We start from the raw sequence: 72,089 nt of genomic DNA, 5'->3' as shown, positions 1-72,089 counted from the left end.
AATAATAACTCGATAAACAAAACTTAACAAAACAAAGTGTACTTCGGACGATCTGGGCAACGGAACGTATCCGAAACAGAGGGAAATAGAGGCCTTCGACACACCCGTTGCATGGAAATACTTGAAACTTTCTCTTGGAGGGTAAAACAGGGCTAAAGACACACATTGGAGCATGGCCAGCTACTTTTGGGAGCCAGCCGGCCAGATTTATTGCAAAGGGGAGGCCACCGGCCAGGTTTTGAAAAAAGAAATGGCCGGCCTGCCAGAAAAGGTGGCCGGCCGGCCACTCAGCTCAGCAACCGTCAAATTTCTGACACTTGTCCCCCGAATAGTGTCTTTTCCTCTTTAAAAGCCTTAGCTCCGTGGTTCATTCAATTCATCTTAGTTTTGCACAAAAAATGGAGGCGTTTCTCGTTGAAAATCTCACAACTTGGATCGCTTCTCTAGATGGTTCGGAAAAGTTGAACTTCCGGGGTTTCGGCTTGAATGCACTGTTCGCGCTGAGTCGCACTCCGCTGCACCTTCCTTTCCTCCATGCCGCGGCGAGGTTTTGGAACCCGGTGACGCATGTCTTTAGCTTTGGCGGGCAAGAGGTATGTCCAACTTTTGAAGATTTTCAAGTTTTGATGGAATCTGAATGTCATGAAGAGATCTTGCCCCAGTTCTGTTTTGGCCACGCCCAAGCTTTAGGGCGGATGTGTGGACTCACCGCGCATGACGCTCGGTCTCTGATCTGTAATGGGGAACTGGATATCCTCGGTTTGATTCATCGCTTTTCTGACGCTGGTGACCGCAGCAACCATTATTGGCAAGGTTTCCGGCAACACGCCCTTTGCTTGTGCCTGCTGTCTCACTTTCTGCTTTCCCCGGGCTTTGAAGTTGCTCAAGGCTTGAAAGAAGGAAAGAGCTGCATCACCATGACCTTGGCCGAGACACTGATGGGCTTGGAAGCTATCTATTGCCGGGAGACGACTAGATTTGCTGAGAGTCCACTGCTGCTACAGGTAATGTTTCCCACCCAATCTTACATATGTATTTGCTCACATCACTCGGCCCTCAGGCTCGATTTTTCTCACAAAAACCCTTTTCTCACTTTTCTCTTACCGTACATCTCTCTATTCTTTATTCTCTCATTTTTCATCCTTCCCCAGGTATGGTTGATGGACAAATTGCAGGTTATGGACTCTTGCCCAGCCTACTCAGCTCAAGGCTATTTCTTTCGACAGCGCCTAGTCGATGCCCCTGATGAAAGGTGGTGGTTTGACTGGATGTGCAATTTTTCTGCAAGTCGCATTGCTTTGCGTTGTCCTTGGCTCAATCTCCCGGCAATGAGCTATAGCATGTCCCGGCTGATCGGGATCCAGTTAATTGGTCTGACCCACTGTGTGTTCTACTTTCCGTTTCGGTTCCTGCGCCAATTCGGTCATGATCAGATTTGCCCGCCAGAGGGGATTGAGTACCCGGCCGCTTTCCCGGTCCGAGGTGCACAGCTTGCCCGATATGCCACAGCATGGAGGACTAGAGAGCTCCTGGCCCCTGCTCCCACTTTCAGTTGTACTTTGTCTGACGAGTGTTGGGACTAGCTTAATGAGGAGGCACAGGTCGGGCCCAGCTTGGCATCAGAGGCTTCGACCAGCTTTGGGAGGGGGCGCAGGGATACTTGACTTGACTATGCCCCAGATTTATTGCTTTATTAGTACTTTCAAGTTTTCTTTATGAATATAATAAAAAGCAACTTCGATTGTATGCAAGAGTAGGAGAACTCTGTTTTGAAATCAATGAAATTGAAGGTTGTGGTACTGAAAATTTTCCGCTTTGGTCCAAAAATGGTCTTAGTTGTAAAGAGATTAATTTGAACAAAGTCAACTTTTATTAAAACTTTTTAAAACCATTTTCGATACGGATCAGAACTGGACATGCCTAAGATCTGTCACTGAGATGCACAACCCCGGATCCTAGCAACTGGAAAGTTGCCCCTAGTCTGGATAGTACCGCGACACCGCGTGGCAACGGAAAGTTGCCCCTAGTCTGAATAGCACTGTACCGGAGATTGCGATAAATGCTGATGGATAAAGATGACTGAGATGGTCAAAATGGACAAAGTTGATCGGGGAAAAGTTTATGGCTGAACTTCAAGATGAAGTTGCCTACGTATCCCAAAGATAGGAATCAAGCCTTACGTAGTTCAGGCTTAGGTTCACTCGAGTATTTTCACTCTCCTTTTACGCTCTAACTTTTGCCAAGGTCGCCCTTTGCGGGTTTTCAACCTTGCGAGCTCAGTTTTTATGTTTTCTAATTTTTTTTGTGTTCTAACTTTTGCCTAGGTCGCCCTTTCGGGTTTTCGGCCTAGCGAGCCTCTCAGGGGTAATATTTCTTCAACTTGTCCATGTTGATCGGTTGGGAAAATTCCAGGCCATCTAGGTCCATCAGAACCACAGCTCCACCTGACCAGATAGCTTTAATGATGTAGGGACCAGTCCAATTGGGTCTGAACTTGCCCCTTGGGTCGTGGATGGGAGCTCGGTTGTTCTTGAGCACCAAATCTCCTTCCTTTAGATTCCTGGACTTAACTTTCTTGTTGAAAGCCCGGGCAATTCTGCGCTGATAACCTTGAACATGGTACAGTGCTTTCAGTCTTCTCTCATCAAAAAGCATGAGTTCCTCAAACCTGCTCTGCTGCCAATCTGCTTCGGCTATTTGACACTCAGCCAATACTCGTAATGACGGAACTTCAATCTCGATAGGTAAAACGACCTCCATCCCATAAACCAATGAATACGGAGTTGCTCTGGTAGAAGTTCTAATTGAAGTCCTGTAGCCCCACAAAGCAAATGGCAGCTTATCTGGCCAATCCCGGTAGGTTTCCACCATCTTCTGCAGTATGTGTTTGATATTCTTGTTGGCGGCCTCGACCGCTCCGTTGGTTTGCGGCCGGTATGTGGATGACTTATGGAAAGCCACATTGTATTTCTCCAACAAGTCAATCACTTCCTTCTTAAAGTAGGAACCATTATCTGAAATGACCTCGTTTGGGACCCCATAGTGACAGATGATGTTGTTTCTGATAAACTTTGCAACGTGCGACGCCTTCAACACCGCATATGATTGGGCCTCGACCCACTTCGTGAAATAATCTATCGCAACCAGGATGAACTCATGCCCATTCGACCCCTTCGGAGTGACAGCGCCGATCACATCGATTCCCCAAACCGAAAATGGCCATGGCGAAGTCATGTTGTACAACTTCGATGGCGGGATATTCATGCCGTTTGCATGAATCTGACACTTGTGGCATCGCCGAACAAAACCGATACAATCCTCCTCCATGGTGGACCAGTAGTAACCCTGTCTGAGGATTTTTCGTGTTAGCATTACTCCGTTCATATGCGCACCGCATTCTCCTCCATGGATGGCCTCCATCAGACGCTTCGATTCCTCGGCTTCAACACACAGCTTATGCATTCCCAGATGACCTCTCTTATACAGCTTACCCCCACAGATGATGAACTGAACGTCCATTCTTCTGATTGCCCTTTTATCCTTGGCATTTACCCCTGGCGGGTATGCTTCCTTTTCCAAGAAATTCCAAATGTCATAATACCAGGGGTTTTCGTCCTGAACCTCATTTATAGCAGCGATCGACTCATAGACTAGCGTAAATTTCTGGTCAATGACGACTGGACGCATCCGGATTCCAAACGGGATGTCTATCATGGAAGATAGAGTTGCTAAAGAATCTGCGAACCTGTTGTTCTCTCTTGGAAGATGAACAAAGTTTAGCTTTTCAAACCGAGGAATTAACAAGTCCAAGGTCTAGTGGTACATCATCATCTTTTCTTCTTTGACTTTCCAGTCTCCTTTTACTTGAGACACAACAAGGTTTGAATCCCCGATGACGTCCAACCGTCTTGCTCCTAGTTCCAGGGCTGTTTCTAGACCGGCAATGCATGCCTCATATTCTGCTTTGTTGTTCGAGACTTTGAACCGGAGTTTGAAAGCTAGAGGGATACGGGAATTGTCGGGTGCTATCAGCAACACTCCTATCCCATACCCGTACTGATTTGATGCTCCATCAAAGTACATCGTCCAATATTCGTCGTTGATGTGCAAAATGGCTTCATCTGGGAATAAGTACTCAACTGCTTCACCTCCTTCGACTGGATGATCAGCTAAGAACTCTACCACTGCTCTTCCCTTGACTGACTTGCGTGTTACATATTTCAGATCGAATTCGGAGAACAACAACAGCCAACGTGCTAGCCTACCCGTAAGTGCTGGTTTCTCAAAAGATATTTGATGGGATCGAGTCGTGAAACCAACATTACAGAGTGAGCTAACAGGTAGTGCCACAGCTTCCTAGTAGCCCATACCAAAGCTAAGCAAGCCTTCTCTAATGGTGTGTAGCGAGTCTCGTAATCCAACATCTTCTTGCTCAGATGGTAGATGGCCCTCTCCACCTTATCCTCTGATTCTTGTGCGAGCATGCAGCCCATTGTAGTATCAGTCACTGAAAGGTACAATATCAACGGTTTCCCCGGCTCTGGTGGCGACAACACGGGCGGGTTCTGTAAATATTTCTTGATCTGCTCAAAAGCAGTTTGGCATCGGCCGTCCCATTGGAATTTCTTTCCTTTCTTCAGGAGACCAAAAAGTGGTTTACAAGTAAAGGTTAATTTCGAGATAAACCGTTTTATGAATTGCACTTTACCCAGAAAGCCTCGCACCTCCTTTTCAGTCCTTGGTGGTGGCATTTCTAAGATGGCCTTGATTTTTGAAGGGTCGACGTCGATGCCCCTTTGTGTAATCAGAAATCCCAGCATTTTTCCTGCTGTAACACCGAACGTACACTTCTGAGGATTTAGCCGCAATCGAAATTCTCTGATCCTTTGAAAGAACTTTTGCAAGGCGGTGTAGTGGCCCTCTCTTTCTTTGGACTTGACAATCATGTCGTCCACGTACACCTCAACCTCTTTGTGGATCATGTCGTGCAATATTGTGGTCGCGACCCGTTGATAAGTAGCTCCGGCATTCTTCAACCCAAACAGCATTACTCTGTAGCAATATGTCCCCCACGGGGTGGTGAATGCAGTCTTTTCCCGATCTTCAGGTGCCATTACTATCTGATTGTACCCTGAGAAGCCATCCATGAATGAGAGCAAAGCATGCCCTGCTGTGAAATCCACCAACTTATCAATATGCGGCAAGGGAAAGTCGTCCTTTGGACTGGCTCTATTTAAATCCCTGAAATCCACGCACACCCGGATCCTGCCATCCTTCTTCGGCACTGGAACGATGTTGGCCAACCAAGTCGGGTATTCGGACACCAGCAGGAAGCCTGCATCAATTTGCTTGGTGACCTCTTCTTTAATCTTGAGAGCCCAGTCCAGGCGGATCCTTCTGAGTTTCTGTTTGACAGGTCGGGCCTCGGGGTCAAGGGGGATCCGATGCTATACAATCTCAGGATCGATCTCAGGCATGTCTTCATAGGACCACGCGAAAACATCTTTGAAATCTTTTAATAAGGCGACTAAGCGCTCGCGTTCCTCTGAAGACAACGTAGACCCGATCTGGACTAGCCGTGGGTCCTCCTCAGTACCAATATTCACGGTAATGATTTCATCCGTTAAGGGTTTGACAAAGCTCTCCTGCTCCTGCTCAATTAAACGTTGCAAAACTGGAGGAATTTCTTCCTCGTCGTTTTCATTAAAATTTTGAAAGTTTGAGTTTATGCAATAAATTAAGGGCACAGAAAAGTACTCAGAAACCACAGTTACTTGATTCTCATTAAGCACATCCAAATCGTCCGAATTCTCGGTTACAACAGACTCAAACGAGAAAGAAAAAGACGACTTGGACATAACTGTGGCATCCGGGTTATCATCCCCAGGATTACCAGACTCAGACTTAGTCAAGCTGGAACCTGATTCTGACTCACAAGATTCGGTGGAATCAGATTCCGGCTCACTACCTGACCCGGCGTTGCTGGACAAAAACCCCTCCTCGTACTGCCAAGTGAGAGAGGGTGCGATAGATGCATCCAAAATAGTTACTGGTAGGCCCGCAGCCGTTTTATCCCCAATCACGAAAACCGAGAAATTATCCCCCAAGCACTTATGGTCGATCGGAGGATCTGAGAGTAGACTTGCCACCGCTACCCCCATTTCAATTTCAGCGCCTTCGGAATCCACTGCCTTACACTACCCAATCTCAGCTGATGGGTCTGTCTGCTCTTCGGTAATATCATCCCCGAGTAGTTACAGGTCGAAGAAGATCTCGAAACCTGGCACGCGCTTCTTCTCCGCGTTTAGCCACGGCTCTAGGAAGCCGCAAAACGGAAAGTCCTCCCCCTCCCTAACGAAGCGTCCGTTTAGGGTACCCCGAATGGGCCTATGCATTAATTCGAAAGGCTTCCCAGCCTGCTTTGCTCTGGCTCTTCCGGCCATTTCCTTACCCTTCCTTACCCAGTCCTCTTTGGTGGGCATATAACCCAAGCCAAAGGTATGAGGGTTGTGTGGCACTTTGGCCAATGCTGCGACGCCCTTCCGGCCGCTCCTTCCTAATCCCATCCCGGGGATGTGTTGTAACTTGTTCATGAGGTAGACGGATTGAGCACTGACGTACACCCCCTCATTCACAGCCATAATATTCTGCACCACTCGAGCCTCAGCCAAAGTGAACCCTGATAAGAACACATCCTCATTGCCATGCTCGATTTCCAAGACTGGTGTGGACACTTCCGGTGGCGAATGGATTGATGAATTGCCGAAGACAATAGCCACCCCCTTCCCGTGAGGGTACTTCAACATCTGATGTAAAGTGGAAGAGACTGCTTTTACTTGGTGCAACCACGGCTGTCCCAAGAGTAGATTGAAGGTTGCGGGAACGTCCAAGACATGGAATTCAATGTTGTGTTGTTCGGGACCAACCTGGGTCTGAATTTTGACAGTCCCCATCACCTCCCTGCTAGTATTATCATATGCTCTGATCACCTGTGCAGTCGGCATGAAGTCCGCGGGCTTCAACCCGATTGCATACGCTGTTCTGGCTAGGCAGACATTGATGGCGGACCCGGTATCAACAAGTACCATCGGTATCCACTTGTCTCTACATTCCACGGAAACGTAGAAGGGTTTGTTGTGATTTGTGCCCTCAGGTGGTAGTTCTTTGTCTGAAAAGGTTAATGCCGAGGGACCTCCTCCCGGAAAAACCAGCCCAACCAGCTGTTCTGGTGTAGTATCTATAGAGAGTTTGGCCTTGTCCATGGCAGATAAGACAGCCTGTCTGTGTACTCGCGACGCCATAAGCAGTCCCCAGATGGAGATGTCTGCTGGTATCTTTTTCAGCTATTTCAGTACAGCTTCCTCTTCGATCTGCTTCTCTTTCTGTCTCTCGGCTTCTTTGTCCTTCCCAGATGCCTCGGGTTGGTCTAGGTGTGGGGGCTTGAAGTACCGCCCGCTTCTTGTCATGTGATCAACCTCATCATGGTACCAGGTGTCGTCTGGTTGATTGCTTCCCCAGTCTTCGTCTGTGTGGGCAAGACATAAGTCATCGTCTTCCCACCACATTCCGTTGGCATTCAAAAGGCACCTGTCTGGCTCGGGCATGTTTGTACTCACAGCACTTTCAGCCTGCATGCTCACAGCATCCTCTGTTCTTGTGCCCACAGCACTTCCGATCCCCTCATGGATTTTGGCTTTCCCGGTTCTCTTAGAACCCTGTTGTTCTACCTGCGTCAATGCAGTTTGTTGTTCAACTTTCCCTGCATTCACAATGCTTCTGTCCTGAGCGAAATTCTTTGTACCGGCGCTCTCCGGCAATGTAACCTGACTTCCGGCCCTTCCGGCCACAGTTGATACTCTCGCCCCTGCCGGGCCCTGTTCTGGTTGGGATTCTTCCACCACATCTGGTTGATCATCCAGCCATCCAGTGGCCTCAGCCGATTCCTCATAATCAAACCAGTTGACTGCCACGCCCCCTGATTCTTGGTCATCGAAAAACTGTAGGTTGGCAAAGTCCTCCTCCACAGCCGTCAGATCATTTGCCCCTTGCTCAAATCCATCCCCTTGGATCACACACAGCTCTTCCTTCTCTGGAAATTCTATACCCAGCCCAATCTGGCCTGTTGGCAAGATGTACTCACTTGGGTCGTAGGTTTCCCCAGCAAAGTTTCCAGACTGCTCAAACCCTGTCTCAACTATTCCATCCTCCTCTGCAACCTCTGTTGCGCTGTTTTCCACAGTCGCCACCACTGGCTCAGGTTGGGTTGTAGAGATGTCCAATATGCACAAGAAGTCAGTGCAGTCGGGAAGGAGCACCTCCGGCTTAGGTAGATGGGTAGGAGTAATATAGATGCTAGGATCGTAAGACACGACCCCAGTCTGGATAAGATTGACTCTTTTGGGAGGTGGAGCTTGGTTGTGTGTAGGGAGTGGATTGGTTGTGACGTTAGGTTTATCTGGAGGTAGAATCACATTTTTGTCAACGAGGTCTTGAATCTCGTGACGCAGCCTGAAACATTGGTCAGTATCATGACCATGCTGCTGGTGATATGCACAGTACTTGGCTGGGTTGTGAGAGGGTGGAAGTGGATTTGGTAATGGCCTCGGCTCCAGGGGTTTTAGATGCCCCTTTCTGATTAAGACCCCCAGAGCCTTAGACAAAGGCATGTACAGTGGGGTGAAGGTTCTTTGGCCTCTGGGTTGGTATTTAGTGGTTTGGGTATTACTTCCGAATGCACCGGAGAAGGGTGTGGCTATCATGGGCCTTGGAAGGGGAGGGGGAATGGTGGTGGCCATGCTGACCTCCGAAGCTCTTGCGGTTGCAGCGCCACTCGGGCCTGCATTATTGTTGCGGTTAAATGTTCTCTGAGGTTGCTTCCTGTCCTGGTCAATCAGACCTTGCTTCATTGCATCCTCAATTTGCACCCCCATCTCATGTAGATCCGAAAAGGTGGGGAAGGGGAGTACAATCATCTTCTGCATCAATTTTGGTTGGAGGTTGCGCACAATCATCCTGATTTGGTCCTTATCAGTGGGCCTCAAAGTCATCATCGATGCCTTCGCCCTCCACCGAGTTACGAAATCTGAGAAAGTCTCTTTGGGCTCCTGCCTCGTTGTTTCGAGATCACGAGTTGTAATCTCGATCTGGGTATTGTACGAGTACTGTGTGACAAAGGCCTCGGCCATTTCATCCCAACTTTTTTTACCTCATCTTCCAACTTCGCGTACCAGATAGCGGCCACACCCGACAGGGTTCGGCCGAACAGCGAAAGCTTTTGTGGTCGGGTTAGGCCCATTGGCCGCAGTATATCTGAGAATAGCCGGAGGTGGACCATGGGATCCTCGGATCCGTCAAAACGATCAATCTACGGCATCTTGAATCTATCTGGCAATGTTACGGCCACATCGGTATATCCGTCCTCGATATCCGGAATAGCCTTTACTCCTTGTGATTTCTTGAAAAGCTTCTCGAGCTTGCTCAGTTTCAGAGCTGTATGGTCTATTTCAAACTCGAAGGGAGAGTTCGGGTGGTTGGGTGTATGGGTCTTGGACAGTTGAGGCGGAAGCGGGGGCGGAGCTGGCCCCGTTGGAAGGTCTGTGTCCTCTTGGATGTTCTGGACATTGGGTAAGGTGTTCTGGGTGTTTGGCAGGGCATTCTGGATAGTAAGTGCCTGCTTGGGTAACGGGACCCCTGGTGGAGGAGGAACTTGATGTGAGGCAGATGCTGCATTTTGCTGTTGTAGTCTAGTGATTAGCTCGGCTTTCTAAGCCATGACCGTGGCCTGCTGTTTAGAGAACTCTGCTTGGTGGGCAGCATCCTCCTGCATTTGTTTCATTCTCTCTTGGAGCTGGCGCATCATTTCTTCCATCCTGGCAGTATTCTGCTGATCTTGCTGACTGACTGGTATGTGTATCTCTATGGTAGAAACTAAAACATCAGCCTGACTATTCACTGCTAGGGTAGACCACTGTTCTGGTAACCTTTGCTCAGACACACTGCGTCTTCTTGGCCTTCTTCTGACAACTGGGGGTAGAGAATGAAACACTGGCTGTCCGTCAACCAGATCCTCGGATCGATTGAGCCGGCGACCTCTTGTCCAAAGTGCTTGGGAAATATCTACTGGGTCGGAAGCAATTGTGCTAAAACTGCCCTAGTAAATAGATAAATAAAGTAATAAGGAAATAAATAAACAGATAAACGGACAACATAACAGCTTAAAGTAAATACACAACACACGGCTGGGCATAACAACACACGGTAGACAAGCTGAATACACACTGTCCTCAAACACTGATCATTATCCCTGAATCGCTGTCCTCGAAAACTGAATCTCTGATACCCGCAGATAACTGATTCTCAAACACTGACTGATGCCTACAGGTCTGGTGCCCAAACTCATAAACTGATACATGCATTTTCCCTGTAGAGACGCACTCTTACAGCACATAACAGATAAGTGAGAGCCAAAACACCCCTATGTTGGGGTAGGGTTTCCCTGTCCTATTTTGTCAGGAGCTAGGGTTTCACTACGCACGCAGCGGTTTCAAACAACCTAGATCGGGTAAGCAACCTGTCCTAGCTTGGAATGGTCACTATGGATTCCGAATATGCACTAGGTCGAATGGTCAAAAGGGTGCCCCGGTAAAATCGGGGTTTGTGTTCCCATACTGGCAGAGCCCACAACCGGTCAGCCTTATGGTCATGCCTTGACAAGACAAGCCTCCGACAAACCGTTCAGGAATAGCAGATGGCAAACACGGTGTTCTAGGCGCACCAATGCAAATGCAATGCAAAGAAGCACATAAGTGTAGTCAAAACCAGATATCATGAGTTCGAGTCAAGTTCTCTAACTCCCCAGCAGAGTCGCCAGAAACTGTAGACGTCCCCGAACGCCCCGGGAGGGAAGAGTCCCCTATTCCGTTCGATATTGGGCTCACTACAGTTCGGACTCTCAATTTGTCACGGTTCTAAATTTGAACCAAAGAGTCCAAATCCGGCAAATCGTTTTGAGAAAACAGATTTTGAAAGAAGTGCCAAACATGGACTGTTTTGCCAGATACAGAGTCGCCACCTAAATATTTTATTTTGGGGAAATTTAGGAAACCCTGACTCGTTTGCCTAAGGCCACGTGTCCTTCATCACCAAAGTTGCCTCGGCTCGGGAACTTGGGTACGATTGGGGAAGGTCACTTCGTGAGCACCCCCGGTCGCCCGATCAAAGATCGGCCTCTACTAACCATGATATCTATTTTTGAAAACATTATGCGTTCTTATTCCGGTTATTAGCCTAGATTTACTATGTGATGCGCACAGCATACAAGTATAGACTGGATCACCTGAATTGGAACAAAACATTTCATGTTTGTTTGTTTGAAAATGGTTTGATGGTGCTACTCGCAAGTAGGCTAAGACGTGGATTTGCCACCCTCAGGTGGGCTTAGAAAACATGATTTTGCCACTATCTAGTGGGCTTAAAACACACATTTGATGAATTGTTCCAATCCAAATAACCCAACCTTCACCCACAGGCATTCAGGCAGTTATATCACTTAAGCAATTAGCCTCATGGTAAGCATGCTATCATGGCAATCACTCACACGCATGCAAGGATGCTAAAGCATAAAACTTACCGAGTACTCCAAGCCAAAACAGAAACTAATTAAAAATCCATGCATGATCCTAATTATACAAAAATGCCTAATGCAACACATGCAAAAGTGCAACTGTAGCAGGCTCGGCTATTCTAGACATGGCATATGAAATGCTACAGCTAACATGTATTCAACTTGGAATTGAAAATTCAATGCAGTTAGTATTGTCACACCCCAAATCCGGGCATGACCGGCCGTGGCCCACAGGGACTTAGCCCAAGGCACACGTAAGCCTAAACACGAATCCAATCACATTGAACAATTGAACAATAGTCCAATAATAAATAACCAAAACTCAATCCAGACATGTCACAATTATAAATGGCAAAATCAACCGTAATAAAAAACCATCCAAACTTATGGGATATAAACAACCCACATATCAAAAATAATCCTAAATGAACTTCGATAAGAATAAATATAAATATGCACAAACTTGACATAACACTCTAAACTAAAGGAATGCCCTAGAGGTCCATGCAATTGAGTCCCCGCTATGCCATGAGTCCACTTTAAGTCCTTCTAACACCTGGAAGTGATAAAAACTAAGTTAGCTGATAGCTCAGTGAGTAGCAACATGGATAGTAAATACAGTTTTGAAAACAGGGTTCAATTCCAAAATAAGATATATATCACAGAAACTAGATTGGCATACAGTTTGGTAAATACAATCTATTTAAAAAAGAAGGTTCCACAATTCAACACTTAAAATACTCATGTCTCGCAAGAATATGATAAACGACATTTTCCACTTAAAACAAATTATAACATGAACACCAATAATTTTCTAGGTACCAATAAAAACAAATAATCGGCCACACATTTCTCAGGCTATAAGCCCCGTTGGATCCAATACCGAACTAAGAGTCATCCTCAGGGTGGCACCTGGGCCTTTTCTCAAAGATGATCCGATTGAAGGTCACCTAGTTGTTTTTAAAGGTCTTTTCCTTACAATCGTTGAGCACTAGAGTCATCACGGCCCAACCTAGATCTGTTCCCTAGTGGCCAGAGTCACCACACACAGTGGAATAATTTCCCTGGACTAAATACACACATGGTCCCAATAATCAATGCACATCAGTTTTGCAAAACATGGTAGTTCATCATTATAAACATGAGACCAAAACAAATAGTTTACAGTATGCCAAGTTCACACATGTTTCAGAAATAATTTGATTCAATTGATAATATAATAATTTATCAAAACAGTTTAATCATGAAACAACAATTTAATTTTCCAACAGTTCAGGGTAAGGGAACATTTATAAAAATATGTAGCATGAAACTACTCACCTGAAAATGAAATAATATAATCCTCGTATAGAGTGTAAAAGTCCAACTAGTGCTCTGAACCAAGTATAAAAACTACACGTCACAACTAATTTAAAAATACTAAAAAAATAGGAACTAAGTAACCTCAAACTAAAGCGCACTAACACGGCTCAACCTAACTCACCGTTACTCTTAAATATTACCTAAGTTCATGTTCTTCAAGGTTTAAAATCACCCAAGACATGGGTTCCGGTTGAAACTTAATTAAATGTGACTTTAAGATAAAACAAAATTTCAAACAAGCCTTCCTAACCTATTCGCTGACTTTGAAAATTACAAAACCCACTCCACGCTATTCGAAAAATTCCAATAACCTCCAGATATGATCTAGTATATCCTAAGTTTCAAACTCAATTTGTTTCACTTGATTTGTTTATCAAAATAATTATCTACAATTTATTATATCCAAACAGGTTGTTTTTTACAGCATTTTAAAGAAATTGATGGTTCTCTTAATATACATGAGCAATCAATGCAAGGCCAAAAACGTATGAAACTAGACTCGTAACCGGTTCTAATGACACTAATTTGATAATTTTTGGATTTATACCCAAAGAGAACAACACTCCCGAATTTACTGTTTTGGACTGGTTTCCTGGACAGATTTGAATACCTCAATTTATATGGATTTCGATTCCCAAAAAATATGAAAAAAAATCAGATATGCAATTCAATATGTAATTAATCTACTGTAAAAATTTCAGATTAAAATTCATCCGTTAGATATGGTTTCTTTATTTTTAAAGTTCGTGATTATGCGCAGAATTTTTTAACTAAGAATAATACCCAATCTTTATACATGAATTTAACTCCTCAAATTTCTTAACAGTATATATATATACAAAATATATAAACCCACAACCTCCATGAATGAATAAAATAATAATAGAATAAGGATGAAGAACAAAGAAAGAAGAGAAGAAAACCTAGGAGGCCACACAGCACAACACACCCAAAGCTCTCCTTCTTGGCTACAACAATAATCTTGATGATTGAAAAACCCCTCTCTTTCCTTCATAAACCCACGACTGCTAGGGCTGCTAGTGTTGTGGAAAACAATTATAACAAGAGTTCGGGTTTGTGTTTATTTTATTTTATACTAGTGGTGGGCACACTTAGGTCAAATAGATAGATAAATATACAAAATACATATATAAGTTACATGCAACTCAAATGGTAAGAGCCTAAGTTATTAATTTTATGGTCTAGAGTTCAAGTCACACCCTCTTCTCTAATTTTTTTTTTAATAATAAATCTTGCTTCTAAATCAATGACTTTCACCATAAATTTATTTTAGGTTTAAAAATTAATTAAAGGATCCTCCAATAATATTTAATTTGCACCTTAGAATTCACCACCAAAATATTTGAGATTGTAATATTATTATTTAATTATTTACTTAATTTTTATATTCGGGTTCTCACAAGTATGATGCGCCGAGGCCGGTGCATGCAAGACAGATGAATGAATGCAAACATGCTATCATACTGTATGCTAATTGAAACATGCCCTAATCTAACCATCATAAGCGGGTAAATAAAAGGGAGAAAGACGTGGGGTTGGAAGACATACATCACACACACGCACACTTATTACAGTTGTGCCCTCGCTCGGAGGGTCCAAATAAATAATATACAGCCCCAAATAATTACAGTTCAAATATATACAAAACCCTAATTAATTAACAAATTAAATTAGGAAAGCAATAAATTGGCATGCAAGCCAGGGACTGCCTCAAATCTGTTCCGGATGATGAATGATGCATGCTCGGGTTGTCTTGTGCGGAGAATCCCTCGCGATGCCCCAGTTTGCCTCTGTTTGCAATTATTCTTGGGATGCGTGCCAGGCTCCGAAAGGTTGCTGATTTTTGATTTGCCTTGAAGACCAAATCTTTGACAACTCTTGGACCAAGTTTGGTGGCTCCTTAGCTCTGGAAAACAGCTCCAAGTGGCTGGAATGGATGGTGGTGGTAAGGTGCTAGGTGGTGGTGTAGAAATGGTGTAGGGTTTGGGAGGTTTTTGAGGGTTGGAGTGTAGAGAGAGAGAGAGATACAATGTAGGAGCTCCAAACCAAAATTTCTAACCTCTAAAACACAGCTGGGGGTGCTGGTTATATAGGCAAAAGAAGGGGAAAAAAAGGGGGGGAATGGATTTCAAATTTCCCCCCAAAAGTGCAGCCCCCCGGATACACAATCTAGGGGGAAACATAATACATATTTGTAATGTACCAGAGGAGGGGAGCAAGGCCGGCCTGGTATTTAAGTTGCAGGTGGCCGGCCATGTGTGCACAACACAACCATGTGGTCAAAAATTGGAGAAAGTAAATCAGGAGAGAGAAAAGCCCACTTTTTGGAGGGGTTCAAAAGGGTCAAACACAATTACTGGCCGGCCATGTGATATTGGTGGCCTCCCAGGTGTGTACAACACAAATATGTGGTTTAGGGCTAGAAAAAGTGGCCTTAGGGTAGTCAACATTGGCTTTCAAGTGAGAAAAACGGGCGACGGAGGGCGATGGAGGAATAAAACTGGTTGTCGGAACAATTACTGGCCTCCCACCCTTCTACGACCTTCTTAGCAGTGAAAATAAGGTCTCCACCAAAAATGAGCCCAAACCGATGCAAAATGAAGGTTCGGGGGCCGAAACGCGCAGTCCGAGGCCCCGAAAACTGATTGTTAGGCACCGGAAGTGGTGTTCGACCACGAAGTTGGTCTCTCGAGCGACAGTGTCCCTCAAGAGGGAGCAAATAAGATGCATGCCAAAAACCGGAGCAAACGGAGGTGGTTAAGCAGTCCCGAACCGAGGAACACGGTCAACGGCTCCGAAAAACCGGAAACCGGACTCCAAACGGGCAAAATGGCCTATGACCACGAAACGTAGCCTACGGCCACTGAGAGATGATCTACGAGACCTCTCCCTCCCTTTGGGAAGAGAAAACAGAGCCTGGTTCGCAAACCGAGGCAAAGCATGAAAGAGTCCGGAAGTCCGGAGGCGAGGCTCGCAGCCGAGACTCTGAAACTTCTGAACGAGCACAATATGCACCATCACCGAGCGCTCAATCGGTGACGTCTGAGTCTTAAGGTTGGTCAAAAATGGGGTGTCTACAATGTGTTTCATCATCAATTAATTTCACCACAAATCTTAATTTCAATATAATCATTTTTGAATTCACAATACTTGTCTTGTTTGCAGATTTTAGCTGAGAGGTTACTTTGAAGATGATGATAATGAGGAGTCAAAAGGATGAGGGGTATAGTTGGTATTAAGGTGAGGGTTTAAAGAAAAAACGGAAGGAGTTCATTTTGTTAGGTGGGGATTCAAAGAAATGTGAGGCCAAAGTAAAGAGATAAGTGCTAATAGCGGCCCTCATACTAAAAAAGAATATGGGTTAGATGGAATATTAATTTTAAGAATAGGATTTACTAAAAAAAAAAAAAAAAAAAACTCCCTTTTTTAATTATTATATTAATGTGTTAGCCAATAACATTTTTTTAAATTATTTTTTAATTCAAAAATTCAAAAACTTAGTTGGAAGATTGGAATCAGTTTGGAGCAAAAACATGTTGCATTTGGTTTATTTTTAGAATTCTGATTCTAATAAAAAAAATTTCAAAACTCTTTTCAAAATTTATAACCAAATGCACAACTCAAAACTCAATTCAAAAACTATTTTCAAAACTTATAACCAAACACATAATTCAAAACTCAAAACTAAACTCTTTTTCAAAACTCTAAAATATTTTTAAAAAATATTTTGTTTTTTAAAAATATTTTTAGAACCATGATTTAGAATAATAATTTAAGTGTGGAATTGTGTTTTGAGTTATGAGTTTTGAAAAAAGAGAATTTGTTTGGTTATAAATTTTGAAAAGAGTTTTAAATTGTAATTTTTTAATGTGCGTTGTATTTCACACAATTGTGTGTTGTATTTTTTAAAAATATTTGAGTTGTATTTTTTAAAAAATTTATTTCAAAATTTTTAATTTTTTTTTACTTTTTTTAAATTTTAAAAAAAATTGGATCACTATATATATCGAAATCATAACAAATTATTTGGCCATTCCTTAAAAAAATAACAAAAGTTATTTTTCAAAAAAATAAAAAAATATTTTGAAAAAAATATTTTTTCATAAAAATATAAAATAAGAAATATTTTTAAAAATATTTTTTAATAAAATTCTAAAAAGAGTTTGATTATAAGTTTTAAAAAGAGTTTTTGAATTAAGTTAGAATTATGTGTTTGATTATGAGTTTTAAAAATAATTTTTGAATTGAGTTTTGAGTTATATGTTTGGTTATGATTTAAGTGTGAAGTTGTGTTTTGAGTTTAAAATATTAAAAAATATAAAAAAATAAAAATTATATATTTAAAATAAAAAAATAAAATTTTCTTAAACATTTTTAAATATTTAAAAAAAAAGAATCTAAAAAATTTCAAATACAACTCAAAATTCAAAAATTCAATTTTTTTTTTAAATTCATAACAAAATAAATTTTTTATTTTTAAAACTCAATTTATAATTCTACAATTATAATTTTAAAACTAAACCAAATTGGGTGTGTGCTTCCAACAACCTACAAAGCAAAGGAAGCTTAAATAAATAGTAAATAAATTAGAGAGAATTTCGTTTATGTACCTCAGTTATAATCATTAAAAAAAAAAAATTCACAAATATATGTAAGGTATTAGGGGGTGAGCATTGTCCGGATTAGGATAAAATCAAGACCAATCAGTTATCTACTGTTCTTGAAAAATTTGAACCAATCCAATCTGTTTAAAACATGGAACTAATTCGAACCAATCCATTTAAATACGGATTGTATCAGTTTAGGACCACGAATTCACATAATTAAATAATAAAAAAATATATATAACACTTTAATTTCATAAAAATATAAATATAGCACTATATTAGTTCTACAATAGTAACATGTTTTTCTATAATAGCAACATATTGTTCTAAAATTTAAATAACCATAAGAAAACTGGTTTCACCATAAGTATTTAGACCATTACAAATTAAAACTAAAAACTAACAGACAAAAGTAATAAAAGAATATAATACGATTTTAGGTTTGAGTTTAGATTTTATATAGAATAAGAGAAGATACAATGAGAGAGAATATATAATAAAAATATAGGCTATTTGTATATGGTCTGAATCGGTTTCAATCCGAAACCGTGGGGTTCAATTCGAAATTAATCCGTGAATTACAAATTTTTAATTCTTCAATCCAAAGTCAAACCACAAATTTAAAAAACTAATTTAGACTAGACTGAATCAAATTACAAATTTTACAGATTCCTCACACAACCCTATAACGTACTAACGTTCGCAGTCGAGGCAAGCACGTTTTGAAGGGGCTTTTCCCAATATAAGCCCTTTTTCCATTGTATTTCCAAAACTAGGCCAACTCCTGGCGGAATTCTAAAACTAAGTTAAAGCGCCATTACTATTCGCGCTTTTACTGTTAGGAGCGCAAAAGTAGATGAACAGGAAAATCGCTATTACAAATAGCGACTTTGATTAAGAAGTCGCTGTTACAAATAGCGCTTCTAGCTTTAGTTTTTGTCCGGATAAAAACGCTTTTCTTAACAGCGCCTTTTACAAAATTTCCTAAAAAACGCTATTTCTAATAGCGATTTTAACAAAAAAAATTTCCCGGAAAAAACGCTATCTCTAATAGCGATTTCAGTTCAGATTTAAAAACGCTATTGCTAATAGCGATTTTAGCAGAAATTTTTTTTTTTCGCCCAGCGTTTTTAACATAAACTTTGTTAGAATAAAACGCTATTTTCAAGATAAAACAAAAGAAAAAAACATAAAACATATTTTAAAAAATATATTTACACTGTATATTTTAGTACTTGGCTTTACTAAAGCAATTATCATGTTAAAATATGTTTTTTTTTTCTTTTGTTTTTGTTTAGAATGTGTAATTCATAAATTTTACATAATATTACATACTATTTTTCATATATATAATTTCAAAATCATATTCATGTAGATATTATTAAGCCAATCATGTTCATTTATTTGGCTTTACTGAAGCCGTTGTCATGTTACATTTTTCATTTTTTCTTTTGTCTTTGTTTTTATTTAGAAAATGTAATTAAAATTTTTTTTTCGTCTTCACTAAAGTTGTTTTTATGTAAATATTTTTTTTGCTTATTGTTTTGTGTAATTAATTATTTTTTTTTTCGCTTTACTAAAGTCGTTTTCATGTAATTTTTTTTTCTTTTGTCTTTGTTTTGGGTTGGAAGGTGTTATGTAGAAAATTATTTTGGCTTTACGAAAGCCGTTTTCATTTAAACATAAATATATATTTATTCTTTTGTTTTGGGTTAGAAGGTGAGAATGTAATTCAGAAAATCAGTTTAGTAAACCAGTTTAGTAAAACCGTTTTGTACCCGTTGTCATTTATAAAATTTATTTTTTTGTATCGTCTTTGTTATGGGTTAGAATGTGATATGCATGCTGTACAGTTCGAAGCACACCCACACACTGTGCAACTCGACGAGCAACGACGAAGGGTGAGACGCGAAGACCACCGCGGAGTAGGCCAAGAAGACAAAGGCCACAGCGAGAGCTCCTAAAATAAATTTTCTCAACATTTTTGTAATAATACTTAATACATAATATACGAAGTCAGTACTTTACAAAATACTCATACAGGTATGAAAACAACATAACTGAAGTTGCAAATGTAATAGTTTTCAGTTACGTAGCTAGTACAGACATAATTCTCCCACAAAAATACATTATGGACACCATGAACTGAACACACATTACATACATCCTGGACACTCTTAACTGAACACACAATACATAAACATAACAGTTAGATAGACAAACACCTAATTCATGACCTAATATTGCATATTAATAGCCGTAACATTTGACAGACACAATACATAAACATAAACTTAAACATAAACATAAACATAACATAACAGTTATACTTACTCTAACACAGACATTACATATTAATGCAAGTTGTTATATTGCCGAAGTGTAGACATTAACACCTAATTCGCGCTTAAATCGGCAGGTGGCTCAGAGTCTGAACAATCCGAAAGCTCAGCGTCAGAGACAAGTTCAGGATCCTCCATGATAGCCTTGATAGCCGCAACATTTGGTTCTGTTTTGTTCTTCTGGGCATCCTTCTTAAGTATGAGTAGCTGCATATCGCGGGCCAATCTACGACCCATTTGAGAAATCTCACGTTCTAGTGTTTGACATAGTCGATCAACATTATCAGGATCTTCCTTTTGGATCTCAACAGAACGTGCTTTTGGCACCTTCAGTCCTCTTTCCCGACATAATCTTTCATTTTGCACTCGCTCTATAAATAGTGCGGGCCACTTAAGAAGTCTAGCCTTTGCATAACCATATCCTGTTTGATTTTCTGATGGATCCTCCACCAAACCACATGGATCTCGATAGTACTTGGGCATGACAAAATGTCGCTTCCCAAACCTATCATGATAAGCACAAGAGGCATCCAAGAAAGGAAATGGTGTTTCATCTTCAGCATCGCCACTTCCCCTTCCCCCTCCTCGTCGTGAACTTTCACCCCTTTGCAAGTTCCTACCACCTCTGCGACCCCCACTCCCTCCTATGAACCACGTAGCCATGCTAATTTTTTAAAACAAATGAATAATAATTTCGTAGGGCGAAATGAGTTGTAAGGTTGTGTCTTCACCTTTACTCGTTTATATAGTTGATTATGAACGGATAAATGAGAATCCCACATATATGCATGCTGACTGTAAGGTAAATCAGTAGATTCACTATTGCCATGTGACTTTCTGAATTGAGAATCCCACATATATCAATACGAGATGAGTTGTCACTGTAACAAAAAAGTCGAGCAAAAAATGGAGAAAACCAAAGCATGTGCACTAAGTCACATGACTTCACAATCCATCTGCATATACGAACAAAATAAGGGCATGCTGACTGTAAGGTAATTCAGTGAATTCACTGTTGCCATGTGACTTTCTAAGTTGAGAATCCCACATATATCAATAACAGATGAGTTGTCACTGTAATAAAAAAAAATCGACCAAAAAATCCAGAAAACCAAAGCCTCTGCACCAAGTCACATGACTTCACAATCCATCTGCATATACAAACAAAATAAAGGCATGCTGATAGTAAGGTAAATCAGTGAATTCACTGTTGCCATGTGACTTTCTGAGTTGAGAATCCCACATATGTAAATAAGAGATGAGTTGTCACTGTAATAAACAAATCAATAAAACCGAAGACTGTGCACTAGGTCACATGACTTCACAATCTATCTGCATATACTGACAAGTCTCTCCACGATTTGACTACTCAATGTGTGAAAAAATGAAGCTTATGAAGCTTACGACCCGCTATTTATATTTCATTGAAAAGTATGACTATTTGAATTGTTCTTGTCATTTGGGAAGCTATTCACCAACCTACCTTTTATGTTTTATGTGTTGTTGAAGGCGGTAGTTCGATTCACCGAGTTTAGTTTTTTGTCAACCCCTCATTCATTACCAGAGTCATAATTTTTACTGAACTTTCAAGAATTGGAAGGTGACTCTTTCTTCTTTCCTGATGGAGATTGAAATTCGTTGTAATTTCATCCCTATTTCAGCAGCCCCAGTTAAGGGAACCTTTTCTCCGAGTTGCCTGATCTATTTTATGTGTTTTAAGTATTCACATAATTGAACATACATTAATCCATTCATTAATCCAGAACATTCATTAGCAAATTGCAATTCAATAAAGAAAGTCATGAACTCATAAATGTGTACTTATAAATGTAGTTATTTCATAAACTTCAGGTTCATAACAAAAATACTTGAAATACATCCGTACGTTACACCAACAACAACATTGTCTTACACTCCACGAACGAACATATGAAAGATAACGGTGTTTGATTTCTTATTTGTCATCTGACATGTAGTAGTCAGAGAGATATTTTTCATTGTTGAAGACATTATTTCGCTCAACCATTGTTAAATCTCTGTTGCTTGCTTCTGCCATTTCAGTGGCTAGCTGAAGCATGAAATGTCGACATCTCCGCATCAACATCCTGTTGTTCTCCTTCTTAATTCTGCTAACTGCTTTTTCATAGTCACTCACATTTCGTCTAGCCATGGTCAATGAACGACGATGAGGTACCGGTGCCCCAAAGTTACGTAGATCATTATACAATCCTTCTTGCTCCGTTACCCTGAACGCCCATTCTGCTCGGATACCAGCATAATAATCCTTCGGACTTGAGTACTTTTCGCTCTTGTAGTCATACATAAATGGAGGTAGCAGCCACACTTTCGGATTTCTTTGCCGGCGTGAACTTCCTGCACCTCTTGAAGACATTGTTAATAAAATTAAAAAAAATAATATTAATAGTAATTGTATATCTATTACTATTGTTATGACTTCAACAAACATCATACTGGGGTATTTATACACATCATAGTGGTGGTAGGGCACTATGGAATAAGTGATACACGTGATATTATTTGATGTTATTCATTTCATGTAATTTTGATTACCCGTGACTTTGTGTACCTGTGATGTAGTCACGGACGTGGTTGTAAGATAAAATAATAATTGTAGGCCATAGAATCACAATGCAATCCCTTCATATTCGAGCAGTGCGTTGTCAAATAAAACAAAATGCAGTGAGTTGTCACATCGGCACATGAAACTATTTTGTCATGCTTACTTTTGTAATACAATAAGTACTCACTTGGAATTGACGATTTCAGTACGTATAAGTGTTTTCGAGAAATTATAAATGAAATCGAAAAATGAAAATTTCTTTGTATTAAAGTAATATTGTTCATAAACTATCATTGTTTTTCTCACCAACATAATAAAATGGTCACCTGCTAGGTAAACACGATTGCAACTTTGGTGCCTATATTTTATCTTATTTTCAGTTAATGAACTTCACAGTCATCCGATTTTTATTGTCATTACACAATCGTCCATCATATTTTTTTACCAACATAATAGCATTTTCTGCTTCTTTTCACAGTCGTAATAATGTGACTTAGATGAATTCTGAAATGTGCGGAAAAAACAAAGCATGTAAGTTGCACTGCAGAAGTCACATGCATCACGTAATGTCAAGAAAAAAGTCACAACGTATACAAGCATGGCAAAGTAAGAAAGTCACATGCATTACTGCATCACTGCATAAAGTGACATGCAGCATTGCATCACTGCACAAAGTCACATGCAGTGATGCAGTGATGCACAAAGTCACACGCATCACTGTATCACTGCACAAAGTCAGATGCATCCCTGCATCGCTGCACAAAGTCACATACCTCCTACGTACTGTGCCCATTGCAATTATGCACAAAGTCACAGGCATCGCTGCATCTGCGGCACAATAGCCGATGCTACAGGCCGTTGATTCGTTCATGACTGCACAAAGTCGAGTCCTGACAGCCGTATGCACTGGATAAGGTCAGTGGCATGCATGTGATCGAACAGGAAATTGCATACATACAGCTACCATGTGTATATATGGTATAAATATCGTAGCATACCACAACAAAAGTTTTACATCTATTTCTACCGATATGATCATGACATATACGGTGGTTGATCTATATTCAGCAATGGGTCGCTATTGGGTTGCAGATGGAGATGAATTTCAATACCCATTAAATCCAAATTTGCGTTACTCACGTGCCACCGTCAATACCATGAGAGCTGAGTGGGAATTTCGCAAAACTCGAGCAAACGTTCTCGTTGAGCTATGCCGTGAAGTTAATCTTAAATTTCCTCGCCGGTTAGCCATGCGTATGCCAACTGACACTCCACAATTGTTGCAAAGGGCATTGCATCGTATCCGCGACGAGGTTAATCGCATGACCCAACGTTTGCAGAGGTCTGAGCTAATGAAGACCGCAAATGAGCGTGCCGAAGATGGGTTAATGGATGATGCACACCAGTACTACGCCTGGAGCATGGATGTTATGTATGAATCTGATATTGAGATGTCAGATGATGATGATAATGAATGAAATTGTTTGGATGAACGCCCAGGGCATTTCTGTAATGCATGCAATTTGTAATGCTTATCCATGACTTATCAATGAAGCGAGATATTTCAATTATTTTTAGCCTTGAACAAACATATTTTTTATAGCTTCTTTACACGTTTTGTTCAAACCAACCGCGTTTGTAATTTATGTTCTCCTAAATTACGGATAATGAGAGAGGGGTAGAGATGTGAAACAGATTTGTGTGATTCATCAATATAAATAAGAATAAAAAATTGTGAAATGATAATTGCGAATAAATAAGTATGACACTTACATCAGCTGTACAAGTTTGACACATACAAACAAAAAAAAGAAAAAAAAAACCTATATAGTCCATATCGCAACCGCTAATGCCCTAACCTGCCCCAGTCCCACAACCCCGACCGTGGATCTCCCTCCTCGGTCTCCTACGGTACACTCTCTGAATATCTGGCACTCTCTCCCCTGCATGCTGCCCTCCACTGACTGCCTGTGGAGCCTGTGAGTGTGAGTGTGACCCCCCCTCTCCTGCATCTGATGCCCCTGATCCTGCCTGTGCCTGTAGATCAGATACTGCTGTGAGCTGTGAAACTCCCACTCCCTCGTCTGGTGCAACTGTATCACGATCTGCAGCTGGACCACGACCTCTGCCTCTGCCCGCACCTCGACCTCGGCCGCGACGTCCCCCACGACCATAACCTCTCCCTCGCGCTCTTGGGGGGGGGGGCTCAATATGGCCTTCATCATCAATGTGTGAGATGTCAGTGAGAACTGCATCATGTGTACTCCTGGGCGCGGTCGAAGTAGTCCCCATAAAAGCAGGTGGTAACTGGGTGGGTGGGGTAGCAACATCATGCATGAACCGGGGCGCGGTCGAAGTACTCCCCAGAAAAGTAGGATGTAACTGGGTGGGTGGGGTAATAACATCATGTATGAAGCGGGGCGGTGACCAATCAGGGTCAGGGTCAGCGTGCTGGGTAAGATGTACGTGTGGGGAATATGGAGAAATGTATGGGGTATCATGTGGTGGGATGACTGAAGTCGAAGGACCTGCTGTGGCTGGCGCTGAACTGGAAGGCACTGACGTAGACGGGACTGATGTGTCTGGAGCAGCTGCTGCAGTGTGTACACCGTAGTCCCCAAAATGAAGACGATTTACCCGATGGGCATGCTGGATCCCCTCGTACAATAACTCTCTGATCTCTACAAGGACCTGCAGACCAAGCTGTCCATCACGTCTGAAAATGGCGTCCTCAGCCAAGTGATATGACCTCCCAGCTCGAACCACCTGTAAAAAAAATAGATATATTAGGCTATAGTTGACTGAAAATAATCAATTATGATATTAACAATAATCGGAGATATAGTACGCTACTCACCAATGACTCGAGAGAAGGCCCAACTCCCTGATATCCGGCCTCGGAGAGGTGGCTCGGATTACCGACAAGTAGGTGTGTATGTCACCGATACCACAACATGTAAGGGTCGGGAGAGGGGAGGACCCCATCGCTCTAGTCAGCCTGTACAATAGTGTCGCGACGGGCATCCCACAACTGTATGTATCGCATATGATGCTGACTCCAGTCAGTGCTGGCTCGGCCACGTCTATCCGTCGCATGCAACCGCCACTCGGTGTCACACCGATCCGGCACGGCCTGGACCCGACCAAACTGTCGGAGGACACGATCAGGGAGATGCCACTCAACCACGTCAAAACAAATGAGTGGTACTCTCGCCATCCATATATCCTCACCTAGGCGGCAGTAGTCTGGGAGCGTGTGGAGGACATCAGCATAAGGCTGCCAGATAAACTACAATAACGACAAATCTATTAAAAATCGCTCATAAACATATACAGTCCATATGACAATTAAAATTTAGGTATTTAAATTTGATACCTCGCCGTCTATCATCCGGTCAAGCTGGTCTCTATACACGACCACTACGTGGGTCGATACAACCTCGTGGCTCATGTCAACCCTCCATCGGCTACCTTGAGGTCCGGCCGGCATCTGCATGTCTCCCTGCCCGATGGGAACCTCACCAGGAGCAACTAGTTGCCGCCTAGACGGGGCAATGCGAATCAATCTCTCCCACGCCCAAATCTGCAATAGTTTGAACGCAATTACAATACTGATATATGCCATACAATATGAATTGACATGTAATAAAATTCTTACTAACCTGTAGCAAGACAAGGGGTCCTTCGATCTGAGTCACACCCACCTGAGTGGCTCGACATAACATCCTATACAAGCATGCCAAAGCCGCTGCGCCCCAGCTGTACTGGCCGATGACGTCAATGTCTCTCAACAGTGGCAAATACATCAGCTTGAGTAGGTTCTGTGACTTATCAGGGAGAAGAACCCCCCCAATAAGCCACAGAATATATGCTCGCGCATGCTGCTGTACTAACTCATCTGCAGCATCATCTGGAAAATCGCCCTGAAAATGCTCCGACAGCCACCTCACCCTCACTCTACCTGCCTGTAAGTCTGCAGGTGTAGGTGCTACTCCCAATAGGTCAGCATATAGCGCTATCCACTGCTCCGTCGTCAATGATGGGTCAAGTCCAGTAACTGCTCGCCCATCAATCCGTAGACCGTATAGGACAGATACGTCCTGCAATGTGACGGTGGCCTCACCGGTCGGGAAATGAAATGTATGAGTCTCTGTGCGCCATCTCTCGACGAGAGCAGTAATGAGTGGGTGGTCCAGTCTGATATGGCCGATACGATATACACCATAGAATCCCGCGCGTAGTAGACACTGCAAGACTCTATGGTCCAATGGATGATCCCACAGGCCGGAATCTCCCCGTCGGCATGCCACCACGGTGCGTGACTGGTCCTGCATAACAGAATGAGTATTTTAAATTATAGCATTATCAAGGAAATGAAAAACAAAATGCAGTGTATTTTCATTATACGCGTAAAGTCCAACAAACGTTATTGCATACCGGGTCCTCCCATATACTGTCAGCCCGATGTGGATGACTCAAAAGGGGGACCTCATCAGGTAGATGTGCCATGAAGCCTGTACAGTTGAAAAACAAATACATTTTGAAAAACAGTATTGGTGAGCATGTAATTTAACTATATCAATGAAGCTGAAATTATTATGTACATGACGACTTGGAAAATAAATGTGGTCGATTATTTTAAAAGTATAAATTTGTGTGCCATTAACATAGAAGCAATTAACTAAAATCAAAATTTTGCATATTATGTGCCATTAAATATGATAAGCAATTCAACATAACCTATCGTTATCTATGCTTCGGACTAATATAAAAATCTTTTACAAAGTCATTTTACGATCTCAGTTACATAAGCTTAATAATGACCAATAACATGTGGATAGTTTTTGTATGTCAATATTTACAAACAAAATGGAATGATCATTTTTTTTTCAAAACTTCATTATTGATTTTGGCATATTTGACATAACGTCATTATTGATTTTGACATATTTAACAAAATTCGTTACATTTATGGCATATTTGACAATTTCATTATTGATTTTGTAATTTTTGTTTTGCAATAAAGTAAAAAATTTGTAAATTACGTACATGTAATTCATAAATTCTAAATGTACAAAATGCTTGAATCAGTCGAAATATTAAAATCTTAAAATGAAAGAAGAACTATGTGATTTTAAATAAAATTCTGTAATAAACATTTTGAATGAAGTAGAGAATAAAAACTATGATAGTTGTAAATTTTGTCAAGCAAATAAAACAATTACAATATATAAAGAATTAAACCACAGAAATGATCTATTACAAATAAAAAATGTTCTATTACATGTATGACCCCGTTTACAAATAATGAATTACAAAAGAAAAGAAAATGATCTATTACAAATAAAGAATTACAAAAAGATCTATTACAATATGTAAGTATTACATAGTCTTCATCGACCAAGTCGCGCCGGACATGTTTGCCTGTCATGACCTGTCTGCTGGCACTCACTGCAACGAGCGGTCAAACGCCTATCTGATATGTCCATCTCATTCGGAATACGAGACATAGATGCATGACCCCGTTTCACTTGTCGCAGACGCAGTACATTAGGCATTAAAGTCCACTGCGGATCAGCCCAATAATCTTGATGCGGTATTGGATTGAATTTAGTTTCCCAAACCCTCATGTATACAGGAAGCCTATATACTGGATCAACGTACTCGAATGGATTGTCATCGCATTCAGACATTACAGCGAGCATATGAGAACATGGATAGTGTCGTATCTCATATTTCCCACAACTGCACGTGGGTTGATTCATCCGCACAATTTGTGTATTGCGACCTCGTCCATGGCGAAAAGATGTTTGCACCTCAAACATGCGGCGTGGCCTATAAAAAAATTATAATAGAAACTAATGAAGTTCATGTTTTTAGGTGTAGTTAAATTGACAACATAATAACAATAATTTAATTTATATTACAAACTAACCTGTCATATGATATCAACTTGAAAGTATTTGCCCTTGCGATGCCATCCTCAATAGTTTTTTGCATCTGTCTAGGGTATTGGAACTCATTTCGTACATCTAGTTCAGCTTGGGCTCCCATCTCGTCAAAATATTTTACAAGCCGCCGAAATGTAAATTCAACCATAGCTGAGATAGGTAAGTTCCTTGCACCTTTCAAGACGCTATTGAAGCACTCTGCATCATTGCTAGTCAATACCCCCCAGCGATGTCCACCGTCATACGAAAGGGCCCACTCCTCAGGATTCATCTTGTAAACCCAAGTGATGGCTTCTTGGTCAATAGCCTGTATTTGTTGTAAGTAACCATTACACTTTCGTCGTTGATGAGCACTTCCTGCTTTCCATAGAAGTTGTTTCAGCTCCTTATTTCTGAACGTAGTGTTAAAGTTACTACAAACATGTCGAAGGCAGTGCCGATGATATCCAACAAATTGGAGCGAGGGATTCAACCAATGCCGCCTCACAGCAGCTAAAATACTCTCAGCTCGATCGGATATCAAAGTCACTCCCTGTTGGTCCATGACAATATGTTCCTTGATATTTGAAATGAAGAACGACCAAGACTCCAAACTCTCCTTGTCGACAACAGCAAATGCAAGCGGTAGTACTTTGCCATTGGCGGTGACAATCGTTGCTACAAGCAACACACCAGTGTATTTCCCGTATAAGAATGTACCATCTATGGTTATAACAGGCCTACAATGTCTGAATCCATCGATGACGGGTTTGAAAGACCAAAAAACAAAGTGGAAGACGGGCATAATGGTTGTATTTCCGGTATATCTATGTTTCCATTGCACGATGGTGCCAGGATTAGATGTTTGTAATGCATACATGAATTTAGGCAACATCATATATGATTCATCCCAATCTCCGAATACCATTCGAATTGCCTTTGCCCTTGCATGCCACGCTTTCTTGTAATGTATAGTATAGTTCATGGATTTTTTTATGTCTTCGATGACATTCTTAATGGGCATATCAGGTTCGTTCTGCATACAACAATACCTATGAGTCAGATTATTTTGGTGTGAACACTTTAAAGACACAATTTTGGTGTGAACACTTTAAATAAACAATGTGTATATAAATGTAAAAATTTATTTTGTATACTCACCGTAACTTGTCCCAAAAGATGAGAAGCAATGTAACTGGAGCTAATATTTGTGTGGTCCCTGTTCGTTCGTGGGTATAAACAATGGTGAGGACCCCTATACTGCTTTATTTCAAAAAGCCCATGTCTCTTACTAAGAGATGCACGCAACCACCATCTACAGTCGTGCTTGCAAGCACACACCCAAACGTCTCGCTTGGAGGTTACGACTTTGTACTCTCGATTATTTGTTGCATGGTACAATTTCACAGCATGTACGAGTTGCTTCTTATCAACGAAAACCATCCCTTTGTCCAACTCTGGATTTTCAGCATTCCAGATTCGGTTACGGGGAACGACATCGCGGTTACTAATGTCAAAATCACCACCCATGTGAATGTTTTCAAAGAAAGGGATTTCAGGTCTAGGTGGAATGGGGGCATTCTGAATATCAACGGGAGCGTCGACATCATCTTCTTCATCATCATCATCATCTGATCCGCCCAATAAATTTTCTTCATCACACATTTCATTCTCATCATTGTCTAGGGCGACATCAGGACCGTACATGTCACTGTCAGCAAACTGCACAAAATTAACCGTTTCAGCCATATTACCAGCAACTTCAACTGGAGTCGTATGATGGCTATAGGTGGGCACATCTTGGGTGTTATTGTGAAATTCAGTCTCGTATCCACCATGTGAACTTGATTCTCCACCATGGCCATGAAATGTCTGTTGTGTGTAGCCAGCTGCATAACATTCATTTGATTCATACATAGGAGACTGAAATGCTGTCGTGTCAACCCCATGTGTCAGCAATGTAGTGAACGGATGCGAATCCATCTGTGTTACATTCGGAAGATTCTGTACAACCTCTTTCTGAATGTACACTTCCAAACAATTTGGTGGTTCGAAATTTCCACCGATACTTAAAACGGTGTTCAACGCCTCATCGTCATTTATCGGTAATATTTTGTATTTGCTGGTTGCTTGCCACTGGCGATAAGGATATCTACATTTGAAGATCAATCGGACTGTTTCCCCGTAACTTGCGACCTTGGACATAAACATCTCCTCCAAATTGCCAAGTGTGGTGCCAAGTTGCACCATATATATCCCTTTCGGCTCAGCATCATATGACACACCTTCATCGGGATCCCGAATTATGTTTCCCCCCCCAGTAAAAGATAATTGGAACAGTTGCCATATACTTGCTTCAATGAAACAATAAATATTAAAATATCAACAATATACATATATCGAATTGTACTTGTAAAATAAACATTAAAATTTGCAGAAGCCACAAATAAAAGCAACCCTCTAATTTTTTATCAATTTATATTTTCCAGGGTTGAAGGAACTGTAGAGGTGAAACATTAATTCAATTTGTATTTTGTCAACTATATATTTGTGTCTCAACTTGATTATTACTGTTTATTTTCTCATTTTTTTCACTTATTTTTATTCGTAAAACAGAACAGCTGAGATGGCATCTATACGTGGAGTTATATTTTGTCTCATTTACTTCCTATGTGAAGACTCTTATCTTTTCAACGTGAATGTTCTTTGTTGTCATTGCTCTATTGTCTTAATCTAAAAAACACATAACAAGAAGTATACTTGTTGTCTTAATTCTTTCGAATTAGTGGCGAAAAATAAAATAGGTTGAGAGATATTTAGTAGAGGGTGACGCGATTGATTTGGACAATATAAAATACAGGGTGCAAACATTGAGAGAGATTTTTTTAACCTGGTGATGTAATTGTTCAGATTTATGGAAAATATAAGTTAATTTGATTTGCTCCAACTTGTGCCATTACGGACCTTAATGACAAAGTTATTTCCTATGTGAACTAGTAACCCTCGTCCATTTTGTAGAGGGCATAGAGGCTTTCTTATAAAATTAAAACAACAAACTGATTTTGGATCATTTTGGATTGTTCTGAAAAGTAAGAAAAAAATAAAATTTATTTACTCCTTTTTTTTCTTACACATACAAAAACAAAAAAATAATTACAGAGATAATTTATAATGGCCAAAAATTACAGATAATTAAATTGAAGTTGGTGGTTAAATGTATGGACTACATTTTGGATAGTTATCCATGTGAATCTATCGGGCCATCCGTACCAATTATTTGGTATTACAAAACACATGCTTACCCATCAAAGTGCCAATTTTTTTTTCCCTTCTTACGTACGAAATTGCTATGGACTATTAATTAAAATAATTTATTACTCTTTTCATGCATATATGTCTGCACACCTCTATGGAAAGAATAATTATGATATTTGCTTCCGCCAACCCCTAATTTTGTAAATCTATTTAAGTGGTCTTCAGTAATCTTAGGATTACTGGCCGGTCATACCTATAGTAGCGGGTTTGGGTCGTGATAGAGTGGTATCAGAGCACGAGTTATACCGTACACATGAGTCCATATAAGCTACAAGATGTCCTAGAAAGAATTAGGGGCATTACATCAGCATGTGTTAGTGTATGTGAAATTATACGACATGTCTGAAACAATTAGACATGAAATGAAATTGAGCATTGTCAAAACTATAAACGAGCTATTTGCCTATGTTTATTACTGCTCTATTTACCTATAGCAAATGGAGAGAACAAGAAGTGATGATGTGATTGAATCCTTTGATGCCAGAATGGAAAGAATGTTAGAAGCTTTAACCGAGTCCATGAGATAACAACAGAGACAACAACTACCTCTTTCGCCTTCTTCAGTGCAAGTGGAACTGATAATTAATGACATTATCGGGTTGACTCAGAAATTTAACAAGATGAAACCTCTGACTTTTCTAGGTGTTATTGAGCCACTGAAAGTTGAAACCTGGATACTAGAAACTGAAAAATTATTTGAAGTGTTTCCATGTTGGATCATTTTGGATCGTTGTGAAAAGTAAGAAAACTTGATTTTGGATCGTTCTGAAAAGTAAGAAAAAAATTAAATTTATTTACTCCTTTTTTTTCTTACACATACAAAAACAAAAAAATAATTACAGAAATAATTTATAACGGCCAAAAATTACAGATAATTAAATTGAAGTTGGTGGTTAAATGTATGGACTACATTTTGGATAGTTATCCATGTGAATCTATCGGGCCATCCGTACCAATTATTTGGTATTATAAAACACATGCTTACCCATCAAAGTGCCAATTTTTTTTTCCCCTTCTTACGTACGAAATTGCTATGGACTATTAATTAAAATAATTTATTACTCTTTTCATGCATATATTGTAACTACTCTAAATTTATTACAAAGTAGATTTTCCTTTTCAATGGTAGTGGACAATCACAAAGTGAAAAAGACGATAAGTCAGTTCGTTCAATACCCATTTCAAAAACTTTTTCAAATTTTCTTCAGTTTTCTCATAAAATTTTAATTTGTACTAGAATACTATTATATGTATTACAAATTCAGCTCATTAAATGTTTTAATCATATTTTGGCTGTTTGACCCCAAATATAGTGAAATAAACCAAACGAAATTAAACCAATTTTTTTTTTTAAAATCAAATACAGTCAAATTTAAATATTTTCAGAAACCAATAAAAATATTTCTTTTCAATAAAATAGAGTCAAAATTAAATATTTTGATCAACCAATAAAAATATTTCTTTTTAATAAAATAGAGTCAAAATTAAATATTTTGAGAAACCAATAAAAATATTTCTTTTTAATCAAATAGAGTCAAAATTAAATATTTCAGAGAACATGATCGTTTATTTGAGAGAACATGATCTTTTCATGGAGAGAAAATTAAATATCTTTTTAATCAAAGACATTCAAAATTAAATATTTTTTTGTTTAATAATTATATTTTGTAGAAATTAGACATTAACAATTTCTGAACCATAATTTGATTCAAAAAATGTAGACATTTTGATTCACAAGCATAATTTCAAAATTCCAATTTCTGATTTCAAATTTCAACATATAGACATTTCATAATTCCAATTCAACAATTCTCAATTACATGAATTTCGTAATATGACATTAACAATTACGAATTAAATGAATTACAATTTTTACTATTTTTATTCTTAATTAAACAAAATTACTTTTAAAACCATAATTTGAAACCCTAATTTCCTTTTAATTCCTGTTAACAAAAAAAAAAAAAAAAAAAAACTCACAAGCATCATTTCAAAATTCCATTTTCTGATTTCAAATTTCAAATTTCAAAATATAGACATTTCATAATTTCAAATCAACAATTCTCAAATACATGAATTTCATAATATGACATTACAAATTATCAATTATATGAATTTCGGATTTTTTAATCGCAATTCTTAATTAAAAAAAATTACTTTTAAAACCTTAATTTCCTTTTAATTCCTCTTCACAAGCAAAAAAAAAACAATTTCCAATTCAACAAATGTACGTTGGTTTATTCAATATTCAAAATATAGACATTTTGATTCACAAGCATAATTTCAAAATTCTAATTCCTGATTTCAAATTTAAAAATATAAACATTTCGTCATTTCAATTCTCAATTCTCAATTCTCAATTATATGAATTTCATAATATCACATTAACAATTATCAATTATATGAATTGATGATTTATGAATTTCATCATTCCAAATTTCAATTCTCAATTCTCAATTCTCATATTTATGATTTATTTAACAAATTCAAAAAATTCCAAACCCGATTTATGATTCAAAAGCATAAAAATTCAAATGCATTACAACACTTAATAATGTGAACCCTAAAATGACATCCTAATTTGAACAATCCTAATAATGTGAACAATCTGATATCGAACCCTAATTTCATCACCACAACCACACGGACAAAGCATAAACATTCAATTCTCAATTCTCAATTCTCAATTCTCAATTCTCAATTCTCAATTATATGAATTTCATAATATCACATTAACAATTATCAATTATATGAATTGATGATTTATGAATTTCATCATTCCAAATTTCAATTCTCAATTTTCAATTCTCATATTTATGATTTATTTAACAAATTCAAAAAATTCCAAACCCGATTTATGATTCAAAAGCATAAAAATTCAAATGCATTACAACACTTAATAATGTGAACCCTAAAATGACATCATAATTTGAACATTCCTAATAATGTGAACAATCTGATATCGAACCCTAATTTCATCACCACAACCACACGGACAAAGCATAAACATTCATAACCATATTCAATTTCATAACCACAATGATAAAAACCCTAACATTGACAGAAAAATACATTTAATAATTCCAAAAAATTCAAATACATTTAAAAACCCTAACATTGACAGAAAAATCCTAACCCGTATGCCAAAAAATTCTAAACCCTAATTTCATAACCACAATGATAAAAACCCTAACACATTTAAGAATTCACATGTAAAACCCTAACATTGACAGAAAAATACAACACATTTACAAACACAAAAACTAAATACATAAAATTAGGGTTAATGTCATACCACGGAGAGAGAGAGAGAGCACAGACAGAGAGCGAGAGCGAGCTGAGATGGAGGAGCGAGAGCAGAGAGAGAGAGCGAGCGAGAGTAGAGAGCAGAGAGCAGAGAGCGAGAGTGAAAAACCTAAGTCTGAAAATCTGAAAAACGTATGCAAATGAGAGGGGGGGTTCGTTCGTATATATGAGGACTTTAAAAATGCTGATCGAAAAAGCGTTTTCATTTAACTGAAAATCGCTATTAGCAATAGCGTTTTTAAATTTGAACTGAAATCGCTATTAGAGATAGTGTTTTTTCTGGGAAATTTTTTTTGTTAAAATCGCTATTAGAAATAGCGTTTTTTAGGAAATTTGTAAAAAGCGCTGTTAAGAAAAGCGTTTTTATCCGGACAAAAACTAAAGCTAGAAGCACTATTTGTAACAGCGACTTCTTAATCAAAGTCGCTATTTGTAATAGCGATTTTCCTGTTCATCTACTTTTACGCTCCTAACAGTAAAAGCGCGAATAGTAATAGCGCTTTAACTTAGTTTTAGAATTCCGTCAGGAATTGACCTAATTTTAGAAATACAATAGAAAAAGAGCTTATGTTGGGAAAAGCCTCCGTTTTGAAACCAAATCCCACTTGCGTGTCAGCCTCTACCCATTTCCCGCGAAAACCTCTGCCATCTCCTCTCTCTCTCTCTCTCTCTCATCTGCATCAAACTTTAAATCCTTGTCTTGAATAACAAACACTACATTACGTTACAAATCTGTATGTATTTACCGATATTATTAAAATTTTGGATTTTTTTAATCCAGAATCGATCAATTCTCTCCCTCTTTCTATATCCGTTATTCTTTCTCTCTCTCTCTCTCCCTCTCTCATGGATTTATACTTTCTCTTTCCTGAATTGTTCCATTTATCCACCTTTCTCTCTCTTCATCCCAACCCTACAATCTCTCTTTCTCTCCCAAAACTTTGAATTATTATCTCGTTCTCACACTAGAATCCACTCATGACGACGCCATGAAAGAGCCGAATCTTCAAATCTTCAACCACCATCAATGTCGACTCCACCTCCTTATTCAGAGAATTCCGAACCAGAACCAAACACCACCGACACGGCGGACTCATCGCCACTGAGGTTGAAGCTGAGGAAGATCCCTCCGATTCCGGTTCGCCGGAGCCACAGCAAGGGCGAGATTGAGGATGCAAACGACGAAGATGTCGGTGATGCTGAATCGGAATGTGAGGATGAGTCCATAATTCTTGCGTCCTCTCTCGGTCTCAATCACATTCGAACTCGCTCGGCTTCCCTGCCTTCGCCTCTTCGATTCTCGTCCTCGCTTGCCAATCCTTCAAACAAGGATGAAGTCGGTCCTCGGTCCAAATCGTCCATTCCTCATCACAATGCCACATCCTTAGAACCAGGTCGTTTATCTCTCTGCAGCTTCTCTCCTGTATCTCATATTTCTTCTCTTTATACACATATATATGTACGCCTGAATTGGGCTAGAGATATTGTCTTTTTCATTCAAATGTGAATTAGAATGTGTGTATGTGATAATTCTTTTGAATTTTAAGTTTTGTGATCAAGGGGAACAGTAATAGAAACTAGAAGGCGTCACTATGTGAGTGCAAATTTGTTTTTAATGCACCTAAAACTAGAAAGGGTCACTATGCTTTTTCTTACCAGCTGGTGTGCACTCATGGGATTTTAATGGGCACGAAAAAATTTCCTATGCTCAAAAGAGAAAATTTCCTTCACTTAACTCGGCTGAATGTGTAGAGGGTTTTTCTTTCTTTAATCTCTTCTTCAGTATGTAACAAGATTTTGAGAAGATGCTTAATTTATTAAATTAAGAATAAACAATAGAAACTGCAAAAAAATAAATAAATTTTGTTCTTCCCTTTAGACATAAAGGTATGTACATTTTTCAAATGAGTAAATAAATCATTAATATAAAGAATATGAGTCTCATACCTTTGGTGGAAGAAAGACTCTAGACTTTTGTGGGAAATGCAATTGCTTACTCAAAAGCTAGACGTCAATGCCCCTTTATTTACTTACTGATGATCAGCAAAAGTCACCTTAAAAAAAAATAAAAACTAAAACAGAGCGAAACAATGGTTCTCAAATGTAAAATTAGTGGTATAAGCTAAAAACCAAGACCAAAATGAGACATTAAAGAAGCGATAGACAATAGCTCTACCTTGTAAACTGTTAAGAGAAATAAGATCTAACACAAAAGCACATGAAAACAAATTTAAATTGTTTTCTTAAGTGGTCAACTCTGTATTGCATGAACAGCTACTCAATGCCTGACTGTGTACTGATGATGGGTATTGGTGGAGTCCTGTGGCCTTTTTACTGTAAGGAGGGCTTTCACTGCCCTGAACTTTTGCAAACTTTGAACTCTATGTTCCTATGATAGGCCTCTGTATGTGAATTTTCCACGTTCGTATTGCGAGAGCTGTGCGTAACTCTAAAAGGAGGAGCAATTGTCCATATTCAGTCTAAAAATGAGTGTTTTTGTTAGAAAGGGAATCTGGAGACAATGGAGGATATATATAGAGAGAGCGATAATGATTTGCCAAACCATAGATACACAAATATGTATACACAAATATTTAGAGAGAGAGAGAGAGAGACTTATACCATGAAGGCAGCACTGATAGTGTGCTTGAGAGAAATGTTGTCAATGGTGAAGATGGCAGTGAGTGGAGGATTGATTCAAGAATTTATATACCGTAGCAGTTGTTCAATTACTTACTATGGATTTTGGAGTTGTCTCAACCACCAGTTTACATTTTGGGCCTTCAAGCCGATAATGTTTAATGCCATTTTATTAGTAATTAATTCTTTGTACGGGACAATGTGAGTAAATAAAAAATCTTCTAAACTTCAAAAAATAGGAAGACACAAAATTGGTGTTCTCCGGTTATGTATTAGTGTAGATATTAAGTTTTGATGTCATTCGTTTCATCCACTCGGAAAGACGCAAAACCCCCGTTTCTGCCCTCAAAGACAAAGTCATTTCCTTTATGTGGCAAGTGCTTATTAGCATTTTTTCGTTCAGAAATTAAAACACCATATGCATGAGAATTAAGCTTTCATTTTTGAGAGAGTGCACGATAGTACTTATGTAACTTGGAATTATAATGTTGATCTGTTTATCTTAATGAAACCAATAACTGATTTTAAGTTTTCCTATATCCATATTCCATTTTTTTTTTCTCCCTGCAAATACGTACTAATACATGAGGGAAAACACAATTTTGGTGTTCCCTGAAATTAAAGCCCTGTCATATTTTTATTTTCCAAAGGAACCAATGTTTTTATTTATCAAGATCTCTCAATAATATTTGTATATGCTACCTTCTTGTATTTAAATAATCTAATTTGAATTTGAAAAAAAGGGTCACTACATTTGAGGAGAGTGGAAAAAGTGGTTTAAGAGAGACTGGAGAGGAAATCATTTTAACGGGGGCATGGTTGTGTTCACATAACGCTATAACACTTTATACTAATCATGATATGCACACATGTGGTGTGTTCTTAAGAGGTTATTATATAGAAAACAATAATTTTTAGTGGTGTGTAATTATTTGTAGGCAAAAAGGTCCAATGGAGTCAATCCAAATCCTTAAGAGCCCCATCATCCCTCAGTCTGGGACTGGAGGTAATTCAGTCGTCACTTAATTGTGTGCGTGTGCTTGTGTGGTTTTCACATATTTGTTCTCCCCTTCTGAAGTTAGTTGGAGGAGTTAGGTAGCCCAGCTTCATGGCGTTATGCTTATTGTAGGGTCATCATGCAGCTTTTGCCAAGGAAATCCAATCTCCACGATTCCAGGCTATACTGCGTGTTACAAGTGGACGTAAAAAGAGAGCGGCAGATATCAAGAGCTTTTCTCATGAACTCAATTCCAAAGGAGTGCGGCCTTTTCCATTCTGGAAGTCTCGTCCATTTGGTCATATGGAGGTACTCATGTTTCCCTTTAGTTCACTTCTTTGTCATTGTCGAATTCACTTTTTTGTTCAATTTTTATTGATTTATTATTTGTTTCATATTTCAGTAATTCTACTCATTTTAGATGTTTATTTTTTCCCCCCAGGAAATTATGGTAATGGTCAGGGCAAAATTTGACAGATTGAAGGAAGAGGTTAACTCTGACTTAGGTATCTTTGCAGGAGATTTGGTGGGTATACTTGAACAAACTTCAGATTCACATCCTGAATGGAAAGAGAGTTTGGAGGATTTGTTAGTTACAACCAGGTTTTGTGCAAAAATGTCGCCAAGTGATTTTTGGTTGAAATGTGAAGGCATTGTACAGAATTTGGACGACCAGCGTCAGGAGCTACCAATGAGCACACTTAAACAATTATATACCCGCCTTTTATTTATCCTCACTCGATGCACTCGGCTTGTGCAGTTTCAAAAAGAGAGTGGTTATGAAGAAGACCACATTCTGGGTCTGCACCAACTCAGTGACCTTGGAGTGTATCCGGAACAATTCTTTGGGCCCTCACACAAAGACTTCAATGACTCAATGGAGGGAAAGGAAGCGACTGAAACGCAACCCAAGAAAGGATATGGGCAGGAACAAAACAATATAGCTATTAAACATAATCAAGTAAATCAAGACTTTGCTAGCGGAGGTGACACTGGAGAGGTTAGCACTGACAAAAGTGTTGCTTCCTCCACTGGCAGCTATAGGATGTCAGCCTGGAAGAAACTTCCATCTGCAGCTGAAAAGAATCCAAAAGGCCCAGGTTCTGTTGACACCCCATCTAAGGAAAAATTGTATAGCTCGCATGTTAAAGATGAAACAGCTGGTGTTGATGATAATATTGATAATCTGGATACTCCCTTGTGCACTTATGAAAATTCAGAGACATCATCAAAAGTACGAAAAGTTACCTCGGCATTTCTAGGTGATCAACACCATGTAACATATGACAATTTATTTATCTGTCGGATATGTGAGGTTGAAATACCGACCGTACATGTAGGGGAGCACTCTAGAATTTGTACAATTGCTGATAGATGTGACTTAAAAGGTTTAACTGTAAATGAACGACTTGAACGAGTTGCAGAAACTCTTGAAAGGATATTGGAGTCTTGGACACCAAAGAGCTCAGATGGTGAAATAGGAAGTCCGGAGGTTGCAAGAGTGTCTACTTCAAGTACACCTGAAGATTTAGCTGAGTTGTCACCCAAGCCAGTCAACTTTTCTCATCACTGCTCTGAAGAAATGCTTGATTGTGCTCCTGAAGCTGATAATGCATTTGTGATGGATGATCTGAACATTTTCCCTGACATGTCATGTGAAACTCGTGCCCTTTTGACACCTGATCTAGGTAAGAAAGCCTCATCAGCAGGAAGCTTAACGCCACGATCACCATTAGTTACCCCAAGAACAAGCCAAATTGAATTGCTATTGAGTGGACGGGGAACAATGTTGGAGCATGAAAATGGTCAGCAGGTACATATTGTTTCAAATTATTCGCCACTCATCATTTTACCAGATGATGGTGTGATTTTTCAAAGGACACATATATATGTTGGTACTGATACATTCTATTCAAATTGTTACACTCTTGATTGAATCCAACTATATTATTGTCATGCCAATGCAGTTTTCTTTGGATATTATGTGAAAATATCTGGTTCTAATTTCCACTATGTAAGATGATTTTTAGTAATCAATGTTATGTATAATCTACTTGGAATGCTTCACCCTGTTTTCAATATCTAAACCTTTCCACAATTATGATGATTTTTAATAATCAATTTTATTAATCAACTTCTTGGAAAATTTTTCCCTGTTTGCACTATCTAAACCTTTTGATTTATAAAAAGGAATTATTTAATTCTGTATAAAATTTCCACCTAAAGATAATAAACAAGTAAAGCCTATCAAGAAGAAATTTCCAATTTATGAAGTTTGCCTTGCATGTTATGAAATACAACCAGCATACTATATAGAAAGTCTTGATTTTATATCAAATTTAATTGAGAAATCTTGGAAGATGTCTGTGTTGAATTGCTCTAGTGTCTAATTTGGATTAGAAATTTTGGTAACAATAACAATTTGTTCTTCCTTTTGTCTTTTACTTTGTCCTTTCGGATATTATGGCATTTCTTGCACAATTTATTTTATAATTTGGTTTCTTAATTTGTTCGAGTTTTTCTTTGTGTAAATTAAGTTGCTAAAAGTACCTTGGAATGGCAGATAAACAAGCTAGTGGATATTGCTCGATCTGTAGCCAATGTAAACACTAACGACTACAGTGCCTTGGAGTATTTGCTTGACCGTCTAGAAAACCTAAAATATGCCATCCAAGACAGGAAAGTGGATGCCCTTGTTGTCGAAACCTTTGGAAGATGTTTAGAGAAACTATTGCAGTGAGTTCAGTGGACTCAAATGTTTTTCATGGTTTGCACAAAACATAAAAATTACTGCTAGTTGCTTCCAGCTTTATCTTTTGTTTTAACTGCACTAATTTTTATGTGTGCTTCCCCCACCGCCTCACCCCCTTCCCTAAAAAAAAAAAGTTTGTTTATTACTTCGCATACAATTACTTTATTTCTAAATTTGATCTACATGTTTCAAATTTTATAGGGAAAAATATGTCCGTCTTTGTGGGCAAATAGAAGATGAAAAAGTAGAATCATCAAATATCATTGCTGATGAAGATAGTTCTGTGGAAGATGATATAGTTCGTAGTTTGCGAACGAGCCCTATCAATCCTTCTAAGGATAGGACATCCATAGAAGATTTTGAAATAATAAAACCAATCAGCAGAGGTGCATTTGGTCGAGTTTTCCTGGCAAGGAAAAGGGCAACTGGGGACTTATTTGCTATAAAGGTAAGGCCATACTCCATGAAATGGATAGATTATTTGGAATATTAAATTATTCATTCCTGTGACGGATTTGTGTTTGAACTGTAAAAAAGGAAGTGGTTCAGGTGGTCTTAGCGGTTTGTTTTGTAGTTTTGTCTTTAGTTTTCAGAGAATGCCTATTTGTTTTGACCCTTAATCACTTGCCACTTTTGGAGAATTGAGCAGAGTATTGAGAATGGTCAGTTCGAGTTACCTCCGTGTTTGCCTTATTAATATTATCAATCTTACTATTACATGCTATGCATGTCCATGTATGTGCATTGTTCTTTTGATGGCTTGATTCAATGTTGGTTTGGTAATAACTTGTATGCTATTGTTTTTTCTACAGGTTTTAAAAAAGGCTGATACGATTCGTAAAAATGCAGTTGAAAGCATTTTGGCTGAGCGTAATATCTTAATATCACTTCGCAATCCTTTTGTGGTGAGTAGGCCCTACAGTTTTTAACAAATGAATGAAACCCTATATGTAGAAATAATTTTCTGACGTGTTGGTTCCAATGATAACAGGTCCGATTTTTCTACTCCTTCACATGTAGGGAAAATCTTTATTTGGTCATGGAATACTTAAATGGAGGAGATCTTTACTCTTTGCTGAGAAATCTAGGGTGCTTAGATGAAGACATGGCACGCATATATATGGCAGAACTTGTAAGGCATTTTGTATAACCATAATTTTAACTGAGAAAATGAACACTTTATCTTTTTTTCTTTTTATTTTTTCAATTTACAAATATATTATAACCTTATAAATATTTTGATCTATTATTTGCAGGTTCTTGCACTGGAATATTTGCATTCGTTAAGTGTCATTCACAGAGACCTAAAGCCTGATAACTTGTTGATAGGTCCAGATGGTCACATCAAGGTCAATATATTATAGTTCTAGTTTTTTCACTGTTAACATAATCCAGTCACTTTTATATGTATGAGAGATAATACTGACAATATGTGGTTCGTTAGCATAATCAAATAAATATTACTTATTTGCAACTTATACAGTATGATAGATTTGTGTAGCTGTAAAGATAAAAATAGGTTTACACTCCATAGGAGAAGAGAAGAAGTATATAAAATGTTTCTCTTTTCCACAATTTGATTCAATTAAAGAGGGGCGGAAAGAAGATAAATTGCCGGAGAAGATAATCTTTCTTCGAGACCTAAACAGCTATGAAATTATGAAACTTTGTTAAACTTCTTTTCTCTTATTTTCTGTTTTCTTCTTCTCTTCATTCCTCATTTCTCCTCTCAAATAAGGAACCAAATCATGTGTTAGTTACTCTGATATCTCAAGCGGAAAGATAATCTGTTTAAGAAGCTGTCATATTTTTTTGGGGAGAACTTTGTGTTTTTATTTGGTTGAAAGTAACAGGAGGCTCCATTTGCATGTTTGTTAACATGAGCAACCTTCGATAGAGTTTTGGTGGACAAAAGAGCCAAGACATTTTGTTTCTCATCATATTTGATATGATGTGGAACATTATTTTTCACTGTGTTTTTTTTGAACATATCACTGTGTTTCTTATTCAGACCTTATGAATTAGTAAGTAATTTACTGTGTTTGTTTATGTATTTTTTCCCTTTATTTTATTTGGGAAATTGGCATTTAAATAGAAGAATGTTAAGGCTTCAAGCACTTTACCTATTTTGGTACTGTTTGCTGGGAAGAAGTCCTAGAGAACTTTCTGTATATATGGGCCATGTACAGTGGTGGAGCTAGGATTTTTGCTTGGGTGGCAATGCTAAGACAAATTATTGGGTTGGCTTAGTTTGGGACACAAGACTTAGTTTGGTTTGGTTTGGTAAAAAATCAATTATCAATATCATACATATCACAACAATAAACCATCGTACCATTCAAATCCAATAGTTGTCTCTTGTAATCCTTTAAATCCTCAAATTTGAAGGAGAGCCTTTTAGATTCGGTTGTAATTCATAAAGAAGGTGTTTTCTTAAATTGCTTTGTGAATTCAATTTATGCCCCAATTCTAGTCAATTGCTTAACAAAATCTCTATACTTTCAACATCTCAGATGAGCTAACAAGCAGCAAAGAAATCATATTCCATTGAGTAGTTGGAAAAATAATTATTATTTATAATATGATATATATAAAGGAATTTTATAACAAAATAAAAACTGAATGGTTAAATTGTAGGGGTTTTGTTGAAAAGATAATAGAAAAGAGCTACAAACAAATTTTGGAGGGGACAAATTGAAAGACATTCTCAAAACCTTACACTAAAAAATAATTTTTGGAAAGTAGAGAGGGTGGGCTCAAAATCTCTTACCATTGGCCATGTATGTGGAGTGGTGTCACCTTTTTCTTTTTGAATGGTGGATTTTCCTATGAACCATTTATATGGTCTGTTTGATGAATTTTTATATGCTATCACTTGTCAGGTGAATTTAAAATGAAGAGATTGAATATTTGTTCATTCACAATTTTTTGTTGGGAAATTTTTCAAAATGGTTTTTAAAATGTATAGTTTAATTTTTGAGTGTTTTCAAAACCTTCCTTGTTTTTCTTTGGAAAGCTTGAAATAAGCTTGGGGACTTTTTCCCACATCAGAAAGAGAGGAAAACATGGAGCACTTAATAAAGTGCTAGATAGAATATTCCTTTGAATATGGAATTGTGAGGTGAAAGCTAGTGTGCATGCACCCACACTGCAAGGATGGTGCTTCGCATCATTTGCACACGCACACGCGCGTGCGTGTGGTGTGGGCTGTGTGGCGTTTGATGGCACACTTTGCACTTACCTTGGTGCCATGAGGGCACTTTCCTATTTGCATCGGACAGGTTGAAGCGATGACGTGGATCCAATGTGGAATACAGTCAGCTCCATGTGGCAGTGACGTGGCGTTTGTTGGAGGTGAGTCAACCAACCGATCGAACGGTTGTATGTCAGATCTGGAGCGATTTGATCATAGTCGTTGATTGGAGATGCGCGCGATCGTACGGATGAGATGGCACCTGATCGTGGTCAGGTGTGATTAGTCAAGGCATCTATTTGGTGTGAGAATGATTTGCACCGTAGATCGTTGATCCAATGGTCAGATCTGATCGAATGCGATCAAGGGGTATGGCCATTCGATCAGGTGCATCAAGGCCTATAAATAGGTTGCAAAATCAACCATTTCATTTCATTCCATTCAGAAGCATTCCTACAATTCTCTCTCTCTCTCTCTCTTGATTTTGAGTTTTCAATCAAGAGTTTCTTAAGCAAATTTATGCTTTTCTTGCTGGTGATCAAGTTATGTAGATTTGATTATTAGTGTCTTGGTTTTCTTGATTATATCAAGAGTATTCTGATCTACTGTCGTTAGTGCAGATGCCGGTAGACTTGATATTTAGATCAGGTTTCATTGTATCCTGGAGGCGAAAATTTGCTATAACTCCCTGTACACCTTTTGGTGGGTGCAAATATTGTCTTTAGGAAAGCGACGAAGTAACGCGACTTGAAGCATCATATTTCTGTTCTACATAGACAAGTTCATTGCCAAGTTTTGAAGACCTGAAGACCACCAATTGGAGAATTCAAGACGATTTGTTCCAACAATCTAAAGACAATACCTAGATATGGCGATGTCTATTCAGGAAATGACTCAAGATTTCATTAAGCTTGACCGTTTTGATGGAAGAAATTTCTGACGCTGGCAAAAGAAGATGCACTTTTTGCTCACCACTCTCAAAGTGGTCTATGTGCTAAGTACCCCCTATCCGGTGGAGCAAGAAGACAAGACTATGGAGCAAACCCGTACCAGAACCAAATGGGAGAATGACGACTACATTTGCCGAGGACACATTCTGAATGCACTGTCAGACTCTTTGTTCGATGTGTATCAACATCTGGAAATGACAAAGCAACTATGGGACATATTATAGTCAAAGTACCTCGCCGAGGATGCCACTAGTAAGAAATTTCTTGTTAGTAATTTTATGCGTTTTACTATGATTAATACAAAGCCCATTATGGAACAATTCCATGAGATCCAACATATTCTGAGTTAGTTTCGACAAAAGAATATGAACATGGATGAATCTATTGTAGTTTCATCTATAACAGAGAAACTGCCATCTTCTTGGAAGGATTTTAAGAAAACTATGAAACTGTAGAAATTTAATGTATAAAGAGAAAAAGAGAATTGTATTATTGATTGATGTTTGTAATTTTATTGATAATTACAATTCCTATACAATCTATATATAGAAGAAAATGTGGTAGTAGGTGTAGTGGAGGTGATAGTGGGTTAGGTGAAGTGGAGTGTGTGGTGAAGTGGAGGTAGGTGAAGTGGAGTGTGTAGTGGAGTAGGTGAAGGTAAAGATGGGAAATTCTAACAGCCCCCCGCAAACTCAAGGAGGAGAGAAACTAACCAACTTGAGTTTGGAGAGAGTAACAAAACAAGAAAATACATAAAAATAAAAAAGGATAGGAGACACTGTATGGTCGTGTCAGACCGTTGGTGAAGACACTGTATGGGGTGTCATAACGTTGTAGAGGACACTGTATGGTGGTGTCAGACCGATGTAGAAGACAGTTTATGGGGTCATGTCGGACCGTTGTAGAAGACAGTTTATGGGGTCATGTCGGACCGTTGTAGAAGACAATGTTGTGACAGTTTACGGAGTCTTGCTGGACCCTTGTAGAAACTAACCGGAATCAATGTCGGGACAGTTTACAGAGTCTTGTCGGACCCTTGTAGAAACTAACCGGAATCTATGTCGGGACAGTTTACAGAGTCTTGTCGGACCCATAAAGGAGCTAACCGGAATCAATGTCGGGACAGTTTACAGAGTCTTGTCGGACCCATAAAGGAGCTAACCGGAATCAATGTCGGGACAGTTTACAGAGTCTTGTCGGACCCCTAAAAAGTCGCACCCTCAAAAGGTGTGCCCAATTTTTCAAAAAAGCGTGCCATAAAAAGGCGTGCCCAATCCATAAAAAGGCGTGCCATCAAAAGGCGTGCCATCAAAAGGTGTGCCATCAAAAGACGCGCCATCAAAAGACGCGCCATCAAAAGGCGCGCCCAAGTTGTCGGCGAGCACCGAGAGGCGCATGATGCGCATGTCTGCCTCTTCGTCAGGGTCTTTATAAACTGAGGCTGAGGCTGAGGCTTGGAAGCAGAGACAAAAAACCTGCTAGAAAAACTCTGAAAAACTCTTCGTTTTCTGAGAGAGATTTCTGAGAGAGATACTCTGTAACACTCTGTTTTCTGAGAGAGATTCCTGAGAGACACTCTGTAACACTCTGTTGTCCAGAAAATGGCTTCATCTTCCCGTGGTCTGCTCACTCTCTTTCCAGACCTTAACGAGTCCACAAGAGAAATAACTGGTGCGGTGGCCAGTGAACCTCAACCAAACACCTCTGTGTTTGCTCCGTTGAACTTTCCGATGCGGTCGGTGGAGCAAAAAATGGCTGTGCAGTCGGATGTGGAGGCCAATCAGTATACTTTGAAGTCATGTGTGGAAACCATGACTGCGGTGACAAACTTGTCGAACCGGCTGCAGAGTAGGGCAAATGAGGTGCAGCAGTTAAACTCCCAGCTGGCTCTGCTCCAACGCATGTATAAGGATGCGCGAGCAGAGATAAGCGTGCTAAGGGCAGAAAACAAGGAGCTGAAGCGGAAGGCCACCGTGATGTTCCGATTTGGAGGTCCTCCATATGCTGCAGTGGAGGAGTATGGGGGAGTGAACGTGCTCGGCGGCGTGGAAAACACGGAGGCAACACCGGCAAGGGCCGCCCAGGACGGAGGCAAGAAGAAAAGACCGGCGGCAGAGTAGAGAAGAAAAAAAAAGCCATTGTTTTGGTTTGTTGTTGTTGTTGTTTTTTTTTTTTTTTTTTTTTTTTTGTGTAAAATTGTGATCGGGGTGATCCCTGAGATGAATAAAATATGGGTTGTTGTGCAAATTTGAAATGTTTGTGTTGTGTTTTTTTTTTTTTTTTTTTTTTTTTTTTTTTGGAAAGATATATATATATATATTTTTTGGAAAGATATATAATAATAATAATAATAATAATAATAATAATAAGAATAATAATAATACAAAGAATGGGTCAAAGTGGGAGGATGGGAAGAAATATTATTTTAGAGGATGGTGGAAATATATTGGTGGAAAAATATTATAATAAAAATATATATATATATTAAAAGAAAAGAAAAGTGGGAAAGAACGTGGGTGTTGAGTGGAGAGGGCAAAATGATGGGTGTGCTGGAGTGGAGAGCAGTGTGAGTTTTTGTTGGAAAGTAGAAAAGGAGAATAGGAAAAGAAAAAGAAACGAAAAGAGGGAGACAAGAGTGGTGAATAATGGGTCTGCTTTTGTTGAAGCAGCTTTACTGGGTGGTGCTGGTGGAGCTGTATGGGGGGTCTGGTTGCATTCATGCCTCCCTTTGTATATGATCTCAAATACGGTGGGGTCGTCATATGATCGTTGCACTTGCTTTGTAGCCCAACAGTTTTGACTGTTACGATTTGTGCATCTGTAATAGCTTCTGGGATATTTGGTGCCCAGAATGTCTTTCTGCCCATATTTGCTCCAACTATAGCCATCATCAACGGGCCCTTCAAATCCATTCTCTGAGCTAATCCTCACTGGATCAGTCCATGTGGGCAATACCTTTCTCTTCTTGGAGACAACATTCTGGTCCTGGTGATGATCCTTAAACCCCCCCCCCCACCATTACAGTCCTCGCTCTGAGGACTTCCATCACCAGAAATAGAAGACTCAGGCATGCCAGTGGTTGGTGCCGATGACTTGAGAATCAACAGAGACTTCTCATAAGAAGATAGTATCCTCTGTAGTAAAAGTTGTCGGTTTTCAGCAGAGGATGCTGAATTCAGATGAAATCTTAGTTGCTTGGCTATCTCCATCCCTTGTGTCAACTCATTGATCAGTGACTTCTGCTCCAATTTCAAACCACTGTCCATTGTACACATATTAGTAGGCTTTCCAATTTGCAGAAAAAGAAGAAGACAAAAGGAGTGTGGAAGACGCAGAAAATGGTAAGTAAGAGTTGGATAGATTGAAGAAGTGGGAATTGGAAATGGGTGGGAATTGAGATGGAAAAGTGTGGTTTTCACTCATGTGATGTTGAAAGTAGAGGTATGTGAAGAAAATTCCAGCGGGCAGCGAAGGCAAGGTTGCCGGCCGGCTGCCCGCCGGTGAGAAAACAAAATACGGGCCTAAATCTTATAGCTCTGATACCATGTAGAAATTTAATGTATAAAGAGAAAAAGAGAATTGTATTATTGATTGATGTTTGTAATTTTATTGATAATTACAATTCCTATACAATCTATATATAGAAGAAAATGTGGTAGTAGGTGTAGTGGAGGTGATAGTGGGTTAGGTGAAGTGGAGTGTGTGGTGAAGTGGAGGTAGGTGAAGTGGAGTGTGTAGTGGAGTAGGTGAAGGTAAAGATGGGAAATTCTAACAGAAACACAAAAAGGAAGATCTTACTTTAGAGGAATTGGCTCAACACCTTCGAGTTGAGGACTAGTCAAGGCTTCTTGAAGGTAAAGATAACCAATTGGCTTAGACTTCTAAGATCCACATGGTGGATGATTGCAAGAGGTTTAACAAAAAGAAGCATAAGTGTGAACCCCAACCCGAGAAAGATACTAAGAAGCCGAAAGGGGCTTGCTAGCACTGTGGCAAGCCAGGGCACTTTAGAAATGAATACCGGTCATACAAGAAGAAGCCAGAAGCGTCAAATGCCAAGAACAAGTTCGTGGTTGTTATATCCGGGGTGAACATGCTTAAAGATGCTAGTGACTGGTGGATTGACTTAGGAGCAACAAGGTATGTCGGCAACGACAAAAGCCGTTTTACTACTTATGAACAAGTGAGTGATGGAACAGTTCTCTACATGGGCAACTCTTCAACTGCTGCTATCAAAGGCAAAGGGATGGTGGATTTAGAGTTCACATATGGAAAAGTCTTAAGTCTTAGTGATGTTTATCATGTACCTGATGTCAGGAAAAATCTTGCATCTAGAAGCTTGCTTAATAAGCATGGTTTCAAGTTAGTATTTGAGTCGGACAAATTTGTCCCGTCTAAGGGTGGAATTTTTGTTGGGAAGGGCTATATGTATCAAGGAATGTTCAAACTTAACGTTATCAATAATACATCTATTTTTTGCTTATATTGTTGATTCTCTTTCTTTATGGCATGCTCGTTTAGGTCATGTTAATACTAGGAAATTGCATGATATGGTTAATTTAGATTTAATTCCTAAGTATGATAATGATATGTTTGAAAAATGCAAATTTTATGTGCAATATAAAATTACTCGCATTCCATTTCCTAAAGTAGATAAAATCACATCTCTGCTTGAACTTATGCCCCCACTAGAGGTGGTAAGAGATATTTTGTAACATTTATTGATGATTTTTCTAAGTACTGTCATATCTATCTTTTGCATTCAAAAGATGAGGTGCTTGATAAATTCAAGATTTTTAAGACAGAAGTGGAAAATTAGTGTAATGTCAAATAAAGAGACTTAGGTCTGATAGAGGCGGTGAATATCATTTTCCAGAATATTGTGAAAATGTTGGTATTATTCATAAGAAGTCTGCACCCTACACACCACAACAAAATAGAGTAGCTGAAAGAAAGAATAGGGCATTAACAGAAATGATTAATGCTATGCTTTCTTACTCTAATTTAAGTTCTGGTTTTTGGGGTGAAACCTTGCTCACTGCCTGTCACATATTCAATAAAGTTCCTTTCAAGGGAAGAAATGTTACTCCTTATGAACTTTGGAAAAACAAGAAACCTAATCTTGGTTACTTGAAAACATGGGACTGTAGAGCAATAGTCAGATTGCCTGAACCTAAAAGGAAGAATTTAGGTGAAAAAGGAATTGAATGCATATTCCCTGGCTATGCTATACATAGCAAAGCATATAGGTTTTTGGTAGTAGAGCCCAATGGTTCAGTGGAAACAAATACCATCATTCAATCACGTGATGCGATATTTTATGAGAATCGTTTCACAACCATTCCAAGGTTGGATTCTAATCAAGAAAATGAATCAACTCCTTTGATGTCTACAGAGGAAAGTAAACGACATGAATCCATGGAGCCTAATGAACCTAATGAGCCCATTAAAGCTAAGGAGGAGTAAGAGAGCTAGGATTGAGAAGTCATTTGGCCTTGATTTCATTATTTACCTTGTAGAAGGAACTAGGAAAGCTTTTTGTAAGCAAACAATGATTTCTTTGAATATGGATTCAGATCCATTAACCTTTGAGGAGGCTATGAATTCTCAAGATGTTGCTTTCTGGAAAGAAGCAATAAACGATGAGATGGATTCTATCATGGATAACAATACTTGGATACTTGTTGATTTGCTACCTGGATCCAAACCAATTGGTTGTAAATGGATTTTCAAAAGACAATGAAAGTTGACGGCATAATTGACAAGTTCAAAGCAAGATTAGTTGCTAAGGATTTTATTCAAAAAGAGGGTATCGATTATTTTGATACATCTACTCCGATAGCCAGAATTGCCACCATTCGAGTGTTGATTGCCTTAGCTTCAATCTATAAGCTTGAAATCCATCAAATGGATGTTAAGACCGCTTTCCTAAATGGAGAGTTAGATGAGAAAATCTACATGCAACAACCAAAAGAATTTGTTGTACAGGGTCAAGAACACAAAGTGTGTAAACTCATGAAGTCACTATATGGGACTAAAACAAGTTCCAAAATAGTGGCATGAGAAATTTGACAAAGTAATAGTGTCAAAAAGTTTTAGGATACATGAATCTGATAAGTGTGTGTATAGTAAGTTTACTAGCAACAGAGGTGTAATCATATGCCTATATGTAGACGACATGCTTATTTTTGGTACTGATAATGATGTCATTGAAAGTACTAAAAGTTTCTTGTCATCTAGCTTTAGTATGAAAGACATGGGCTTCGCTGATGCAATTCTGGGTATTAAGATCAAACGAGAGGACAATAATTTGATTCTTACCCAGTCGCACTATATTGAGAAAATTCTTAAGAAATTTAATCAATATAATTGTACACCCATGTCTACACCTTTTGATTCAAATTTGAAATTATATCCTAATACTGGAAGAGCGGTTGATCAGCTAAAATATTCAAGAGTGAAGGTAGCCTGATGTATGCCATGACTTGCACTAGACCTGATATTGCATTTGCAGTGGGAAAACTTAGTAGATACACTAGTAATCCTAGTAGTGTGCATTGGCATGCTGTTAACCGAGTACTTAGGTACTTGAGGAAAACCATAGACTATGGAATAGTCTATAATGGCTATCCAACAGTGCTGGAAGGATTCACGGATGCTAGTTGGATAACTGACCGTGAAGATCACTCGTCCGCGAGTGGTTGGATTTTTACTCTTGGAGGAGGAGCTATCTCCTAGGGTTCTAAGAAACAAACATGCATAACAGACTCAACCATGGCGTCTGAGTTTGTAGCATTAGCATCTTGTAGCAAAGAGGCAGAACGGCTAAGGAATCTCTCATTAAAGATGAAGATATAGTCAAAACCTATGCCACCAATATTTTTGCATTGTGATAGTGAAGCAACTCTATCACGGGCCTATAGCCATGTCTATAATGGAAAGTCCAGGCATATCCGACTGAGACATAGCTATGTCAGGCAGTTAATCACAGAAGGTGTGATTACCATTAGTTATGTAAAGTCAAGTGAAAACTCAGCTAACCCCTCAACAAAGGGACTTGTAAGGGATTTGGTGTGGAAAACATCAAAGGGCATGGGTCTTAAGCCCACTTAACATAATCACTTCTGGTGGAAACTCGACTTAACGCTTGAAGAAACATCAAGTCTTGAGTTCAATGAGCCTAAGTACCAGATGTCGTGATTGCAAGCACTTAGTTTTATTTCATTTTCATCTCAAGGTTAAAGTGCTTGGTACCTGTAATGTGAAAAGAAGATGATGAGTTAGCAAACTCTTAATAAGCTTACAACTGAGTTGTTAGGGTACTGTAAATTACAGGGGTACTCTTAGTAAGCTTACCTATGTGAGTGTAAGAGGTGGTGCCACTTCCTATGAGTCCAAGGGCTTGACTCTAGAGCGCTCATGAAACAGGATATAAACACAAGGCCACTCCACGTGTCGGTTTGTTTGAATACTTGAGGTAACCTGTACTGTGCGTGAGACATGTCCGGTTAGTCGTATAAGATCGCTAGTTTAAAGACAAGTCTACTATGCCATCTTGATTAACTTTGAGATGTCTTTACTAAGTGAATGATTCAAATCATAAGATATCTTCATTTATGCATAAGGCTGCCAAGTGAACCAAGAGTCATCATCTGCTATTTTGACAATGGTGGGGGAATTTTTCAAAATGGTTTTTAAAATGCATAGATTAATTTTTGGGTGTTTTCAAAACCTTCCTTGTTTTTCTTTGGAAAGCTTGAAACAAGCTTGGGGACTTTGTCCCACATCGGAATGAGAGGAAAACATGGAGCACTTAATAAAGTGCTACATGGAATATTTCTTTTAATATGGAATTGTGAGGTGAAAGCTAGTGTGCATGCACCCACACTGCAAGGATGGTGCGAAGCTGCACACGCACACGTACGCGCGAGCGCGTGGCGTGGGCTGTGTGGCGTTTGATGGCGCACTTTGCACTTAGCTCAGCGCAAGGCACCATGAGGGCACTTTCCTATTTGCATCGGATAGGTTGGAGCGATGACGTGGATCCAATGTGGAATACAGTCAGCTCCACATGGTAGTGATGTGGCGTTCGTTAGCGGTGAGTCAACCAACCGATCGCATGGTTGTATGTCTGCTGGAGTGATTTGATTATAGCTGTTGATTGGAGATGCGCGCGATCGTACGGATGAGATGGCACCTGATCATGATCAGGTGTGATTAGTCAAGACATCTATTCGGTGTGAGAATGATCTGCACCGTAGATCATCGATCCAACGGTCAGATCTGATCGGATGCGATCAAGGGACATGACCATTCAATTAGGTGCATCAAGGCCTATAAATAGGCTGCGAAATCAACCATTTCATTCTATCCAAAAAATTTAGAGGCATCCCTGCAATTCTCTCTCTCTCTCCCTCCCTCTTGATTTTGGGTTTTCGAACAAGAGTTTCTTAAGCAAATTTCTGCTTTTCTTACTGGTAATCAAGTTCTGCAGATTTGATTATTAGTGTTTTGGTTTTCTTGATTATATCAAGAATATTCTGATCTACTGTCGTCAGTGCTGACGCCGGTAGACTTGATCTTTAAGTCAGTCTTCATTGTATTCTGGAGGCGAATTTGCTGTAACCCCTTGCACACTTTTTGATGGGTGCAAATATTGTCTTTAGGAAAGTGACTAAGTAATGCGACTTGAAGCATCATATTTCTATTCTACATAGACAAGTTCATTGCCAAGTTTTGAAGACCTGAAGACCGTCAATTGGAGAATTCAAGACGATTTGTTCCAACAATTTTAAGTGTAAAAAAAATGCTGAAAGGAAGCAAGCATACCTACGTTTGGTGTCTCGTGCACCTCAACAAAAGCTTTTACTCTTCCTTTTTGACTTGATAATGCTTTAGTATGTAGTGCAACATCAAGCAAGTTCTCTAACGGATTTGAAATGGTCCTTGATGTTTGATTTTTTTTTTTTAATTAGAATTTATTGGGAGGGTTGATAATTTGTGATTGGTCAACTTTTAATAGACCTTGTACTTGTTTGAGTTTGTGTAAGGATGGTGAACCTATTTCTTATGTTATGTTGAACTAACTTCCTTTTGATGTCAATTCTTCTAATCGTGGTGTACGTCAAAAGTTTTACTTATGTGCTATTGATTTCTTAAGTGAAACCTACTGTTGCCTCATACTAACCTATTTTTAAGCTCTATTGTTATGTTGTACCGCTACTACTACTATTATTATTATTGTTAGTATTTGTGTGGCCATTGTAATTGATATATTACTTGTCACTTCTCACAAATCTAATCCCTTCTGTTACAGTTGACAGATTTTGGGCTCTCCAAGGTAGGTCTCATAAACAGCACAGATGACTTTTCAGGTCCAGCAGTTAGTAGTACGACTTTTCTTGGGGACGATGAACCAAAAATTGCATCACAATCATTCATTAAAAGAGAACAGCGCCAAAAGCACTCAATTGTTGGCACCCCTGACTATTTGGCACCTGAGATACTTCTTGGCATGGGACATGGTTCGGAATTTATTTGCTAAGTGGATATTTCAGATGCTGTGAACTAGCAATCTTCTTTTATTTCTCCTCTTTTTTCCCTGGTTTTGAATTGTATTATCTTGGCGTACTATTTTTGTTGTAGGTGCAACTGCAGATTGGTGGTCTGTGGGTGTTATTCTTTTTGAACTCCTTGTAGGAATTCCTCCTTTTAATGCAGACCATCCACAGGTAAGTCGCCTGGACTTGACAATTCATCAACTGTTGAAGGATGGACTGTGATTTTCATTTTCATATGCATTTTAAATACTTAATTTTTTGACATCTGTGACAAAGAAGAAGAAGAAAAAAAGCCTTTACAATATGCTCATCAACCCCCCCACCCACCCAACCCTGGGATGTTCATTCAATCATTCACACCAATGGCCTGTGAAATTAGTGGAGCGCACAAATGATAGCAGAACAGGTGTATATCTAACCCATTGGTTAGAGCTAGCAACATTTGTTATTTGGTGTGAAATCTAATTGAGATATTAAAGTTTGACCGATTTTGTCAATTTGACAATGGAATGGTTGCTAATTTCATTTTCTTGGACATTTGTCAAAGTAGTGTTTTTGTTTTTCCAAGAAAAACACTATACTTCTCATTTGTGGTAGATGTCTATGGGATGTTTAAACATATTTGGTGGGCTTCATAATTGCGTACATTAGCACCCAATTTAAATAAAGAAATGACAAGTATCGGTGTTATGGGCTAATAAAATGAACAACATAAGTTATTGTTGTGTGACTTATTATGAATATTATATCTAATTGTTATCCTTTGAGATTTTTTCTATCTCCTTGTGTTTAAAAAACTTCATTTTGGGCTGCAATCATGAATTCATGATTAGAGAGGATCAAGTTCTTTACAAAATTGTACTGAGTTAATCACTTGAAGTTCTTTTATGTCAATTTATTGTTTTAGGGCTATTGATTTTTGTTTCAGTTAAGTCACCAATTGTCCCAAAAGTCTAAGCTATTAGGAAACAAGCCCAACAATGTATATCAAGCTATGCAATAGCCTTCCTCATGTGCAATTATGTTTTGCATGTGGAGATGCAAGCATCCATCCCGAGAGAGAAGAAAGACTGCGAACGCAAGAAGAAATAATGCAAATAGAGACCAAATGCAAATGGAGAGACTTGAATGGAAGACCTTTCATATCCTAAGCTCTAACACCAAGTTACACGGTATTGGGTAGAACTCAATCCAAAAAGCTAGCTATTGAGGCGAAGGTGCCTCATGCTTATATATTGTGTACTACTTTATTACCAAGGTAATGTGGGACTTTGCTTCACACCCTTCCTTGGTAGTGCTTGTATCATGCAAGCCAAGGACACACACCCTAATCATCCCTGGTACTCCGGCTGTGATACCATGTTACATTGTTGAATAATTTGATATACATTATTGAGCTCATTTTCTAACAGTTTAATCTTTTAAGATAATTGGTGACTTAACATGGTTTCAAAGCCAGAGTAGTGGGGATGGGTAGGATTCATGTCCTTGGTCTACATACGGTAGGTGTTGGCAAGTAAGTGAGCATGCTATGAGTGAGGGAGGGTGTGAAGCGAAATCTCACATTGCCAGGGTACAAAAGTAAACATTTTGGCTCTTTGGCTAAAATATGAGATAAAAAAAACTAGTATGTTTGGAATGACTTTTTAGTTTTTTACAAAAAGATGTACAAAAAGTAGAGAGAAAAGAGAATCTTTGACTTTTTGGTATAGGTTATAGGCTTTTTGGTTTTTTTAGTAATTTTTTGGCTTTTAAGCTAAAACACTTGCATGCCAAACAAGGCCTAAGTGTGAGGGAACCCTCACTTTAATAGCTTGCTTTTGGAGTAGTTGAGTTCTACCTAAGATCATGAAATAGTTCCATTTGTAACTTCCACCACAGCACATAGTGGGTTTGTGCGAATTTATGAAGGCATGGGATGTGAACTGTAGCAAGCTGAAATAGTAGAATCCATATAATGTTACCTTCTTTTTTATTTTATTTTATTTTTTCAGGATGCTGCTTACTACAGTTTTTCTTTTACTTTTACCAGTACTTGGTCACTGTGTAAATCCGTTGGATAGAGTAGCCATGTGCAATATTCACATGTGTCTATATATATATATTTATTTTCTGATATATATATATATATTTTCTGATATATATATATATTTATTTTCTGATATATATATATATATATATATTTATTTTCTGATATCTAACCACATGAATAGAAATTGTTGACCTTGATAAGTTTTTTGGTTGTACAATTTGGTTGACTTTGGGCATACAAATAAGTATCATTACTGATGGGTCATGTTTTACTGCAGAAAATATTTGACAACATTATGAATAGAGATATACCCTGGCCCAAAATACCAGAGGAAATGAGCTACGACGCATATGACTTAATTGACAAGTAAGTTTGAAAAAAAAAGCTGAGTTCTTGGATATTAAAATTATGATATGATATAATGCTGTTTTTGGTCGTCAGCTACCTATTTATGCAAGTTCTTTTGTTTGACCATAGTTGTAGGTAGAAGAGTGTGTGTCATTATTACAGTAAAAATGGCCATTGGGATCACTACTTGCATGGTATTTGTTTTTGATAGTTTTCTTTGGTAAACAATTATTTGAAGAAATCAGTAATATTCAAAAGATTGTAAGTTGAGATAAAATCAAAATGCTAGTTTTTTTTTTCCCCCTCTTGGTTGTGGATTTTCTATCGGATCCTTGTTGGCCACTCATACATTGCTTTTTTTGAAAATCTTCCGTGGTGGCAACATGATAGATATCTGTGGGTACTTGTATCAAACCCAATACGTGGCAAGCCCTACGAGTGCCACATCACCAAAACCCCACTCGCGTGGCAGACCAATAAGACACCACGTGGGCATATCATGTGTTTGATACATGGCGAGCCCTACGGGCACTGTGTGCCAAGGCACCATGCAAAACCAAGACTATTCCTAAGCAGGAGCATACATACAAGCTCAAATATATCTAAATATGAAGAGCCCTGCACCAAGCAGTACCATGGCCCCGCAGGGCCCATGGTCCTTCATATCTTGCTCCAAGACCAAACAACAATATAATCAGCCCCCAGTTCACTTAGACTTGGACTGATAAACACCGGCTCTCCTAAACATTGAGATAGGCCCACGGCCCATTCTCCTACTTGGTAGCTTGGAAGCGTGCCCTTGGCTCTTCCAAACATTGAGATAGGCCGGCGGCCCATTCTCCTACTTGGTTGCTTGGAAGCGAGCCCCTGGCTCTCCCAAACACTGAGATAGGCCGGCGGCCCATTCTCCTACTTGGTTGCTTGGAAGCGAGCCCCTGGCTCTCCTAAACACTGAGGTGGGCCTTGGCTCATTCACCTACTTGGTTGCCTGGGTTGGGAGCAGGACCCAAGCACTACTGCTTAGGATCATTAGAGGATATTGGACTGGCGGCTGAGGTCATAGGATTGTCGAGATGGTTGTCTTCTTGCTAAGACAACTCCATCTTGACCAGGCTTGGAGAAGAGGCAACAACGACCTTACATTCATGTCATCCAATGCATATACGAAATGTTACTTTCCTCCTACCATGAAACGTTGCTCTCTGCCTGGTAGATGGTAAAAGGGCTTATATCACTTCTGGCAGAGTTGGTGAGAACGAGCCACCTGTTCAACAGTTTGCTTGGGCTCCAATACTCTTGTGGCCTATATAACATATCGTATATGTAGCAAGAAACTTCACTTCACCACAACAATACTCCATAATTCTAACACACTAAGGCCCCGTTTGTTTTGGGTTATAGAGAGGGGATTGGAATTCATAGTGAGGTAGAGCCCCATTAATATCATGTTTGTTTTGAGAGATGGAGAGGGGATTTGTAATCCCCTCTGGACTACAAATCTCCTTGGGGAGGGGATTAGGATGGGCCTGTAGGACTTGGTATTAGAAAAATAGTCTGGCGGGCTAGAAATTTTTTATTTTTATTTATTTTTTAATTTATTTTTTACATGTCGGGCATTTTTTTTTTAACATTAATGTTTAATTTTTTATATTTTTTGTTAAGTAAAAATTATTATTTTATTTGTTTTATTTTTTTCTAGAAATTTTTTATTTTATTTTTGTTTTTTTAAAATTTTTTACATGTTGGGTATTTTTATTAAAACATTCATGTTTAATTTTTTTGTATTTTTTTTTATTGTTTTGTATTTATTTTATATAAAAATAATTTGACAATCCCTACACTAACAGCTATTACCAAAACAAACACAATTTTACTTAATCCCCTCGCTATCAATCCTCTCACTAACAATCCTCTCACTATTAATTCCCTTACTATCAATCCCCTCCATTCTATCTCTGAAAACAAACGAGGCCTAAGTCTCACGCTTAAACACCCCCTCTCACATTCTACATTAGTGTTCAAGGTCCGTTACTCCCAACCTCTCCCTCTCCAAGCTTGCCTTGGCCTTCTTCTCGCCACCTCCGGTGATCTCAGTCCATTGAAGTGCCCGCCATCTTCCTTGACTATCTCTAACCACACCTCTCACCCACAATATCAATACATCCCTAATATGAACTACGCACTTTGAGATTTAGTTGGTTTTTATCATGTAAACCACCAATATGTGTATTGTAACAGATAGTATTGCTCTTGTTGTATCTATATTGACTTGTTTTGTTATTTTTGACCAATTTAATGTGTTTCTGTGCAAGTAAAAGGTAGTTTGAAAAGAAAAAAAAAAATGTCTTTGGATATATTGGAATTTTGACATGAAGGGTTCAGTGTGGAACTACTTTTTAAGTTCCAAGTAAGAGATGATCCTAACTCAGCACAAGCACTAGCCGTTAAGTGGTTCACGAGCAAGAGATTGTTTCCATATCACTTTCCTAAAGCTTGACATGAATGCAGAACAAGTGGTGGAAGTTTTCTTTACACAGTTGGATAAACAAAAGTCAAGGAAGTTCCGATTAGCAAGCCAGTAAATTTTCCTTCTTTAGCAAGACTTAATCTTTCCTTGATTGTTTTCTGTAGTTGGCAAGAATTAGCCCATTTGGTAGGTTCATAGCTTACTCTACAAGAATTAGTTTAGTATAAATACCTATGTAATGCTTTTGATGAATTATTAATAAATTACATAGTGTTTCTTTATATAAGTTGTTCGTGGTTGTTTTGTTGCTTGTATTCATTCCATACACGCTTCCTTGCGTCACTAATGATATGAAAGCAATTAAAATTGAACTCACTTTTATACTAATCTGCAGTTCTGTATTGTTCCAAGTTCTGCATCTGTCTGTTTGTGTAAAGCTATTGTACCACACCAGTAAATTACTGACTTGGCATTTGTAAGGGAGGGGTGGTTTTAGGAGTTCAATTTCTATCTTTGTTAGAAGGAATGAAAGAGAAACTAGATGCCATACCAAACATTTAGTAGTAATAATAATATCTTCTTGACCGTCACCTCTCTTGTCTGTCTTTTTTACGTTGATATTGTGCCATGATTTTGTCACTACCATTTTAGTTTAACATATTTTGATCATTTTAATGTTCTTGGTTGGTATATTACTGCCACTATTTCCAGCTAAAGCAATGTGCAAGGTTCTTTAGAATTTGTAAAGATATAGAACTATGATTTCTTCCACTACTTGTGCATCAGATATGTGTTTCCATTTTACTTTGTCCAACTTTTATGCATGTTTGCTGTTCAGTTGCTTCAGCAACATAGAATTAAGGATCCATAAGTACTAATATCTGGCAGCTATATGGAACTGTTATTGATGTACTAGTCATTTGGGTCCTTTTGTACTTGAGAAAGTTCCAAGAAAGATGTATTTAGCAACTACATATTTTTTTTCTTCTTTATTTCAGATTGCTGATAGAAAATCCAGGTCAAAGATTAGGTGCAACAGGGGCCAGAGAGGTAAAAACATTTTTCTACATTTAATTGCAAGTGTTGATGGCAATAGAAACTAAGCAAGGCTGCAAGTTAATTTTTGCAGGTAAAGCAACATTTTTTCTTTAAGGATATCAACTGGGACACACTTGCAAGGCAGAAGGTCATTTGTTTGAATCTTCTTCTTCTTCTTTTTTGTTTTTTTAACAGAAAGCAATCAATTGTTAATGAATTTGCAAACTCACCAATGTGCAGGCCATGTTTATACCTTCAGCTGAAGCACTTGACACTAGTTATTTTATGAGCCGCTACGTTTGGAACCCAGAAGATGAAAATGTTGGTGGTGGCAGTGACTTTGATGACATGACTGAAACATGTAGTATTTCTTGCAGCAGTGGTTCATGCTACACACAAGATGAAGATGTATGTATTCTTTTTTTATATGACAATAAGTATCTACCATTGCAGACCAGAAATCCAGATTTGATTGCTCTAATTACAAATGGATACATATGGACACGAGCCACATGGCTTATTGTGACTTGAAAAAAGCATAATAATATGATTTGTACCAGTTGATATTTCTAATTACCATGCTAACCATTATGGGTCTTGAAAACAGGGGGATGAATGCGGACATTTGGCTGAATTCAATGCTCCAACCCTTAGTGTGCAGTACTCATTTAGTAATTTCTCGTTTAAGGTGAGACTTTCTACGCCTAGATATTTGCTGTTTGAATTTGGAAACAGTTAATCACCACATGGAATTGAAATTCTGACACTCTGTTCACATCATCCTATTCAATTTAGTGATGGAAACTGGTGGTGGTTTGAATAAATGAGTTATCCTTGAAAATTGGCTTTTACCTTCGAAGTATAATCGTTTTATCTCCAGGTTATGCCCAAAAAATGTCCATTGTCAGCTCATTATGTTGAAATCTAATTTTGTAATATGTTCCTTTGTACTCAGAACTTGTCTCAGTTGGCTTCCATCAACTATGATTTGGTTGTGAAGAACGCTAAGGAATTACCAGATGCATCTTAACAATCCATTCCATGAAAAATTGCGTGGTTGCTTCAGCAGATAGATCCTTTCACCCACCCATGCACCTAATGTGAGTATTAATGGATCTTAGCTTCTGCCTGTCAGTCTCATATTCAATTATCAGCTAGGAGTTTGAGTCTTGACATCAGAAAGGTCACTCAAAGCCCAACAACTGTTACAGGGCCTCAATTTCTAAGTTAGCCACTGAAGAGAGATGGCATCGTAAATAGCATGAAGGTGTGTAGAGTTGTTTGGTATCTATACCCATGCAGATTACTTGTTTTGAAAATGGAATGATAAAGATGAGGTGATAGTTGACATGTGGGTGGGTACATGTATATATGATTTCAATCACCAGTTTTTTTTTTTGGTTTTGTTTTGTATGTACACATGATCTTTCAATAGGAGAAATTTTGTTTTATTTTTAGTGAGTTTTCATTAATCTGCTCATAAACAATTTACGTTATGATGTAACTTGGTAAATCTATTTTGGAGAAGTTTTGTTGTTTCTATTTCTCACAATGTAGCTATTTTGTTTGTTCAAGTGAAACTCATAAGGTCGTGATCGATCAAGTGCCGGGATAAGTTGGAGATTTGATCCAGACAGCTGCAGAATTCTAGAATATCAAGTGCTTGAAGTTAATAAGATTTTAGATTCTTCACAAAAAGGTAAGAGTAACTCGAGAATTACTCTTCTCCATACCAATATCCTCCATACTCTTTCATATTTCATTTGTGGGATTCTCTTTCATCAAATGTCAGTGAACAATTAGCATATTATTTTACTAAATAGATAGTTTTAACTTTAAACTCATATTTGCCATCCGTTTTAATAATAAAATGTAATTTGTCATGTGTTTAGTGATATCTGATGAAATTGATTTTTTTGCACAACTCATCTTTACTACTAAGCTTATGAGATGAACAGTTTGGACCACTGTTGTGAGCCTAGGATAGAGCCCACGAAATAAAGTATGAAGGAATACGAAATAAAGTATGGAGGACGAGTCACCTTACCTTTCTACTATCTTTCTCAATAAGCAAGAGCTTTGCGCATTAGAGATGATTTTTCTTATCACATTTTGTTTTTGACTTGTGATAGAAAGTGCTATTCACTCCCAGTACTTGGCGCCAATTTTGAGATTTGAAAAAGGTTCACTTCTCTTATGTTTACATTTCATTTTGAGAGAATTTGAAGTATCTATGAGATCTTATTTCAATAATTTGAATTATCCATTTTGTAGAGTTTTCAATGTATAATTTATGAAAAAAAATAGGTCAATTTGATAATTGTATTTTTTTTTTCATTTTATCGTGTTTGTTTCTAAAAAAATATATTGTCTATTTTTAAAAATATATTTATCATTCATGTTTTTATAGACAAATGCGATAAAATAAAAATGTTACGATTATTGGATTGAATTAATTTTTTTCGTAGATAATATATATTGAGAATCCTATAAAATGAATAATTAGAATTATTAAAACGGAACCCGTAATAAGTCTCATAAATCTCTCAAATTCTCTCCAATTAAAATGTGAATTTAAAAGAAGTCAACTCATCACAAAAGGGTGAATACTCATTACCTTTTTCAGTAAGTTCTTGTTGTTGCTGCATTGGGTATGATTTAAATATATTTATTAGTCTTTTATTTCATTTTTCATTCTCTCAAAATACTAGTCATTTTTCAAAAATCAAGGATTAAAATAATATAAATTTTCTATTTTACTCGTTTTTAAAATTCATTAACACCACAAAAAATACAATTATGACAATTGATATTTTTCAAAAAATGTACTATCAAATGATAATTTTGGAAAATTAATTTGTTTTAAAGTATAATAATTGTACTAGTAAAAAAAGTTAAATTTCCTAGAAGGGAATATTGTTTTGGGATGGCGGAAGAATTTTTTTTGGTGGATATCTAAAGCGAGAATGATGTATATTGAATAAAATATTTATGCTTCGTTATATATATATATATATATATAAATGAGTTAATTATCTAAAAGTCTTATTACAAATGTTATGATAGCTTAGGTTTTATTTAAGATTTTTTGAATTAATAAGTCATATTTAGTAAAACTGATAATATTATCAGTTTTTCTAATTTTTAAAATTAAGAATATTATCAATTTTGCATAGTAATATTCTAGATAATTGTTTCACTAATTGAGGAAAAAAATACAGAATATGTGATTAAACGTTTTTGCCCTTCAATTCATTGGTTTGAATCAAAATAAAGTTTTTCAAGTTTTGAAAATCAAAATAAATGTCAAATCATTATGTTTCTTTATAGATAATCATAAATGATGAACAATTATTGTTTGAAGGGTAATTTTAACTATTAAAAATTTAGTAGGACTTGAAAGTCCAAAAAAATCTTAGTTAAGACTTAATGGAACATAAGTTCATAAATTAAGATTTGTGTGCAAATGCTCTTATATTAATTTGAGGTTTGAGAGAAAAAAAAAAAAAAAAAACCTACTTCATAGCCTCATTGATATAAGATTGTGATTGATCAGTTGGAGATGTTATGCACACCAATTTAGGAGTTCACCTATATACCTTGGTGGACATGGCATTTGAGAAATTAGTCAATAGTCTAGTAAACAAGTTCAGGTAGTATTTTAAAAAAAATAGTCATTGGTCTAAATTATAGGATATATTATTTTTGTATTAAAATTTTAAAAGATAATGAGTTTGTTTAAAGCAGTTAAATTTAAAATTGATAATCGAAAAACAAAAATCAAGATTACTCTTTTCCTATATTTTAAATTTTCTTTTTTCAATTTATTTAAACTATTTCTATTTATCAAACTGTAATCAGAAATTACAACAAACAATCTATAAATCTATAAATAGAATATGGTGTTGTTGTTCAATTTCTTTGGAAATTGAGAAGTTCTCTTTCCCCTGACGTCATGCCACTTGGTCACATTTTAAGTTTCCCTCTCACTTTCACTAGGAGTAATGGTTGGTGAGGTGATACAAATCTTGAAAGGGTTTTTCTAAAGTTTACATTATCGAGTGTTAATAATGGTTTTCAAAGAAACTCAAACAACAATTAATGTTAATCACTAAGCTTAATTATTTTTTAATAAATAATGTTATATGCATTAATTGGTATAGCAATTAGTGTAGTAATAAATAATGCGATATAATTTTAAATATTTATAATTTATTTAATAGGTGTAATCAGTAATAATGTTATAACATATGCTAGTACACTAATTAATATATTAATTAGTGTACATAGTATCACTATTTTTTAATAAAAAAATGTTAGAATTTTTAAAAATTTTACCAAATATTTTACATGGATGAGACCCACAAAGGACTTACATTGTATGGGTCCAGACTCATGTAAAATATTTGATAAAATTTTAATAGAATTTTTATAATTTCTAACATTATTTTTTTAATAATTATGTTTCAATCGAAAGAATGATTATTAACTCCTTCCACTTGCATAGGAAATGTAAAAGTAGAAGATAAATTAATTATGATAATTTTAAAGAATTTTAGTTAGGTATTCCCTTTTTTTTTTTTTTCTTTTTTTTTTCTCTGCATATGGACATAAATATCTCCGTTTTCATAAGATATTTTTTGTAACTACCACTACATAATAAAAAACTAAAATAAAATCCTGTATTGTTTTTTTTTTGGGTTTTTTTTAATTTTGATTTTTTATTTTTGGGCAAATTATATTAATAGTCCTTATAGTTTGAGACTTATGACACTTTAGTTCCCGACTTTTCAATTATGACATATTTGACTTTTAATTTTGAATTTTGTTCCAAATAAGGACAATTGAAGATACCATTTCTCAATTTCACGGGCAAAGTCATCAATTTGATAAAATATAAATTATTTGACAAAACTGAATGTCAAAAAAATATGTTTGAATTTTTAAAAATTATTTTTACCCACTAAAGATAATTATTTAAAATTGATAAATTTTTTACATATTTATTTATTTATTTTTACCAAATTAACTTTTTTATGTGTTTGGATGATGATCATGTAATGGTTGGTTGTTTTTTTTATTTATTTTTTTTATTTTTTATGATTATCATGTAATAGATGGTTGTATTTGTTGTTAACGGATATTTTTAGATGATTGTCATGTAGTGGATGGTTATTATGCTTTTAATGTGTAATCGATATATTGAACATATGACATATTTTTAGTTTTAGATTTTTTGATTTCATGGATTAGTTTAATAATGATATCAAAATTGTTGTCATATTTGACTTTTGAAAAAATAGAAAATAATTTAATGAAAATAAAAACAACCACACATTACATGATCATCATCCAAACATATATTAAAAATTAATTTGTTGAAAATAAATAAATAAATATGTAAAAGATTTATCAATTTGATATAATTTTATCTTTGGTGGGTATAAACAATTTTTAAAAATTAAAAAATAATTTTTTGATATTTTGGTTTGGGGTGTCCTAAAAAAGTGCACTTTTTGTCTTTTTGGACTAAAAAAGTTGAGAAAAAAATATGGAGGTTTGGGTTAACTTTTTGACTTTTTATGAAAAAATGTGTATTAAAAAATTGTATAAAAAAAGTGTGTAAGAGATGATTAGAGAGGGGTGGGCCCCAGCCGTACAACCGGCTAGAGTGAATTGGAGTTGGAAATTATTGGCTAATTTTTGTACAAAGCACTGGACGGTTTTGTTTGGCCCGTGGGGGTCATCATGGATCCAATTTTAATAATCTGAACCGTTCAGTGTGTGTAACTCGTCGAACACTATGTACTTATAAAAAATCACGTTAATCGGATATTGATAGCTATCTGATCAGATTTATTTATTTTTCAATCATTAATTATAACACCATCCATTTGTTGTACATAACTGATTTGATCATATAGTTATCGATATCCGATCAATGTGATTTTTTGCAGACATATAGTACTCGATAATTTCTACACATTGAACGGTTCAGATTATCAAAACGGGACCCGTGATGACCCCCATGAGACGAACAACGGTGTGTGTAGAAACCACACCCAATCATTTCTTTTTTCTCCACTGCCGCGCACAGCAGCTGCACACACATCAATTCGGTGAATAGTGATTTTGAAGAAAATTAATTTTTTTTTTTTGGTGAATAGTGATATCTTTTTGGATTTTGGAGTAACTTTTTGACTTTTTAGCTTATATAGGATAAGCCAAACCAGCCCTATTTTTGTCAAACTAGTTTGTATTTTATCAAATTGATCACTTTGCCCTTGAAATTGAGTAATGGATTTTCAATTATTCTTATTTGAAACAAGATTTAAAATTAATGGTCAAATGTGTTACAATTAAAAAGTCAGGAACTAAAGTAATACAAACTCTAAACTATAGAGACCGTTAGTGTAATTCGCCTTTTATTTATTTTTTTAATTTTTCAAACCGACCCTACCAACAGTTACGAAGGTATTGTTGAAAAAAAATTTAATTAAAAAATATTTTTATTTGATTTAATTTTTAAAATTTGCATTTTGAATTTATTTTTAAAAAATTAAAAATTATTAGTTTGACAAATATAAATATAAATATATATTTAAAATTTTAAATATTATTTTATGTTTCAAAAAGAATCACATATATATATTTTTATTTAAATTTTTTTACTAAGGAACATTTCTAAATTTAAATAATATAAAACATTAAATTGAAGGAAAGTGAATAGATATATAAAAATAAGGGAGAAGAAGGGTGCTAGCAAAAGGGGTATTTTAGTCTCATTATAAATATAAAAAAAAAAAAATTAGTTAAGACAACTTTTAATGTTATGTTATTTTCTATACAAATTGAAATAAATATATTCATTTAATGTTTTAGGACACAGGTTAACAAAAGCCATTGAGTACAAAATTTTATATAAGTAATGCTAAAATGTTGTGTATCATATGCAAGTTATGACGCTTGTGGAGTTGATTACCACAAATGTCTTGTGGGAGTAATAATTATAGAAAAGAAGAAGTTATAACCAAATATCACATAAGGGTCCTGTCTGGTGTACCTGTTGAAACAGATTATAGATTATAGCTTAACAGATTATAGATTATGACTTTAATCAGAAGCTGTTAATCTGTTTAGTTTAGTTGTTGAATTATAGATTTAAGTTGCTAAGTAGTGTTTGTTAAATAAGCTGTGAAGTAAATTTTTCAATTAATTTTTATTTTTTATTATTCACTATTTGTCTACATTTCTCATAAATAATAATAATAATATTCTATAGTCCATTTGGGTCTATCTCTATTTTTAAAAAAATAAAAAATAAAAAAATTTAAGAGTATAACCGTGAATTAACATGTCCACAGCAAAAGCTGATAATCAGAAGTAAGGAGTGAGCAGCTTCTCAGAATCAACTTTTTTGACTTAAAATAAGTTGTTAGAATTAGAAACTATTTGAAATAAGTTTAACCAAACAGTCAAAAATAACTTTTTAAAAGCTAGAAGCTATAAGTTGGTTAAAAAAAGCCCCGCCAAACACCCCCAAGGTATAACTAAAGAATTTTTGGATCATAACTAATATCACAATAAATCATAACTAATATATGAATGATAATGGGATGAACACTCAACATAAAGAACAACCATGAATTTGATTGAAAAAGAGATACTCTCTCTTGTATAATTTAATTTTCCAAAATAATCTGATTTTCCCTAAGGCTTACTGTAACGCCCCAAAATAAAAACAACATACTCATCTCATGAGCGAAAATATAATTAAATTAACATATCTTCATTCATTAGAGTTGATATACATGAGAGACATACGAGAATGAATGAAAGTTATACATATAATCATTGCCTTAATGGCTTACATCGTTCCAAGTCACTATTTGGTTACAACAAAAATAAGTTCAGCTTAATCACAATTTAAAACCCTAGGCTATACAAAATACATACAACAAAAATAGAAGCTCTCGCTCTAAATCCTTCCAAGCTACTGTCTTGTCGGAGGCATATCATCAACACTTGAAAATGATTTTTTCCAAATAGGGTGAGCCAAAATCTAGTAGAAATAATCTTGCACAATATACGAGGTTTAACAAAGATATAAGTAAAATGCATAGATTCAATGCCAAATGACAAAATCTTTCACAACTTTTTTCCCAAAACCAAGTTATACTAAACTTACATCTTAATTCATTTTATCCCAATTCACTATTTATACCCACTTCGCTTAATTAATCAAACAGAGGATACACCTCACAGGTCTCCAACCAGTATTAATATCATACAAATACATTCACTTGTCATTTTACGAAAATTTCATTCGCGGGAATCGGCATGCATGTATACACGCGGTTTTCGGGACTTTCACTCTAGACACACAGGTCAACTTAATTTAATGGAGTCCATCCTATTTCTTCTCCCATATATGGAGTACATCCCATTTCTCCTCCCAAATATCATACATATACAATGTATGTAATTCATAATCATATTTAATGATAACGACCAAGAGATTAGTTTCAATACGCCTAATCCTCACTTAATTTCTACAATAATCTTGGCTATCCTCTACCAATAGCCCAAAACAGATATTTCTAAACAGATATACAATCTGTACAATAGATAAATTATCCAAATTTCCATGGGTGAGAGATTAAACAAATCCAACTGCACCATTTATGTAAGTAACCTCTCAATTTCACACTTTCAATACCAATTTCATTATCTATACAAAATAATTATTCAAGACATTTTAGAGCAAAACTTCATTTTTTCCAACTTCATCACAAACACCAAAATCAATCATTTTAACACCACACAAGCTCATATCTACTCCCATAACCATTTCCAATACATTTATTTGAAAACCCTTCTTTCAATTTTGACCCAAAACCCTAAGTTTTTTCAAAATCACAACAAGTTCCAATATTTCTTACCCAACAACAAATAACTAAGTTAAAACTCATAGAAGAGTGTAGAAAATCTCTGCCTCGAGTTTAGAAGACCAAAACAACAATGGAGCAACTTTGATGACGCCAAAATCAAATCTTGTTCGGACCAAAATGGAGCTCTAGAGATGCTCTTCTTTTTTAACAAAGGCACCCGAGTAGAGAACCCAATGGATCTAGGTGAAAAAGTAGAGAGAATGTGAGTTCTAAAGAGAGAAGCTCAAGATCTAGGGTTTTGAAATATTTTAGAGAGAGAAAGAGATGAAAAAGTGATGAGAAATGTGACTGTCACGAACTGATATATGCACAGTCCGCTTGAGTGCAAGAGTTGACGCTCGAGTGTCAGACACAATAAGTTGTTTCGCTCGAGCATAAGAAGTGACGCTCGAGCGCAGAATACACATAATTAGTAGTTTTGCAGACAACAGACCAACGCTCGAGTGCAAAAAGAACTGCTTGAGCTTAAAATACACTCTTCCAATTTTTTTGCAGACCTGCATAAATACTGAGAGTTCGCAAAGTCCGCTCGAATGCAAGAAGTGCCGCTTGAGCGGAAGAGCAAAAATCTGGGCAACAAAGATTTAAAAACTAAGCAACCAACTTGTTCTAAACATGTTCCAACCAACTCAATAGCCAAACTCAAGTGAGAATAAAAAGGAAAAGTTACGAACAACATCTAGAAACCATAAAACTCGAGTCCGAAATATCAAATGGGTTAGATCAAAACTGGAATCGCTATAACTAAGTCGCTCTTATTTATAGAGAAATTAACCCTAATTATAATAGGAAATACGAGGCTTAGTCCATAAATTCATTTTATGGACTTTAAGGCTATAGAGTCAGGCGTGTTTTGTTTAGGTTCTTAAGGACATTATACGTTGATCTGTCCTCTCCGTCTCCTCCTATGCACACTACTCTCTCTTTTGTGTTTGAAGAAAGCTCAGACCTACAAATCCCCAATCTCCATCCGATGACGATTTAGGCTCTAAATCAAACTCTCCTTCTACAAATCCTCGCATCAAGCCTCTTGCTTCGAAACCCATGGAAGAAGATCCAAGGCTACTAAGAAACTTAGGTCTAAGTCTGGTTCGGTAAAATCTGTCATGAAAGGAGAGCGAGAACAACAACAATCAGGTATCGAAGAGGGTGAAAAAGAAGGCGGTGGATTCTTATTTGGTGAGGTTGAGGCTGAGGCTAAGATGAATGCAAGTTTCTCGGTGATGCATTGGCGAGTTTTGAGAGTAACTTAGTAGGTGTTTGGCATGCACTAAAAAAGTGTACTTTTTTTTTGCATATATACACTTATTTGGGTCACATCAATCAACATGTATCAACATCTCCTCTCTACTTTTCTATCCACTTTCTCTACTTTTCTACACATTTTTTAAAAATAAAAAGTCAAAAAGTGCACTTATTTAGAACATTCCAAACCATTCCTTAATCCATGGCGATAGTAGAGGTTAAAGAATGGTATGTGAATGTGATTTTGGATATTTTGTGTATGCTTTTGATTATGGGTATTGTGAATTTTAATAGGTATGGTAGTGATGAAGATATATACATATATGGATATAGATGGGTTTACATGAACGAGGGGTGTGGAGATTGAAGTAGCCATTAATAGCGGTTGTGGAGAGAGAGAGAGAGAGAGAGAGAGAGAGAGAGAGAGTATGTGTGTTTGCACTGTATATGTCTATCTGTACAAATCCTATACAGGTAATATAGATTGAATTTGTACAGATAAAAAAATTGGTATAGATAAAGAAAAAAATATTAGGACATATAGATTCGATTTGCATAGATAAGAAAAAAACCAGGACAAATACATTAAAATAATTGTAATAGATAAAAAAAACTGGATAAAAAAATTGTAACAAATATTTTGTAACAGAAAAAATAAAAATTTGAACAAATATGTTAAAATTTTTTTTTTGAACATATATGTGGCATTTGTGGAACTAATTCTGTTAATAGACTTTTGACCAACAAATTCAAGAAAGTGGTCCTTATGTCCTCAACAGATCCATCCCTTGTCCTCAATGATTTATAGGGTAGGGAATCTGGATTTATC

At 37.4% G+C, this 72,089-nt stretch overlaps 1 protein-coding gene and 1 pseudogene across 6 annotated transcripts; one reads left to right on the top strand and one right to left on the bottom strand.

The window, feature by feature from the left end:
- The first annotated feature begins 35,700 nt into the window (after positions 1 to 35,700).
- LOC114288234 (putative serine/threonine protein kinase IRE) lies at positions 35,701 to 63,279 on the top strand. Of its 5 annotated transcripts, XR_014336581.1 has the most exons (19): positions 35,702 to 36,481; positions 38,666 to 38,733; positions 38,857 to 39,033; positions 39,167 to 40,537; positions 41,288 to 41,460; positions 41,678 to 41,924; positions 42,289 to 42,381; positions 42,468 to 42,608; positions 42,733 to 42,825; positions 54,936 to 55,143; positions 55,265 to 55,350; positions 57,489 to 57,577; positions 61,025 to 61,076; positions 61,156 to 61,212; positions 61,305 to 61,472; positions 61,672 to 61,752; positions 62,020 to 62,164; positions 62,276 to 62,331; positions 62,640 to 63,279. XR_014336581.1 is itself a non-coding variant. In XM_082880115.1 (17 exons), exons 1-17 carry the CDS (start codon positions 36,115 to 36,117, stop codon positions 62,092 to 62,094), a joined length of 3,546 nt encoding a protein of 1,181 aa, XP_082736241.1. In that variant the 5' UTR covers positions 35,703 to 36,114; the 3' UTR covers positions 62,095 to 62,604. The 5 variants fall into 5 exon arrangements, 2 of the variants coding, with proteins under 2 accessions (XP_082736254.1, XP_082736241.1); XR_014336572.1 differs by lacking the exon at positions 62,276 to 62,331 and having other exon boundaries at positions 35,703 to 36,481; positions 62,640 to 63,275; XR_014336582.1 differs by lacking the exons at positions 38,666 to 38,733; positions 62,276 to 62,331 and having other exon boundaries at positions 35,703 to 36,481; positions 38,870 to 39,033; positions 62,640 to 63,275.
- On the bottom strand, positions 48,001 to 49,176 carry LOC145795508 (putative WRKY transcription factor 53 pseudogene; annotated as a pseudogene). Its single transcript, XR_014336567.1, has one exon. The product of XR_014336567.1 is annotated as a putative WRKY transcription factor 53 pseudogene (transcript).
- Positions 63,280 to 72,089: the final 8,810 nt, after the last annotated feature.

Source organism: Camellia sinensis, chromosome 1 (genome assembly GCF_055761805.1).
Source record: "Camellia sinensis isolate YWXY chromosome 1, ASM5576180v1, whole genome shotgun sequence".
In the NCBI taxonomy this organism is placed as follows: Eukaryota; Viridiplantae; Streptophyta; class Magnoliopsida; order Ericales; family Theaceae; genus Camellia; species Camellia sinensis.
This window is presented reverse-complemented; position numbering and strand designations above follow the sequence as displayed.

What these genes read in the sequence shown, in the direction of transcription:
- LOC114288234 (XM_082880115.1), top strand. Translation starts at nt 36,115, where the DNA reads ATGTCGACTCCACCTCCTTATTCAGAGAATTCCGAACCAGAACCAAAC. An exon ending in GCTACACACAAGATGAAGAT is followed by an intron (nt 61,473 to 61,671) that starts GTATGTATTCTT and finishes TCTTGAAAACAG; the next exon opens with GGGGATGAATGCGGACATTT. An exon ending in TTAGTAATTTCTCGTTTAAG is followed by an intron (nt 61,753 to 62,019) that starts GTGAGACTTTCT and finishes CTTTGTACTCAG; the next exon opens with AACTTGTCTCAGTTGGCTTC.